This window comes from Lampris incognitus, chromosome 3 (assembly GCF_029633865.1).
Source record: "Lampris incognitus isolate fLamInc1 chromosome 3, fLamInc1.hap2, whole genome shotgun sequence".
NCBI lineage: Eukaryota > Metazoa > Chordata > Actinopteri > Lampriformes > Lampridae > Lampris > Lampris incognitus.
The window spans coordinates 82,969,847-83,041,935 of NC_079213.1; the positions used below are offsets into that span (position 1 = coordinate 82,969,847).

Here is a 72,089-nt window from a genome sequence, read left to right on the forward strand (position 1 = left end):
CGCTGGCATTCCTCTGGGGTCAGGTGGGTTCAGCCAAGCTGCATAGGTTCCTCCGTGTCTGGGGGAGGCGCTGTGATAGAGTCAGCAGGAGTGCGTCGCCAGGAAGTAGAAGAAGAGCTGCTGACCTGTTGCCTCCGCTGGAGCGGTGGGGAACTGTAGGGTCTGGTTCTGCCTCTCTCTCTCTCATACAGCCGCTTGTCAATCTTTATAGCCAGGACTATAAGGGAATCCAGCTCTGCAGGTAGGTCCAGGGGGGCTAGTTTGTCTTTGAGAGTGTCAGAAAGTCCATCAAGAAAAGCATCAAACAAGGCTGGCTGGTTCCAATCACTCTCTGCTGCTAGAGTGCGGAACTCTATGGCGTAATCAGAGACACTCTTCTTACCCTGTCGCAGTCTCACCAGGGCTCGGGATGCCTCCCGTCCAGGGGCTGTCTGCTGGAAGATCTGGGTGAAGGTCTTGGAGAACAGCGACATTGAATTGCAGACAGGTGATTTCCGACTCCACTCGGCCGTCGCCCAGGCCTCCGCTCTCCCAGTCAGATGAGAAATAATGTATGCAATCTTTGAGCGGTCAGAGGGGAAGGCAGCAGCCTGAAGCTCAAAATGCAAATCGCACTGGGTTAGTAAAGCTCTGCTGTCATCTGTGTCTCCGGAGAAACGCTCTGGTCTGGAAAGGTGGAGTGGCAGGGACGGAGTGGCAGGCGCAGGAGAAGCAGCATCGGATCCAGAACCAGGAGGTGCTGCCGGTGTCGATTCGCCAGAGCCCGGCGGGTTTTGCATCTTCCGCATTTGGTCAAAGAGATGGTTGAGCTGGGTTCCGAAAGCTGCCAAGAGGGACTCCTGATGGTCTGTCAGCTCCTTCACTTCATGGCGAAGAAGATTGATCTGTTTTTCTTGACACTGGATCTTGTGAACCTGTGCCCGGAACACAGAGCGTACTGTATCTGAGTCTGCTGAGTCCATGTTATGGCCAGTTCGTACTGTCAGTACTGAACCACAGGATTGGACTCAAAACGCAGACTCGGTCTCGGTTCACAAAAATCAGTCCTTTTAATAAAAATGAGGTAAGTACACAGGTAATCAGATAATAAGGCAGGCGAAAGGCAAGGTCAAAAAAGGCAAAAGCATGTCAGGAAACTATAGGGCTCAAGAAACTCATACAAGGGGGAAAATGCTGGAACGCTGTCACAAGGAACAAGACGAACTGGCACAGAAGGAAGGAACACTAAGACTATATACTCTGGAGGAGGGTAGACAATGAGACACAGGTGCAACACATTAGGGCAGGGCAGGTAATCACACAGGAGGGAGACACATGAGGGCAGGAAGTAAAGGACCTGAAACGAGACAAGAGGTGAGTATCAAAATAAAACAGGAAGTACAAGACAAAGAACACTGGGAGAAACAAAAGATAACTATCCAGATGGGGCATGACACCTTTATTTTAAAACAGAGTGTATTATTATTATTATTATGCCCTTTATAAAAATGGGGGCGACCCCGGTGATTTGATGTTCTCTTAAGGGAGGCTCACTATCTTACACTTTGAAAACCCCTGAAATAAAGGAACTTGAGGGGTACTCTGTGTTCTGCTGTCCAGTTAAATCTGCAGTACGTAACATTGAACACACCAATGCAAATCCTTCTGCCTCACTGTCTGGTGCCTCGTATCACTCCGCTAATTCCCTCCCACCAAATGACCTCCGCATTGTTCTTCAGCCCCTCACACTCATGTACAATCAGGATTTTTTTTTCAGGGAATCTGTTAGTTGCACTAATATTGTTCATGTGAAGCAGCCATTTCGAGTTGGTCTTGTTGATTTTTAGGGTTAAACCACAAGCAGCCAGCTGGGCAGAGCAGATGCGAATTGATCATGTATACGCTCATCTGCATTTGTTAAACAGCCAAGAGGAAGGCCCTCTCTCCAAAATTACCCGTGACTGGCTAAAATCTTCCATCCTGGGCTAGATTTTTTTAAAGCTTGAATACAGAGCATACATAGTTTCTAACCTGTCCATGAATGCGAAGTATTTGAAGATGGGGGCAAAGTGTACAAAAGTACATCATGTTGCCCATATCATGACAGAAATTGTTGTTGAGCCCCTTCTATATTCAAATGAATCGCCCTACAGGGATCACTGAATCAATTGGTATGCAATAGTTTACATACGGGAATGGGATTGCGTAAGTATACATACAGTTGCAATCAAAATTATTCAACCCCCACTGCAAATTAGGTTTATTTGCAAAATTTACAAACTGTCAGCTGTTTGCAATAAACAAATCAAACAAGAACAATTTAAATAGCTCAACACAACTAATATTACAAGTGGTTTCTCCAAATTCAACACAAAATACCACTTTTAATGACTACTGTAGTCTCAAAATTATTCAACCCCTTCATGACAAGCCTCTTTAGTACTTAGTAGAGCACCCTTTTGCTGTTATGACCTGCTGCAAATGTGATGCATAGCTAGACACCAGTTTCTGGCAGCGTTCCTGAGGAATCTTAGTCCATTCCTTATGGGCAATGGCATCCAGTTCACTAATCTTCTTGAGTTTGCGTGCTGCAACCGCCTTTTTCAAATACCACCAGATATTTTCTATGGGGTTCAAGTCAGGCGACTGTGACGGCCACTCTAGAATCTTCCAGGACTTCTTCTGAAACAAAGTCTTGGTGGACTTTGAGGTATGCTTGGGATCATTGTCCTGTTGGAAGGTCCAGTGACACCCAAGCTTCAGCTTCCTCACAGATGGCATGATGTTTTCTCCTAGGATTTCCTGATACTTGATTGAATCCATCTTGCCCTCCACACGCTGCAGGTTTCCAGTGCCAGGGGAAGCAAAGCAGCCCCAGAGCATCACCAACCCACTGCCATGCTTTACTGTAGGCAGGGTGTTCTTTTCAGCGTATGCTTCATTCCTCCAGACATACCGCTGATCCATAGGCCTGAAAAGTTCCAGTTTTGTTTCATTGTGCCACAGAACAGAATCTCAAAACCTCTTTGGCTTATTTATATGGTTTTGAGCATATTGGAGCCAACTTTTCTTGTGCTTTTGGGTCAGTAGTGGTGTATGTCTTGGGAATTCAGGCATGGAGCCCTTCAGCGTTGAGTATGCGCCTTACTGTGTAAACTGCAACCTCAGTGCCTGCTGCCACCAAGTCTTGCTGCGGGTCTTTTGCAGTCACTCAAGCATTTTTGACCACCTGCCTCCTCAGGAATCTGGTGGCAGCCGTTGATAACTTCCTCTTTCTGCCACGTCCAGGTAGTGTAGCCACTGTTTCTTTAACTTTGAACTTGCGAACTATGCTTCCAACTGTATCTCTAGGAACAGTCAGTACCTTTGCTATCGTTTTGTATCCTTTTCCTTGTTTGTGCAAGGCAATGATGTCTTCTCTTAACTTTTTGGACAATTCTCTTGACTTAGCAATATTTCTAACATGCAATCAAACATCACCGTCAACAAACCCCTAGCCAGTCCAGGTATTTGATGTGTTCTATCTCAAGCACACCTGATGCAACTAATGAAGCCCTTGATTAGTTGCATCAGGTGTGCTTGAGACAACACCTGATTGGCAAAAGTGTACACTTATGAGGGATTCTATTCAGGGGGTTTAATAATTTTGAGACTGCAGTAGTCATTAAAAGTAACATTTTGTATTGAATTTGGATAAAACCCTTGTAATATTAGTTTTATTGAACTATTTAAACTGTTATTGTGTAATCTGCTTATTGCAAACAGCTGAAAAATTGTAAAATTTGCCAATAAACTTAATATGCAATGGGGGTTGAATAATTTTGATTGCAACTGTATATGTTTGTCCATCCATCCATTATCTGAACCGCTTATCCTGCTCTCAGGGTCGCAGGGATGCTGGAGCCTATTCCAGCAGTCATTGGGAAGCAGGCAGAGAGACACCCTGGACAGGCTGCCAGGCCATCGCAGGGCCCACACACACACATTCATACCTAGGGACAGTTTAGTTTAACATGCAAACTCCACACAGAGGATGACCCGGAATAACCCACCAGGGTTGGACTACCCCAGGGCTTGAATCCAGGACCTTCTTGCTGTGAGGTGACCGCATTAACCACTGCGCCAACTGTGCCACCCATATGTTTGTAAATGTAAAAAACAAAAACAAGAAATGTACAAATAACCTTAGAAATGTAAAGATTTTCAGGTGATGTGGGCCATCTGTAAATATCTGTTCATATCTAGATTATATTCCTAGCTGAGTTATTCAGGCAATAGGACTCCAGTTCTGTTTTGGTGGCACAGTGGCACAGTGGGTAGCACAGCCGCCTCACAGCAAGAAGGTTCTGGGTTGGGGGTCGTCCCGGGTCATCCTCTGTGTGGAGTTAGCATGTTCTCCTTATGTCTGCATTGGTTTCCTCAGGGTGCTCCAGTTTCCTCCCACAGTCCAAAGACACGGTCAGGTGAATCGGCCGTTCTAAAATTGTCCCTAGGTGTGAATGTGTGTATGTCAGCCCTGTGATGGCCTGGTGACCTGTCTAGGGTGTCTCCCCACCTGCCACCCAATGACTGCTGGGATAGGCTCCAGCATCCCCGCAACCCTGAGCACAGGATAAGCGGTTGGATAATGGATGGATGAATACAGAGCCAAGAGGAGGTGCAGACGTCTAGTTTTCTCTCAGACCATCTGAATTGTAATATGCTGAAAGGTTACTGTGGAATTTTTGTCCAATTAAACCATAAAAAAACTACCTACACCAGCTTTAAAGGGTTTCTAACAGTTGGCTCGAGATGGGCTGCTCCTCCTGCTGCTCTTATAGAGAGCAGTGACTTGCCCGTCAGCAGCCGTTGGTGAGTCTAAATGCAAACTAAGTAACATGCAAGTCATCTGACACACCCCTTCTGTAAATACAACTTTATTTTGGACACAAAAATAGATATATGAATATACATATGCATAGAGTGTTAGTGCAGACTTGAGCTATCATGTAGAGCCTGACACGGTGGTTAAATTGGGACAGCGACTGAACATACAACAAATCGAGTGCAAATTGTTAGGTCTCGTTGAGTTCTTCTTAGAAAATCAGCCATTGCAGACCTCACAGAGAAATGTCAGGAAGGCAAATTAGTAAAGTACATCATAACTGTTCAAGGCATTTATGGAAAAAAATGTTCTTATATAAACAATACATATAAATGTGATTCATATGCTGAAATATAAATACACATACTATATTTAGGTAGACAATGTAAATCCAGTGGAGCTTTTCAATGTTCAAATCCAGTTCTGTTTAGATGTTCTTGATGAGCTGACGTTTGGTGGCATCACTCTGCAGACCATGTCTTCTGAGGGCTTGTCGGGCTTCCCTGAAAGACACAACATCACGCGTGGGTGTATTTTATAATTTGAAATAGAATTTCAGTCAAACGTCACTCTTGGGGTTATTGGTTTCTTTCATTGTTTTGGGTTTTTGTGTGTGTGTGTGTGTGTGTGTGTTTTAGGATGTGTTTTATAAATGCAGTTTGCTCAGTTGTTGTAATAACCTCTTCACATTAAGTGCAATGAAATTTTGTAACATCATGTAAGGACGCTGAGGTTAATCTTGGTTCCAGTCATTTATCTGTACACATGGTCAACATATAGAAATATAAAAGATTTTTACATTGGTACTGAAACACAAAAAACGCGTCTCAGTAAAAACAAGACTTTTCTCTAATCTTCAAAACGTTTATCATCAAACCTCTAACACACGACAAATTCAAAAGGAAAACTTGAGGCAAAATTTTTGGATTACATCTTTTACGAAAAAAAAAACAACCAAACAACAACAATCTTTTAGTACATTCTTGTGTTTTCCATTATGCAGCAATAACAAGGTTGGAAGACCTGATAACTGGGTAGGACTCCCAGCCAGAGAACCGAGGTTCAGGCTCCATTAAAGCCAGCAGAGATTCCCTCTATCCTCTACTATTACTGCTACTACCAAGTGTATACAGTACAATTATCTCTTCATGCATGCACAGTAATCCCGGTAAGGAAATCCCAGAAAGTTGAATCCATTCATCTGGGCACAAGGTTTAGTGAGAGAAACGCTCCATCACTCTTTTACACCAAAATTAGTGTGTACGTATATGCGGGTTTTTTAAACGTGGGTAAACCCGCTAAAAATAGGCAATTGACTCCTTTCACAGTGCCAGCAGACCCGGGTCTGACTGCCAGCAGACAAGTCTGCCTTTTTTTTCCTTCTGTAGCGTCATATTTGACGCCATGACGCTCATGATGTCACGAACGCGCCAGAAAACAGGCAAGTTTTTTTTTTTAATTCAATACTTCAAATATATCAGCAAAGCCAGTATACTCTAAAACAACAGAGTAGGCTAAGAACAGTACATCAAACATGTCAACGACAATGAGAACAAAACAAGGAAACAGAAATAGTAAATTAAAAAGGGATAAAAATAAAATAAAATAGGACAATACAATATTCCAGGGGTTAAATTACATTAAATTGCTCAAATGCAAAGAATACATTTTGGGTATTTCTGTTTTTCATACATTTTAATGATTTGGAAAAAGTTACTAATTCGTTTTTAAAGGCTGCTAAACAGGGTTGTGTTTTGCAATATTTACATTTGTGTATAAAATATTTTGCCAAAATAATTACATCATTCAACAAGAATTCTATATTTCTATCTTCCATAAACATTCCAAATTTGACACTTTCTAGTAGAAATGAAGGTAAAGCACTAATGCTAGATTTCATACATACATACAAAGTATAACAAAACTAATAAGTAATGTTACAGTGGAAAAATAAATGATCTGTTGTTTCGCTGTCTGTCTTGCAAAATTGACAAAAATTACAGTCTACATTAAATTTTAATTTTATAAATTCACGGGAGGGGTAAATATTATCTTGAAGTGAACCTCTGGCTTTGGGAGGGATAGGGAATGAAATCTTTTTCTAATTTTATGGGCATTCAAATTTGAGTACATATCTAAAATATAATTCCTTCTTAAAGGGTTAGGATAACATATCTTCAACAGCGAGTTTCTGATAAAGTGATTATTGTAGGTTCTATCAACAAAATTTAAGTTGTCAATCATTAAGGGGCGAAGTATGGGGCTGACAGAGGAGTAAATAAGACATTGTGAGACCATCATTTTGAGTTGTATAGGGATCACAGCCAGCATGTCAAACACCTTTTCGGAGGAGGATTAACTATATTTCAAACACAACTCATTATAATTACATAAATTGCCTCTGTCATCCATGATGTGTGTAATGGACCAAATACCCTTCTTCCACCACTCTTCCAAAAACAAAGATCTTCCCTTAAACAGGATACATCTATTACTCCAAATTGGAACTGCATGGGGGGTAAAGTTGTGTTTAAACAACAGTTTCCAATAATGTAAAACTTGTTTATGAAAGGCGGATAACCGTAACGGTATCTTGGACAGTTCAAGGAAGGGCATCCGGCGTAAAATCTTTGCTAAATCAAATATGCGGATCATAAATAAGATTTCCATACCGGATCGGTATGGAAATCGAAGGTGTATTGCTGAACGTTATCAGCGCATATGCCCCGTAAGTTGGGTGTGAGATGGATGAAAAAGAAGAATTCTGGAGTGAGTTGGATGACGTGGTGGAGAGAGTACCCAAGGAGGAGAGAGTGGTGATTGGAGTGGACTTCAATGGACATGTTTGTGAAGGGAACAGAGGTGATAAGGAGGTGATGGGAAGGTATGGAGTCAAAGAGAGAAATGTGGAAGGACAGATAGTGGCCGATTTTGTGAAAATGATGGAAATGGCTGTGGTGAATACATATTTCAAGAAGAGGGAGGAACACAGGGTGACGTACAAGAGTGGAGGAAAGTGCACACAGGTGGACTATATCTTATGTAGAAGGTGTGATCTAAAAGGGATTGGAGACTGCAAGGTGGTGACAGGGGAGAACGTAGCTAGGCAGCATCGGATGGTGGTCTGTAAGATGACTTTGGAGACCAAGATGAGGACGCGAGTGAAGACACAGCCGAAGATCAAATGGTGGAAGTTGAAGAAGGAAGACTGTTGTGTGGAGTTCAGGCAGGAGTTAAGACAGGCACTGGGTAGTAGTGAAGAGTTGCCAGATGGCTGGGCAACCACTGCAGAAATAGTGAGGGAGACAGCTAGGAAGGCACTTGGTGTGTCATCAGGACAGAGGAAGGAAGACAAGGAGACTTGGTGGTGGAATGAGGAAGTACAGCAAAGTATACAGAGGAAAAGGTTGGCAAAGAAGAAGTGGGATAGTCAGAGAGATGAAGAAAGTAGATGGGAGTACAAGGCGATGCAGCGTAAAGTGAAGAGAGAGGTGGTAAAGGCAAAGGAAAAGGTGTATGGTGAGTTGTATGACAGGTTAGACACTAAGGAAGGAGAAAAGGACTTGTACGGATTGGCTAAACAGAGGGACCGAGCTGCAAAGGATGTGCAGCAAGTTAGGGCGATCAAGGATAGAAATGGAAATGTGCTGACAAGTGAGGAGAGTGTGCTAAGAAGGTGAAAAGAGAACTTTGAGGGGCTGATGAATGAAGAAAATGAGAGAGAGAGAAGGTTGGATGATGTAGGTGTAACCCACATGATTACATGTACCCTGTGACGTATGTAAGTTCCACGAGTAGCCTCTAGGAGGCACACGAGCTACAGAGTTTAAACCATGCAAACAACCGTCGACAATAGAGAAGAGAAATACGGATATTTAGAAATACGGACAACTTTGACTATGGATACCTGAATTATTGATATTTGAACTACGGATATTTGAGCTACAGGACATTTGAACTACGACAAAAAATATCCCTCCCACGAAGCTTCCTTGGTGAGCCGCTAGCCAAAGCTAAAAAGTAAACAGCTTTCTGTGTTCCATGTAATCGTAGCCATTTACGTAGGATGTCTTGATTTTATCCAAAGACAGATGATCTCCCGTTGAAGGAAGAAGGAAGACTCTTTTCTCTTGTGTTTTGTACGCTGCTGGAATCCTGGTGAGATAAGAGTTTAAAATCTTGAAATCTAAAGACTGACAATTTTTCATTGGTTGCTAAGCTAAGCTAACCCAGCTAAAACGTATATCTATGATCCTTAGCAGTTCCCATATGATTCAGAGCTTTAAAACCAGTCAGGACACCCGGTCCATAGGGTGTATTTGATGTAGGAATGTTAGACATTTTAATATAATAATATGCTTGTTGTTAAAAAAAACTGTAAGCTCCAGTCGCCACTAGCCACCGAGCCAACTCGGGCTACATGGCATGCATGGAACCCATAGCAGCCAGCTAGACGTGAATTCACATTGATAGTGCCGCAGCCTGGCTGCGATGACATTGTTTTTAACTGTTCTTACAGCAATAGGCTGTTGTCATTCAGCCGCATATTAGTTATATGTAGGAAATGATTTAATTCTGAGAATTGACTCTAGATTTGGGTATTTTTATTTTGTTTGTAATTGTTTGATAGAGATTGCAATTAATAAGGAATCTGTACAATTTTGTGCAGACTGGTTTTTTTAGTACCCCGAACAACCCCCCTTGCGACACCCTTTTGGAACCCTTGGATACCCCCTTTGGATTGCCCCCATCATCGCCCTGGATTTGGATTCATCATCATCGCCTCTACATTAACTTGCCCCTGTGATTGTGGTAGGATCTGGACATTGCACCTTGCACAGATTGGAAGACTGAATCATTCCCCCTTTTCTTTTCTTTATTATTTTCTTTGAGTGCACTCATACTTTATTTTGGATTATTTTCTTTAATTTGTTAGTGTAGAATATGGCTGCATAAGTAATATATTAGAAGGGTATAAAATAGAATATAGATAGATATAGACAATAAATAGAATATTAGGAAGAACTTTTAAAAAGTATAATAGAGTAAAATATATATATATATATATAACACATCTAATTTAGTATTGATATTGAAATAACTTTACTTTGAACTGTTGAAATAAATTGGTTTTTTTATTGTAAACTATACCCACGAGTGTGTGTGTTGTCTTTGGGGTGAGTACTAGAATCCGGTCTAGAAAAAAACCTACACCAATCTCCACTGAACTTAGACATTAGACTGTAAACTGTCCTTGCGCAAGCATAGGCCCATTCCCCTGTCGTGCAGGTTACATAGGGATAGTGAATCAGGAAGTTCAGTGGATTAACAAGGAGGAAGTGAGGGCAGCTATGAAGAGGATTAAGAGTGGAAAGGCAGTTGGTCCTGATGACATACCTGTTAGTCCATGGGCCAGAGCCCAAAATTTCCTATTTCGGTACACTCAAGGTGGCAAAACTTACTTATAATTTTTGAAAGGATCCATGTCTGTAGATGATATTTTGGTATGATAACCATTCCTGAGTGGCAGCTGTATCACAGTTATCAGCTCATGAAGTTAACCACCCCCTAAAGTAAATTGCATTTTAGACGCTGGTGCATATCCTGGTTTAGCCTCATGGTCAGGACATTTTTCAATGTTCTATAATATTGTCTTTGGTATCATTTTAAAGGGGACCTTCTTAGCTTTCATTCAAGCCCTGTTGTGGATATTTCTCACAAATATAGAGGTCACTTGAGCTCTTCAACCCGTCAATAACACACATCTTTCTGCAATATTCGCCTAAACTATATACTTTCTTTTAGCCCTGTGGCATCTAGGAATATCAGGGACACAAAACACAAAAACTGGAATACTCACAGGACTGTAAAGATTCAGGAAATGTATAATATACCCATACTATTTCATTGTGTGAGGTGATTGTGAACCTTAAATTAGAAGGGCATTATTACTAAGAAACTAACTAGACCAAAGCCAGTTAGTCCATGGGTCAGACCAGATATCGATATCACCCAAGGTGACACAACTTCACTGGTGCCATTTTATTTGGTACACTAACAGAAGTAAAATAATACATGATAACCTTTCCAAATGAGCAGCTATTTCATTTTTCTTTCAGGAAACCTGTTTCTGTGCCTCTCACGATTGTGTATTTGCCCAGATTTTTACAAATATAGCATTTCAACACCCCTGGTACTGATTAGCCTAGCTTAAACTCTGGGACAGTTCTTAGTTGGCCAACAACCAAGGATAACCAGTACTGTGTACTTCCATTCATTGTGCCAAGCTAGGCTAACGTGCAGCCAGATAGCTTTCTACTAAACACATATAGAGGAAACTGGTATCTATCTTCTTGTCTCACTCTGGAGAAGATTGTAAGCTAATTTCCCATAATGTTAGCATGTTCTTTTAATGTATATGTTAATATGATTAGTTAAAGTGGCTACGAGGAACTTTCATCTTGTGTTGATTTTAGCGGCCTCATGTGGACAAAATACAGCTGTTGCATAGCAACTAGGTAATGTATCTATTTGTGGCTATGTAAGATAAATAATGGTAATATGACGCTGGTGAAGCAAAGTAAACTTTGTTTTAGTAGTGTTCATACACCTAAGTTACATGTATTTGTTTGTATGTGGCAGGTGAAAACTGACTGAATATGGCCACTGGTGAACAAGCAAGTTTTTACCCAATACCAAAGCGCCCACGGGTGGAGTGCATTATCCACTGTTCTGATGATACAGATAAGCTGGTTTCACTACAAAGTGTCGACTCATGGAGAACTCTGCTCAGGGCAGCTCAGATACGAAATCATGCACCAGTTTTGAAACTGGCAAAAGACATTCCTGAGGGACAGATTCCAGCAATCTACTACCACAGAAAGTGTCGCAGTATCTTCACTATGAAGCAAATTCTTGATGGCCTCCTTGCAAAAGAAAAGAAAAGTTGTGTCTCTGCTGAAGAGAAACAATCTAAGAGAGTAGCTCGACATGCTCCAAGTACATCTAGGACTTATGATGCAGAGTGCATATTCTGTCAGAAAAACAGCAAATATTCCAAGAGACAGAATACGAGAGAAGTACTGGTGCAGTGTCGAGAACTGCGAGCTGATGCAAAGATCAGGAGTGCAGCCACAAAGAAAAGGGACAGCAGAATCCTTGCCATTGTGAGTAGAGACCTTGTAGCAGCTGAAGGGCACTACCACAGGTCATGCTATAGACTTTACACCAAAGAAGAGGTTTCCAAAGGAGAGGTTGCCAGCGATGAAGATGATGATGCTGCAGCCCAGTATGAAGCTGCTGTGAATAAGGCATACAATGAGCTGTTCCTCTTCATCAGAATGGAGCTTTTTGGCAATCCTCAATTGATGACAATGACTGATCTCTCTTCTAGACTGGTAGCTTCAATGAACTCCCAAGGCATTGCCCAAGTCAAGGAATCAACCAAGAAGCACATAAGGCGAAACCTGGAGAGTGAGTTTGCTGGAGCCTTGCAGATATTCCCTAATGAGAAAGGAAAATTCCTCCTCTATCCCGATAACTTGTCCATGAGGGAACTTGCCAAAGAAAATCAGTCTCTCAAAAGGGAGCTGCAGACCCTGAAAAGTGTCAGTGCACAAGATGTTATAGCCAAAGCAGCCATCAAATTGAGAGCAGACATTAAAAGTCAAGATGTTCCTCAAACCTGGCCGCCTGAAGTCAAACCAGAAGCAGAATGTCCTACCATTCCAGAGTCGCTCATTATCTTCCTGTACTCTCTACTCACAGGCTCAAATGATCCTGATCATGCATCCCAGAGAGTGCAGTGCCTTCTGCAGTCATTTGGCCATGACATAGTATATGCAGTGACATGTGGAAATACCAAGCCTTCCAAGCACATTGTTCTGCCATTCAGTGTCAAATCGTTGACAGGAAATGTAGAGTTGATAAACATCCTCAACCGACTTGGTCACAGTGTGTCCTATTCACAGATGGAAGAGATCAACACTGCCCTGTGTCTCCAGAAACTCTCATCATCAGGGAGTGGCATTGCCCTTCCAGCTAACATCCATCCTGGCATATTCACAACTTTAGCCTGGGACAATATCGACCGTCTTGAAGAAACTGTCAGTGGTGAGGGAACATCTCACAGAGTCAATGGGATTGCTGTGCAAGCAAAGCCAGTCAACCCACTTCCTGTCCAACCCATGCCCACTGTTCCCAAAACAAAGAAGAGAAGCATTGATGGACCCCCACCAATGTTACCAACTTACAATGCTGGACAACGGGTAGGGCCACCACAAAGCAAAAAGTCAGATGCCGATACTGCAGCCAATACTAAGCTTGCCAGAGAGAAAAACCTTCTTTGGGTCCTAGCACGCATGTCACAACAAGAAGAACAGTCAGTCAGCAGCTGGACAGGCTTCAACATCCTGACTCGAGGAGAGATGACGGTCATCCCCGACAATATAGGCTATCTGCCTACCATCAATGCTCCAGCGACACAAATGTCTACTGTCAACGAGGTGCTTAACCAGTCACTGAGCATCATGCAGTGCTTAGGCCTGAGGAACATTGTCTGTGTCTTTGACCAAGCCCTGTATGCGAAGGCTGTCGAGATCACATGGAAACACCATGACAAGTTCCATGATATCATCGTTAGGCTTGGGGTATTCCACACCATCTGCACACTGCTGGCAATAATAGGAAAGCGTTTCCAAGATGCTGGACTCAAAGACCTCTGCATTGAGTCTGGCATGATTGCAGAAGGCTCAATTGCTGGTGTTATGGATGGCCGCAAGTACAACAGGGCAGTGCGACTACACAAGCTCCTGTATGAGGCTCTCATGCGACTGACCTTGAATGGTTTCCTGTCCTGGTTGGAAGAAACTCACAGGAATGACATGGTTCACCTGAATGAGACACTGAAGACCATTGACAGCCTTGGGAAAGAAGTCTCACAACATGCTTTGAAGGAGGTCCTCGAGAACAGCTCTTGTACACGCATCATGGATCTATTTGAAGTCTACCGTGAGTTCCTTAGAGGTGGAAACAGCAGCCTCTCGAACTTCTGGATGTCCTATTTGGACATGGTTGAAATCTTGTTGGGGCTCATCCGAGCATCCAGAGAGGGAGACTGGATGCTACACTTGGCTAGCATTCGAGCAATGATCCCATGGTGCTTTGCTTATGACAGGATGAATTATGCAGGCTACCTCCCCTACTACTACACCCAGATGTCTGAGCTGCCCATCACACACCCAGATGTGTACACAGAATTCATGGAAGGAGGCTTCTCAGTCCAACTGGGCTCCACCAATCCCTTTGGCCGAATCCCTGTTGACCAAGCTATAGACGAAACGGTGAACAAAGACACCCAAACAGCTGGAGGGACAAAGGGATTCAGCTTGAAGCCAGGAGCTGTGACCAAATATTATCTCACAGCTGAGTATAGAAGCATGTACCTCAGACAGCTGAGAGACCTGACAGGTCAAGGCAGGTGCAAATGGTCTCATCCAGATCTACAGAGTCCAAGGATCAAGAGAGATGAAGCAGATGTCCAGTCTGTCATGGACCTTATGGAGAATAACTGGCTCAATCCTATGTCCCCTGATGAGATTGATTTGGTTAGCCTCTCCACTGGCAACATGGCTCCACCTGATGTGACCATAGATCTCTTGAGAGCTCTTGAGAAAGGAGAAGAGGCCTACCAAGCATTCCAGCAAACAAGGTTAGATGCAGACCCACCACCTGTGAAATTCCACGACAAGATGACCAAGCAAAGTCTGAAAACATTCTCCAATGTCAGCACAAAACAAGCTCATGGAAAGAAAGCACAGGATGTGGTTCTGAAGGCAGATAGAAACCTTTTCAGTCACATGATCCTGGTGGCTGAAAGCAGGAAGGTGAATCTGAAGGATGTCCTTGCCTACCCATTGGGCCCACTACCATGGGCACTGGCAAATGCTGATGGGTCCTTACGAAAAACAAACAAGGCTGCACTTGCCAGAGAGCTTGAAAAGAATGTATCTCCTGCAGAAGACATCCCAATCCCATCTACTTCCATCATTGATGGGATGAGCCTGGTCCAAAAAATGAATGGCAACAACAAAACCTTTGCACAGGTGGCAGAGTCAGCCTTGACCCAGGTCCTCCATGAGGGAGCACAGAGTGGGAGGATTGATGTTGTTTTTGATGTCTATCACCAGACTTCGATCAAAGATGCTGAACGACTGAACCGGGGTGGAGACATCACTCTCCAGTACAAGAATCTTGCAGGGGGACACCACGTCCAGCAGTGGAGAAAATTTCTGTGCAGTTCCTTCAACAAGACCAGTCTCATCAAGTTTCTGGTGGAAGAGTGGAAACTCCCACGATACAGAGCTATGCTGCATGGCAAGGTGTTGTACATGACCTGTGAGGAAACCTGCTACAGGTTGACAGAAGATGGGTGTGAGGAAGCAGCAGAACTGCACTCCACACATGAAGAAGCTGACATCCGTCTGCTCCTGCATGCATTGCATGCAGCAAATGCGGGCTCAAAGTCAGTTATCATCACAGCTGAGGACACTGATGTCATGGTGCTTTGTCTTGGCTTCCAGAAGGACATCACCTGTCCCATCTACCAGAAGTGTGGGACTCAGAACCGCACACGGTTTGTCGACATCACCAAACTGGCAAGTTCACTTGGAGACAGCATCTGTGACAGCCTAATTGGCTTACATGCCTTCACAGGCTGCGACACTGTCAGTGCATTCGCTGGTCGAGGGAAGCTGAATGCCCTGAAGATAGTGAGAAAGCACACTTCCTGCCAAGAGACTTTTAGTCAACTGGGACAGACATGGAATGTGAGTGATGAGCTGTTCCAGAAAATTGAGCAGTTCACCTGTTGGATGTATGTTGCTAATAGCAGCACTGCTGAGGTGAACAAACTGCGTTACCAGCTCTTCTGCACCAAAAGGGGAGAGGTTGAGTCCAGCCAGCTGCCACCATGTAGAGACTGTCTCTTTATGCATGTTCAACGAGCCAACTATCAGGCAGCAATATGGAAGTGCTGTCTGCAGGCTAACCCTGTGGTGCCAAGCCCTACTGAGTATGGATGGACAGACGATGAAGGCAAGCTGGCCATTTACTGGATGCGCTCCCCACCTGCACCAGATGTGGTCTTGGAAACGCTAACATGCAAGTGTGTGCATTCATGCAAAATGCCAAGCTGCATGTGCCTGTCAAATGGACTTCCATGCACAGATATGTGCAGGTTACAGACCTGCAGTAACCAAAAACAGCAGGATGGTCCAGAACTGGACTTTGAACTTGGGGAGTCAGATGATGAGAGAAACGAGCAGTTTGATGAATGACAGTGTGATGATTCTGATGGTATTACTGTGGTAGTAGTCTATTGATGCACAGGATGTTGATTCTGGACTTGGTTACCCAGAGCTTGATAACAATAATGTAACCATATTCACATATACCCATTACCCTACCCATTACCATTACATATACCCACTAATGATATGGGATTACATGTATCATTGACTAAGTATATGTAAATGTCAATGTTGTTTAAAATATTAAAATAGTTCATTACCTCACTATGGTATTCCTTTTTATCATGTATTTTGATTGTGTATTTAAACAAATGTATAGAGACCAGTTTGTGACCTAACTGGCTTTGGTCTAGTTCTCATTTAAGGCTCACAATCACCTCACACAATGAAATAGTATGGGTATATTATACATTTCCTGAATCTTTACAGTCCTGTGAGTATTCCAGTTTTTGTGTTTTGTGTCCCTGATATTCCTAGATGCCACAGGGCTAAAAGAAAGTATATAGTTTAGGCGAAAATTGCAGAAAGACGTGTGTTATTGACGGGTTGAAGAGCTCAAGTGACCTCTATATTTGTGAGAAATATCCACAACAGGGCTTGAATGAAAGCTAAGAAGGTCCCCTTTAAAATGATACCAAAGACAATATTATAGAACATTGAAAAATGTCCTGACCATGAGGCTAAACCAGGATATGCACCAGCGTCTAAAATGCAATTTAGTTTAGCGGGTGGTTAACTTCATGAGCTGATAACTGTGATACAGCTGCCACTCAGGAATGGTTATCATACCAAAATATCATCTACAGACATGGATCCTTTCAAAAATTATAAGTAAGTTTTGCCACCTTGAGTGTACCGAAATATCGTCTGGCCCATGGACTATGTGGAAGCATGGAGATGTTTAGGAGATATGGCAGTGGAGTTTTTAACTAGACTGTTTAACACAATGTTGGAAAGTCAGAGGATGCCTGAGGAGTGGAGAAGAAGCATACTGGTACTGATTTTCAAGAACAAGGGCGATGTGCAGAACTGTAGCGACTACAGAGGTATAAAGTTGATCAGCCACAGCATGACGATTTGGAAATGAGTAATAGAAGCTAGGTTAAGAGGAGAGGTGATGATCAGCGAGCAGCAGTATGGTTTCATGCCACGAAAGAGCACCACAGATGCGATGTTTGCTTTGAGAATGTTGATTGAGAAGTATCGAGAAGGCCAGAAGGAGTTGCATTGTGTCTTTGTAGATTTAGAGAAAGCATATGACAGGGTGCCGAGTGAGGAGGTGTGGTATTGTATGAGGAAGTCAGGAGTTAAAGAGAAGTATGTAGGAGTGGTGCAGGATACGTATGAGGGAAGTGTGACAATGGTGAGGTGTGTGGTTGGAATGACAGATTGGTTTAAGGTGGAGGTGGGATTACATCAAGGATCAGCTCTGAGCCCTTTCTTGTTTGCAATGGTGATGGACAGGTTGCCGGACAAGATCAGGCAGGAGTCTCCATGGACGATGATGTTCGCAGATGACATTGTGATCGGTAGCGAGAGTAGGGTGCAGGTTGAGGAGAGCCTGGAGAGGTGGAGGTATGCACTGGAGAGAAGAGGAATAAAAGTCAGTAGGAGCAAGATGGAATACCTATGCGTGAATGAGAGGGAGGACAGTGGAATGGTCAGGATGCAAGGAGTGAAGGTGACAAAGGCATTTGAGTTTAAATACTTGGGGTCAACTGTCCAAAGTAATGGGGAGTGCAGTAGAGAGGTGAAGAAGAGAGTGCAGGCAGGGTGGAATTGGGTGGAGAAGAGTGTCAGGAGTGATTTGCGACAGAAGGGTACCAGCAAGAGTTAAAGGGAAGGTTTACAAGATGGTTGTGAGACCAGCTGTTTTGTATGGTTTGGAGACAGTGGCACTGACGAAAAGACAGGAGGCGGAGCTGGAGGTGGCAGAGTTGAAGATGCTAAGATTTTCACTGGGAGTAACGAAGAAGGACAGGATTAGGAACGATTATATTAGAGGGACCGCTCAGGTTGGATGGTTTGGAGACAAAGCAAGAGAGGCAAGATTGAGATGGCTTGGACATGTGTGGAGGAGAGATGCTGGGTGTATTGGGAGAAGGATACTGAATATGGAGCTGCCAGGAAAGAGGAAAAGAGGAAGGCCAAAGAGGAGGTTTATGGATGTGGTGGGGGAAGACATACAGGTGGCTGGTGTGACAGAGAAAGACGCAGAAGACAGGAAGAAGTGGAAACGGATTATCCGCTGTGGCGACCCATAACGGGAGCAGCCGAAAGTAGTAGTAGTAGATCTTGAACAGTTCAAAATCACAGTTCAAAAGAAAAGCAATCCCACCCAACTTTTTAAAGACTGCATTAGGAATGGCATGCCAAAACACAGTCTCTTCCATGACAAAGGCTTTCAGCCACTTCAGTTTAATCATACCATTCATAATGTCAAAATCAGTGGCATTCAACCCCCCATTTTTATAACTTTTCAAGAGGTCACTTTTTCTGATATAATGACACTTGTTTTTCCAAATAAAATTGAAATTAGTTTGGTTAATGGATTTAATCATTCTTGATGAAATAGCTAATGAGTAAGAGGGATAAATAAATCTAGAACGACTCTCCATCTTGGTGAGTAGAGTCCTCCCAGAGTAATGTCCCTCTGTAACCAACTGTTTAATATAGCTTTACATTTTGTAATATTATTCTGAATATTCATCTCTTCTCTTGATTCAAGGTTTTTACTAAAGTTAATTCCTAAATATTTAACCTCGGTTTTAACAGGGACACCAAATAAAGACCTAGAATGATGCTCATGTATCGCCAGAAGTTCACATTTGCTTATATTCAGAGTTAAACCTGATGCTTTAGTGAAGAGCTCAGCTGATTTAAGGGCCAAGGGGATCTGGGAGGCATTTTTAAAAAAAAAAGTGTGGTGTCATCCGCAAGTTGACTTATCAATAATTTGTTGCCCAAGGGCTCTAGGCCGTCAATTTTATCATTTTTAATTAGAATGGAAAGTAATTCTGCTACAATAATGAATAATAAAGGGGAGTTGCCACGGCCTTGTCTAATGCCCATCTTAATACCAAATCTCGGGCAGGTACCACCAGGTAAGGACACACAACTGTTTATATCCTTGTATAACATGCTTATGACACTAAAACTTTTCCCCAAAACCAAAATGATGCAGGGCTTGTAAGATGAAAGGGTGCTCAACAGAATCAAACGCTTTGTGAAAATCTAGAAACAGTAAGAATCCATCATCTTCAACTAAGCCACTGTAATCTAGTAGATCCAGAACCAGATAGATGTTATTGTGAATAGATCTTCCCTTGATAAAATCAGACTGTGTTTTCACTAATTATTTGTGTTATACCTTCTTTCAGTCTGGCAGCTAACACTCCTGACAGAATCTTGTAATCTGTATTTAGCAAAGCCTTAAATAAAAAAAAAAATATTAGCAAAGCCTTAAATTATCTAGAATACCTTTTTCTTTCCCCGGTTTTGGGGTCAATATTATTACTCTTAGCTTGATAGTTGGGAGTCAGTTCTTGTCTTTCTATGCAGTCCTTTATTGCATTTAGTAATAATTCTCTAATATCTGACCAAAAAAATTTTGAAAAAATTTGTAGTAAGACCATCGGAGCCAGGAGACTTACCTGTAACCATTTTTCAGATAACATAATCCAATTCTTCTATAAGAACGTCTGAATCACACAAATCTTTGAAGGGTCGATCAATGCTAGGCAGGTGATCTTTAACCATGTCAAAAAACTGCGTAGAACCAGAGTCAGAAAATGAAGAAGAATACAGTGACTTATAGAAATTAAAACCTCATTTGCTATATCCTTTGGCTCGGAGGATTCAGACCCATTAATAATAAGCTTATACAGTGCATCTGGAAAGTATTCACACCCCTTCACTTTCCCCACATTTTGTTATGTTACAGTCTTATTCCAAAATGGATTAAATTCCATTTTTTTTCTCATCAATCTACACACAATACCCCATAAGGACAAAGTGAAAAAGGTTTTGTAGAATTTTTTGCAAATTTATTAAAAATGAAATATTGCATGTACATAAGTATTCACTCCCTTTACTCAGTACTTGGTTGAGGCACCCTTGGCAGCGATTACAGCCTCAAGTCTTCTTGGGTATGAAGCTAAAAGCTTGGCACACCTATATTTGGGGTATTTCTCCCATTCTTCTCTGCAGATCCTCTCGAGCTCTGTAAAGTTAGATGGGGAGCATCGCTGCACAGCTATTTTCAGGTCTTTCCAGAGAAGTTTAATGGGGTTCAAGTCTGGGCTCTGGCTGGGCCACTCAAGGACATTCACAGACTTGTCCTGAAGCCACTCCTTCGTTGTCTTGGCTGTGTGCTTAGGGTCGTTGTCATGTTGAAAGGTAAACCTTCGCCCCAGTCTGAGGTCCTGAGTGCTCTGGAGCAGGTTTTCATTAAGGATCTCTCTGTACTTTGCTCCATTCATCTTTCCCTCAATCCTGACTAGTCTCCCAGTTCCTGCCGCTGAAAAACATCCCCACAGCATGATGCTGCCACCACCATGCTTCACTGTAGGGATGGTATTAGCAAGGTGATGAGAGGTGCCTGGTTTCCTCCAGACGTGACGTTTGGCATTCAGGCCAAAGAGTTCAATCTTGGTTTCATCAGACCAGCGAATCTTGTTTCTCATGGTCTGAGAGTCCTTTAGGTGCTTTCTGGCAAACTCCAAGCGGGCTGTCATGTACCTTTTACTGAGCAGAGGCTTCCGTCTGGCCACTCTACCATAAAGGCCTGATTGGTGGAGTGCTGCAGAGATGGCTGTCCTTCTGGAAGATTCTCCCATCTCCACAGAGGAACGCTGGAGCTCTGTCAGAGTGACCATCGGGTTCTTGGTCACCTCCCTGACCAAGGCCCTTCCCCCCCAATTGCTCAGTTTGGCTGGGCGGCCAGCTCTAGGAAGAGTCCTGGTGGATCCAAACTTCTTCCATTTACGAACGATGGAGACCACTGTGCTCTTCGGGACCTTCAAAGCTGTAGAAACTTTTTTGTACCCTTCCCCAGATCTGTGCCTCGATACAATCCTGTCTCGGTGGTCCACAGACAATTCCTTTGACTTCATGGCTTGGTTTCTGCTCTGACATGCACTGTCAACAGTGGGCCCTTATATAGACAGATGTGTGCCTTTCCAAATCTTGTCCGATCAATTGAATTTACTACAGGTGGACTCCAATCAAGATGTAGAAACATCTCAAGGATGATCAGTGGAAACAGGATGAACCTGAGCTCAATTTTGAGTGTCATAGCAAAGGGTGTGAATACTTATGTACATGCAATATTTCAGTTTTTTATTTTTAATAAATTTGCAAAAAATTCTACAAAACGTTTTTCACTTTATCATTATGGGGTATTGTGTGTAGATTGATGAGAAAAAAAAAGAATTTGATCCATTTTGGAATAAGGCTGTAACAACAAAATGTGGGGAAAGTGAAGGGGTGTGAATACTTTTCGGATGCACTGTATATTGTGTTTTTTATCGGTCTCCTTTTTTCAAGTTGAAAGAAGCAAGCAGAATTTCTTTCACCTTCTTCCATCCACCAGGCCTGAGATCTCACATATGCTCCTTGGGCTTTTTAATGTATAGCTCATCTAACTTAGACTGCAATGCAACTAGATTGTCACTATTCTCATTACTGTTATTATTGTCCTGATTATTATAAGTGTACATGCAGATGTCATTTAGCAATGTACATTCATATTCTCTCTTTTGCTTGCACAAATTTTTACTAAAGCCTATAGAGTGCTCTCGAATCTTATATTTCAGAAATTCCCATTTGCTGCAGTTAGAGGAGAGTTGAACATTTTTAATTATAGAAATCATTCTTTTAATATTAGCACAGTATTCCTCATTTTTTTTTAAATAGATCATCATTAAACTTCCAATAGCCTTTGGAGTTGAGAGGCGTCATAGCTGGATTCAAAACTAATGAGACAAAACAATGGTCAGTTAAGCGGGCCTGTGCGATGGAAGAATTAAATGTAGATCTCGTCACTGCCTCCGTACCAAGCCAAAAATCAATTCTTGACTTGCTGCTTGCATTAGGTTTAATCCAAGAGAATTCTTTTACGTTCGGATTGAAATTTCTCCAAATATCAAGCAAATGGTTGTCAGTGTTAAATTGTAAAATAGCTGGGTTATAGTGAAAATTAGCATAATTGGATGGCCACCTATCAAGCCACTCATCAGGCGTTAAATTAAAGTCGCCACCAACTAACACGTAGTCAGTAGGGAAGGAGGATTTCAATTCAACTATAACCTCTGTAATTTTCGAAAGAAACTTACTGTTTTCTTTGTAATTATTATACCCATATATATTGACTAAAATAAAAAATAAATTATCTATAGCCAACACTACAGCCAACCAGTGTCCATTAGTATCAGCACCATGTATGACAACTTTATCTGGAAAATTATTGAAACGGATCGCAATTCCTCCAGAACGGTTGGAACCATGGCTGAATAACAGAGTCACCCCACTGATTAGACCAGAAAGTGGCGTCAGTGACGCATGAGTGAGTCTCTTGAAGAAAGAAACAGTTAAACATTTGCCCTTTATAGAAAAGAAATAAGGCTTTTCTTTTAACGTTGTCTTTTAAACCCCGGGTATTTAAGGAACAAAATGAAATATGAGTATTCAAAAATAACATTTAACGACTCTACTGAATGAAAGTAGATATACCAACAAATGGATTGTATTGTGTGAAAAAAAAGCAGCAAGAGCAAATGAAATGCCCAAAACAATTAGTCAGTGACATCTAATATGAATCTGACTATTCAATAACGTACAGTGGATGCATCTCATACTGTAAACCTGCGTCCTTCCTTAAAGGCGAAGGGGCTTCAGGTGTCTCCTGAACTCTTTTCTCTCAATGCACATGACGAGCAGAATGACGAATTGGGATGATTATCGTAAATTATCCTTCTGACTCTTCTCTTATGCTGTGATCCTGCGACCTTCAATGTCGGCAAAGGGGCCTCTGAAGCATGCAACTTTATTGGTCATCGCACCATTGTCATCTTCCATTGAAGAACTCTTAACAGCCTACAGGTATTATTTCATTAATAATTTAATTTAATGAAGTTTAATTTTAATGTAATTAATCATTATCTGCGCCAAAATAATGGAGGTCCAGCAGAGAGATTTGTGCTCCCCCTGGGAGAAACGTGTGGCCCAGAAAGCAAAAGAAATTATTAGCCAATCTGACCATGTCCCGTCCATTGAAATAACTGTAATGCCCTCAGGCCGGCGCTATAAAGCGCCCCCTAGGAAAACGAATCGCTATTCTAGGTCCTTCATTCCTTCTGCTATCAGGCTGTTAAATGCAGAGAGTAGTCATTTTAAACAAATGCTTTATATTGTTTTAAACCACAATAGTCAGTTTATACCTTGTTTGTATTTCACATGGCTTGTGGGCCTGTACGTTGACTGAATGTCGTAGGGGAATGTAACGTGCAATGCATCTTAGAATGCTTCATTTATTTATTCTATTCTTTTAACTTATATGAATTTTTACCCTTTGCCTGGTCCCCGTGTGAGTCTGCATGCAAGGCCACATGAGGGTGACTGTGCAGCTCTTGCCCATGTACTGATCTGTCTACTGTCTCTGACATACTGATGATTGCCACTTGTCTGTGAGTTTCTGTATGGTCTGGGTAGATTGTAAAACTGAATTGCCCTTCTGGGATAAATAAAGTTGTCTGAATCTGAATATTTCGCAAACAGACCTGATAATAAATTTGTATTTTTGAAAAATTGTTGTCATACTCCATGAGCCATCTTGCAGCCCCCAAGGCTGGAAGCTGCTGTTTTTGGGTTGTGGGAAAGCGGGGGTGGACCTCACCGTGGCATTCTGGGTCTTGGCATAGTTTGTGTGAGCATAGAGCAGGACAGCCGTGTCATTGTGAGACGCCTCCAGGGCGATGGACAGAGCATTACTGCCGTCCTACAGATGGAGGGAGAGCAAGAGAGAGAGAGAGAGAGTAATGTAAAGATTTATAGACCCATGAGACATGAAGCAGAGAACGTTCGCCAGCTCTGACCAGTTCTTACACTAAAACTAAATTAAACAGGAAACATCATCAGGATATTATCTAATCCACCTATTGTCAGGGCAATGAGGTGTTTGACCCTTGACCTCTGTACTATTGGCTGCTTTTGATGTTGCCTAACCAGGAAGTAAAGCTTATCATCGTTCGGTTGTGCTGAAGTCGCTCTGAATAGGGGCAGCAGCAAAATGCCTAAAATGTCAATATGCTGTAAAACTTCAAATTTTCATGTACCGCTCTCAATTTACTTTACATAGTCCTGGTATCCCCAGTTCATCACTGTGTTTTGTTTTGTTTTAGCTTGTTTTGTTTGGGGGTTTTTTTCGCCTCTCAGAGTCAGTAAAGTGGGGTCTTCTCTAAAGCCTTTCCCAGCCTGCTCCTCAGTCCAGCTGTGTCGTACTGAAACCCAATCCCTGCTCTGCGTGTTGGGCCAGCTCATTCTGGCACAGATGTGAACACTCAAATATCTGTCTGCCAGGCCTTTCCTCTAGCATCCAGACCAATCCACTGTGAGATTGCTCTCAAACACACACTGAAACGAAACAAGAGAAGAAAGGTCTAAAGCCGCAGGTAGCAAAGACTGGAGGAGTTGTGTTCTGAAGTCAGATTTGTAACATCTCAAAAGTGAAAATAATACTCCAAGATAGCTGATCATTCAGACTGTATGGATATTTAGCGATGATTTTTTTCCCCAAGCGAATCTGTTGGGTTTAAGGAAAAAAACCTCTCCTGCTGAATTCAGTTTGGTGTCATCATGTGTAACAGACTCAGTAACAGTCCTGGTCTGTTAGCCTGCTATGTATTGAGTCTAAAGCCAGTCAGATCTTGATGTAGACACCCTGTGGCTTTCTAACTGGCTCCAACAGGCCTGTAAACAGTCCAGTCACTATGTTTCCTGTACATGGCACTGGTTTGAAAAGAAGACAGATGAAACTCATTTGGTGGTGGCTTGTCTGTGCCAGTTATGTCTTACTGTAGCTTAAGGCAAAAAATAAAAAATAAAAAAAAATAAAAAGAGAAAAACAGGAGGAAGAGGTGAGCAAGAGAGGAACCAGTGTAAACAGTCCCCCAGAGGAGCTGTTTCCTGAATGCACATTAAGCTGATTCCCATACTGGGAACACTCAGATGTTTTTTAGCAAGCAGGTGTTGGAGACAAAGCTTTATCAAGGACCAGAGAGTCGACTCTTGATGTATGTAGACATGTTTTTCCACTGTGCTAGAGTCAGCTTGGTTTAGTAGTGCAAGGTTTTCCCTATTGTGTTTTGGCCTAATTTGATTTGGTTCAGGAAGCATGTTGGGACACTAGCTATTTTCTCAACTGCTTCTCCATCTGTAAACCAAGTTTCAGGCTTTATGTCCAGATAACCAAACCATCTGATGTTAAAACCATCACTATGCAGATGACGATTTTATACTTATCTGTTATATTAACTTTTTATTGTCTACCCTGCTTTGTTTTGATTTTATGCTGTCTGATACAGTACTGCTTGTTTTTAACTATGTAAGATGTCCTTGAGTGCTCTGCAAAGCACCCACTAATAAAATGTATTATTATCATTATTATTATCCATCCATCCATTATCAAAGTCGCTTATCCCAATCAGGGTTGCAGGGATGCAGGAGCCTATCCTAGCAGTCATTGGGCGGCAGGCAGGGAGACACCCTGGAAAGGCCGCCAGTCCACATCACAGGGCACACACACACACACACACACACATTCACACCTAGGGACAATTTAGCACGGTCGATTCACCTGACCTACATGTCTTTGGACTGTGGGAGAAAACCGGAGAACCCGGAGGAAACCCATGCAGACACGGAGAACATGCAAACTCCACACAGAGAATGCCCCGGGATGACCCCCAAGGTTGGACAACCCCGGGGTTCAAACCCAGGACCTTCTTGCTGTGAGGAAACCGTGCTAACCACTGCACTACCATGCTGCCCACATTTCAATTTGAATCGTGTTAATACTACTTATATACTTTTTAAAAAGAGGGTCATTTTATTCAACTTGCATTTGGACTCACCTTGACAGCATTTATACGTTTAAAGTAATTGACCTTAAAAGCTTTCAGAAAATGAACAGTAACAAGACTGGCAGTGAGGAAGTATAAAATAAAAATAAAAACGCCGATTACAGCCACAGCAGAGGGCTGAATCCATACAGTTTTTGCCGCAAACAGCGAAAGCACTACGGAGTCGGAGACTCCAGTGTGACCAAATCCGTGCAACTATCGATGATCTAATAAAATCCAGAAAATAGTACAGGCAAACCACAAAATTAATTATTTATTATTATTACAATTCTCTTGGAATTGAAATTAGAGCGCAGACATTTATATAAAGTCGAATTGAATTTTAAAGATAAGACTTTCAGTAGCTACTAGATGCTGTCCTGCCATGAAAAGATCACAGGTCAAATTCCTGCAAAAAACCATCCTATGGTTTTTGTATATATGGTCAATCTATGGTAACCCACCATAGATGGACATCTATCTGGTAACCCACAAGACAGCAAACCCCTTTCTTTCCCCAAATTCAAGTAAGGGTTGATGATCTAAATGTATAAACATAAATCCACACAACATACATTGTCCACAATGGATATGTCGCATCCAGGCTGCTCCAGGAGCAGTGAGACGATCTCAGCTCTGCCATGCTCGCTGGCGCACATCAGCGCGGTGGAGCCCTCATCATCCTGTATGTTGACGTCCACGCCACAGTCTAACAGTGCCCGCACCATCTCCTGTCGCCCATGGCTGACTGCTAGCATCAGCGCTGTCTGGCCCGCCTGCAAAATGCATACATGTAATGAATGAAATGTAATGAAATGATTGCATTTCTATAATGTTTTCTAGTCCCAAAAACACAAAGCACAATAAAAGGCTTTATTGTCACTGACAACACACTGCACTGACCAACTGATACTGAAGTTATGGGCTTTGGAAAAAGAAAAAGTCCCTATTATTTCTGCAGATTCAGATGTGTTATATAATGTCACAATAGTGCTTGTCTAACCTTATTTCCATCATTTCTCTGTATTGCCTACTGAACAGAAAAAAATCAGACTTTTCCAGATCTGCTGCCCTGTGTCTCACTGAAACCTGGCTTAGTGAGCATATAACGGTATATAACGGACAGTACACTTCATCTGTTGCACCTCCAACTTCTCCAAGCAGACCGTGAAATGGAGCTATCGGGGAAAAAAGAGGGTGGCGGCATATGCTTCTACATTAATGAAGGTTGGTGTAAGGACGTCACAGTGTTGAAGAAATCCTACATTCCTCTCTTAGAGATCTTTTTCATTGACTTTAAACTATTTAATTCACCACAGGAATGTTCATCATTTATTCTAGTCGGTGTCTATATCCCACCCCAGGTCTGTGTTAAAGTGGTGTTAAAACACCTGGCTGATCAAGTTACAAACATGAAGGGCATCCGGGTAGCGTAGCAGTCTATTTCGTTGCCTACCAACATGGGGGTCGCTGGTTCAAATCGTGTAACTTCTGACTTGGTCGGGCGTCCCTACAGACACCATTGGCCTCAGGTGGGAAGCCAGATATGGTTGTGTCCTGGTCCCTGCACTAGCGCCTCCTCTGGTCAGTCGGGGCGCTTGTTCAGGGGGGAGGGGGAACTGGGGGGAATAGCGTGATCTTCCCACATGCTACGTCCCTCTGGTGAAACTCCTCACTGTCAGGTGAAAAGAAGCATGGTGTGGTAGTCTGCAGCCCTCCCCGTATCAGCAGAGGGGGTGGAGCAGCAACCGGGACAGCTCAGAAGAGTGGGGTAATTAGCTAAGTACAGTTGGGGGGGGGGGGGAGCAAAAAAAAAAAAAGACAAACATGGAACACAAATATCCAGACTCCCTACTCATTATCCTTGGGGATTTTAACAGAGCAAACCTCACACACGAACTGCCAAAATACAGACATCATGTTAAATGTTCTGCCAGAGACAAAAACACTGGATCATTGCTACACAATATTAGAGGATGCCTATCGCTCTGTCCCCTGTGCAGCTCTGGACCTCTCTGATCACTGTCTGACTCATTTTATCCCAACCTACAGGCAGAAACTAAAATCTGCAAAGCCTGTGGTAAAAACTGTGAGGAAATGGACCAATGAGTCAAAACTGGAGCGCCAGGCCTGCCTCGACTGCACTGATTGGCGTGTTTTTGAGGCTGCATCTACAGACCTGGACGAACTTACTGACACCTGCCCAACAAAACTTTCTGTACCTTTAACAACAATAAGCCCTGGTTCACAGCAAAATTTAGGCAGCTTTGTCAGGCCAAAGAGGAAGCCTACAGGAGTGGAGATAAGATCTGGTACAACAAAGCCAGAAATACACTCACAAAGGGGATCAGAGTGGCAAAAAGGTGCTACTCTGAAAAACTGAAAAACAGCTTTTCTGCCAACAAGCCATCATCTGTCTGGAGTGGTTTGAAAGATATTACCAACTACAGGAGACCATCCCCCCACACTGCAGGGAACTATCAACTGGCTGATGACCTAAATGGGTTTTATAGCAGGTTTGAAAAGCAAACTTTCACACCCATCACCCTCTCCAGCCACACCACACAACCAACTGCACTCCCTGCCAGCCACTCTCCCCTCTCCACTGAACCCCCACCCGCACTCAGGATCTGTGTTGAAGACATGTGCCAGCTCTTCCAGAGACAGAAGACCAGGATGGCACTGGGCCCGGATGGCGCGTCACCCTCCTGTTTGAAAGTCTGTGCTGACCAGCTGGCTCCCATTTCAGCAATGATCTGCAACAGATCACTGGAACTTTGTGAAGTTCCCTCCTGCTTCAAGAGCTCCACTATCTTCCTGGTCCTCAAGAAACCCTGTATCACAGGATTATATGACTACAGGCCCATTGCCCTAACGTCTGTGGTCATGAAATCCTTCGAGTGACTGGTGTTGGCCCACCTGAAGGAAATCACATGCCCTCTGCTCGACACCCTGCAGTGATGATGTAGTCAACATGGGATTGCACATCTTCCAACACCTCTACTCTCCAGGGAAATATGCAAGGGTCCTGTTTGTGGACTTCAGCTCAGCGTTCAACACCACCATCCCAAATATCCTCCACTCTAAACTCAGCCAGCTCACTGTACCAATCCCCATCTGCCAGTGGATTAAAAACTTCCTGAAAGACTCCCAGCTGGTGAGGCTGGGAAAATCACATCCAGCACCCGGATAATCAGCACTGGCACCCCCCAGGGATGTGTTCTCTCCCCTCTATGCAAATGACTACACCTCAGGTGACCTGTCTGTTAAACTCCTGAGGTTTTGCGGACGACACAACCATTACTGACCTTGTCCAGGATGGTGGTAAAAACATACAGTTACAAAGTGCTTTACACTCAATACACAAAATATGACTAAACACATAAAATAAATTGAGTGAATATAAGACATGGTGAAAACCTACAGATTTCTGGGTTCTACAATCTCCCAGGACCTAAGGTGGGCATCCAACATAGATACAATCATCAAAAAGGCCCAGCAGAGGATGCACTTTCTCTACCAGCTCAAGAAATTCAACCTGCCTCAGGAACTGTTGATTCAGTTCTACACTGCAATAATCCAGTCTGTCCTCTGCACATCCATCACTGTCTGGTTTGGTTCAGCCACCAAACAGGACAGGGACAGACTACAATGGACAGTCTTCAGAGAAAATCATTGGTGGAAAAGTGCCCTCCATTCAGGACATATACACCTCCAGACTCAGGAAATGGGCAGGCAACATCACTGCAGACCCATCACAACCTGGTCACAACCTGTTCCGACTCCTCCTCTCTGGCAGGCGCTACAGAGCACTGTACCCCAAAACAGCCAGATATAAAAACAGTTTCTTTCTGTGGGCTATCATCCAAATGAACGCTTAACACTGCCAAATAAATCCAATCATTTTGTATATACTGTACTGTACACTGTACGTATACTGGTACGCTCTGTCATGTCCATCTACCTCAGGCATGTATGTAAGTAACCTGCTAACATCTATATTTCAGCACCTCTGATATATTCTCTGCGACATTGCACCTTATCACCTCTTATTTTGCCTGTATAAGTCAATCCTTGTGTATGTATCTGAAGATTGTTGTGTTGTAATGTTGTTATTCTATGTTTAAGTACACTGAGAGAGCCACAAAACCAGAGTCAAATTCCAACCTACATGGCCAATAAACATGATGAGTCTGATCAGATTTTCAGTACAACATTCAAACTGAGGACAGCTCAGCCGATGGCAATAAATTGTATTACGTGCAGAGAGTTATGTCTGCTGTAAATATCCAGACTTACAAGAAGTTTGGAAAAAGATTACCCCTTGATAAAGCTGGTGATGGACTGGTAAATAAGAGGTGACTGAACAATGATCAGAACTGTGTGTTGGCAATCACCATACGACTGAATTAACATCTGAAAGGTTTAAAGTGCTAGGTGAACCCTACTCTTCAAATAGGAAGGAGGTAAACAGTAAATTAAGTTTAGTTGAATTCACCCTCCACTGTATTGCTGGTTGAAATCAAAACTCGCTTCTCTTCGTTCTAAAGCTGCAACCTAATGTCACCAATTCGTCTTTGAAATTTAAAAAAAAAGGGATTTATCGCTTTGATGGACACAACATTTTTTGAGCCTTTCAAAAGGTGTTTATCAGCAGCTAGAGTATGTCTCCAACTGTCAGGTGAAACAATTATCCCCACTTTTTCTCTAAACAAACCTTACAGTATGAAGGGAAAAGATTGTCGCTAAAAGCCACGACACCATACTATCAATGTCTGCGTGGTCTGGTTCCTAAAGCAAGGATAACAAATACTGCTGATTAGATTTATAGCTGCTGATACTTTAAATGCACAGTCCTATGACTTGGCAGAGCCCTCAGAGCCTGTCAGGCGCCATGTCCAAACACATGCACAACTTCATTAAACAAATCCAAGAGACTGCACTGCTCTGAAGTCATAAGATCCTCATAGATGCTAGACTGCATGTTTTCCTCAAGCCAATGTGCAGCAGGAGCCGAGTACAACCCTAATACACAGTTCCTGGCTTTGAACAACAGCGACAACTTTCAAAACACTCTCGATGGTGGGGATATCCAGTAAACAAGGACGGACATTATCCCTACAACTGCTCTTCTATGTTTCACCTGCTTCTCAAAACATCTGCAAAGTGGTTTTTCCACCCCTTCAAATCCAATTTGCAAATCGTTGTTGCATCTACAAATCCAACATCAAAAAGCATTTTGAGGACATCAAGCAACCAGTGTTTGACACTTAAAGCACTTTGGCGAAATCAAACAATCCATAATACACTCTGAACCAGGAAACAGAGAAGTGAGGCAGTTATCGTCAGACCCACACTAATGCATCTAGGTAAATCTCCTGTAAAAGCTAACATTTGTGAGTTATTCATATGAATTACACTTTTTGAAATTGTGGCCAAATACTTACATTTAGTCATACGTAATTTTCCTCAGTAGCCCAACTTTGGCATCTCAAAACCAGGCAGTAGAACATGACCCACAAGTTTTTACCGACAAACAATTACCTTTAACCAAGCCAGCCGAGCTGGTATTCTAGTGTTAGCACATTACTTCTGATTGCTAGAGCTGACATCACATTCCCAGAGTGCCAATGAATTGCTGCAGAAAACAGGCTACAGTAGGCGGTCTTTAAGAAACTCTTGGCTCCAGGCTATGATTCAGCAATAGACTTTTTTTTTTTTCATGTGAATGAGTATAAACCGGGGGCTGTTTCACTTGTGGCAACATGCCTGGCTGGCCTTGGCGTTGACGTTGCCCTGACTGAAGAGCTTCTTGACCACAGCCATGTCCTCCTCCTCCTTCACAGCAGAGAGTGAAGCTAGCATGATGGCCGTGTAGCCAGCCTTGTTCTGCTTATCTACACAGCACACACCTGCAGGGAACACATGATCATATAAACACATGAGGTCACACATGAACACCAACACGTGTGTGTGTGTATGCATGCACTACACCTTATCATACACACACAAACACACACACACACACACATAGCCAAATGGGTTTTCATGGTGAGGTAATATTTATTTTAGATTACAACTTGATGGAATCAAATTTGTTTGGCCACAAGCCAGCATAATAAACACAGTGAGATGTCTCTGAACAGCTTTTAAGTACTTTGCAGGGACCCGCTGAAATAAATGTTCTAGTGTAACTATTTTACCGGTTACTGACTAAGGGCGCTATAATATATTTTACCGTACAGCCATCTCAAGGAAGTAGCAGAAATGCCTTTATTTTTTCAAAATGCATGAGCTCTGATGAGAGCAAAACTAAAAAAAAAAAAAAAAAAACTAAACTGGCAAAGCAAAACCAAAAATATATTTTAAAAGAATCAACAAAATATTTAGCTTGTGAGCCCCATAATACAGTAAATTACCAACAATTCCATTAGCTGAAATGGTTAGATACTTGAGCTTTAAGCCCATTCCCCACTATGCATTTGGCATAGTGGGGAATGGGCTTAAAGAGCCAAAGGCCCCACAAACTGAAACTGCTTTGAGCCAAAGTGAAAAGCAACAGCTTTTCAGTTTGGCTCCTGTGCATGAGGCTGGCAAACTGAAGTATAGTCTTACATTATACAGCAGCTATTCCATCATATCACAATAATAGATTAATTAATTTCATTATGAAATTCCACTGGAGAGGAAGGTAGTAAAGATGTTGGCATAGGATCCAGTAAAATTATTTAGTTTCTTACTTGTTTGACATAGAAAATCAAAATTGCTAAATGTGGGGTATCCAGGTGGCATGGCAGTCTATTCTTTTTTCTACCAACACGGGGATCGGTGGTTCGAATCCCCGTTTTACCTCTGGCTTGGTCAGGCGTCCCTACAGACACAATTGGCTGTTTCTGCGGGTGGGAAGCCAGATGTGGATATGTGTCCTGGTCACTACACTAGCGCTCCCTCTGGTTGGTCGTGGCGCCTGTTCAGGGGGGAGGGGGAACTGGAGGAAATAGCCTACGTCCCCTTGCTGAAACTCCTCACTGTCAGGTGAAAAGAAGCGGCTGGTGACTCCACATGTATCAGAGGAGGCATATGGTAGTCTACAGCCCTCCCCGGATTGGCAGAGGGGGTGGAGCAGTGACCGGGACTGGTCGAAAAATAGGGTAATGGAATGGATACATTTGGGGAGAAAAAGGGGGGGAAATTGCTAAATGTAATCATAACATCACACCAAATGAAAATTAATCCCAAAGTGTCATTCTCATTTCAGTCAGTGTCGCTAAACTCCATGGGAACATTGTGTTGCACTGGGCTTAACCAGGACACGTGGCCTTTCCCCAACACCACCCATCAGGTTTAGACACACACATAAGCATATGTTCGAATGCACACCCCCACGCACACACTTGCCCCTTTACACCAAGACTCCTCATTGCTGACCTGTGTCCAGTAGCAGCCCCACTACTCGGAAGTTGGAGTGGGAGACGCTGTAGTGCAGAGCCGTGTTCCCGTTGCCGTCGGTCATGTTGACTATGTGCTCCAGCAGCCCTGCCGAGATCTCTGAGAAAGCCATCAAATAGTCAGAGACCCGCGATGGCTGGGCCATCTTTCCGCTGGAGATCCGGAACCACTCCAGCTGAACAGAATGGGTGCTGGAGAGCTGAGGGTCAGGTGTGGGTGGGGGGTATGGGGTATCATGAATGAAGAACTGACAGAACACAGCTGTGCCCAAGTCACATCAAAACAATTAAAGTCTTAACTCAATTAAGTCCAGGATAGGAAAATAACTTTTTATTCTGGCTCGTTAAGCTGGCAAATCTGCCAATTTCAGAAAAATTTATTTTAGTATCTTCTTAGCAGTAATTTCCAATCCTGATTGCCTCATTATTTAGTAAAGTTAAAACAGCACCTAAATTCATTTCTATGGAGCACACTGCCAGACTGTCATAGTGATTTTCACTAGTGGCTCATCCTGCCAAAAGACTCAATAACAGGCTTTGCAATGATCCTCTGCAGTTAAGATACCACTATGACTCAGCCCAAGCTGCTGCCACGTTTACACAGAATTTGTTGCTGAACTGTGATTGTCTGTATTGTGTTAGTCACATTCCCTGGCAAAAAGAAAATCAGCAAATAGGATCAATTCATCCATCCATTATCCAAGCTGCTTATCCTAATTAGGGTCGCAAGATGCTGGAGCCTATCCAAGCAGTCACTGGGCGGCAGGCGGGAGACACCCTGGACAGGCCGCCAGGCCATCACAGGGCCAACAAACACACACACACACACACACACACACACACACACACACACACACACACACACACACACACACACACACACCTAGGAAAAATTCAGTATGGCCAATTCACCTGACGTACATGTCTTTGGACTGTGGGAGGAAACCAATGCAGACACGGGGGGAACATGTAGACTCCACACAGAGGACGACCCGGGATGACCCCAATGTTGGACTACCCCAGAGTTCAAACCCAGAACCTTCTTGTTGTGAGGTGACCGCGCCAACCACTGCGCCATCGTGCCGCCCAGGATCAATTCAGCTTTTCATATAAAAAAAATGATTCTGTGGCTTTCATCATTTCTGGTCATCCATTAACATTAATCACCATGCTGACATGGTTCCAGAGTTGAGGCTAAATGTCTAAAACCCCAAAGAGAATGAGAGGGATGTAGGAAGTATACAGGGACCCACCACTTCCTTACTCTTCAGAGTCTGGATGTCGTCATTCAGGTGGTTCTTCAGAATGAGGCAGGCCTCCCGCATCTTGGCGCTCAGCTCAAACCTGAGACAAGGATTATGAAACTTAATAAAACCAAACAGCGTACTGAAAAATATTGAGAACCAAGTAATTTTTGTTTTGTTCACCATGTAGGGCAACTTGGGAATGTGTGATATTAGCAATCATGCAGCCTACAGGGTGTTTCTTGATTTTTCTTTTTGACACACTTTTTGACAAACATTCTGTTTCGGTGCTTTAAATTTGCTTGCTTGTAATGTGTTGGGGGAAGGGGATGGGGTGCAAATCCTTATCATTTGTTTAACTTGGATGAAATGAAAATTTTTCTTTGAAATTCAACTTTACTTGTGGGTAAGGAACCCTCATTCAAGTCAAGTTAAACTTTATTGTCATGTGTATTTGAATACAATGAAATTCTTGTGCTCTGGCTCTCTGCCTTAACACAAAGGATGCAAGGACACACCACCCCCCAAAACAACTACAGACCTGTATAGACTATGTACACAATGAATCTATACATTATATACACAGTATAGAAAAATACACAATAACACAACAATCTAAGGTGTATATGGGTGCGTCTGCTGTTGAGCAACCTGACTGCCTGTGGAAAGAAACTATTACTGAGACGGGTGGTGTGTGATTTGATGCTCCGGTAACATTTTTTAGATGGAAGGAGTGAGAACAGAACATAAGTGGGGTGGCTGGTGTCCTTAATGATGTTTTGGGGCTTTCCTTTTGCAGCGAGTGGTGTAAATATTATGAAGTTGTGGTAGTTCCATGCCAATGATTTTTTGCTGCTGTCTGTACAGTCATTTGTAGCAGTCTGCAGTCCAGAGCAGTCAGGTTGCCAAACCACACTGTGATACAGCCTTCTCAAGACACTCCTCATGGTACTGCCATAAAAGTTTAGCCACTCACAAGTTTTATTATGAGTACCAAAACTCTTGAGATGCCTCAGAAAATACAGTCTCTGCTGGGCCTTCAGGATGCAATCGGTGCTGAGAGACCATGTGAGGGTGTCTGTGATGTGTAAACCGAGAAATCTACAGAAATTCACAGAACTAGTCACTCTCAACAAATTCTCTAAAATAGTCTATCTTTCTTTCCCTTCTAAAAAAAACCTGAAGCCTCTTTTGATTTTGAAAAACAAATAACTGAGTGTTGATATTTTTTAATTAAAGCTAATGGGTGGCAAAATGTCTCATAGGTTAGAACAGATGGCTTAAAGCAAGAAGTTCAATGCTGGCCATTATGTATTGAATTTGCATGTGCCAGTTTCCTCCCAAAGTCCAAAGATATGCATGGTAGGTTAATTTGAGACCCGAAATTGCCTATAGGTATGGACAGCAATGAGGGTGATTATGTGTGTTGGTCCTGTGAAGGACTGGCAACCTGTCCAGGGTGTCTCTCTGCTTTCTGGCCGATGCCTACTGGGATAGAGTCCAACCCCCAAAACTCTGAATTGGATTAAGTGAGTATAGACAAGAAGTGAATATGTGGCCTTGATGCATGTGTGTACTTCTCTTTCACAGCATCAGGTGCGTCATTTTCCACTGTAAGGGTCTCCTCGTCCGTGTCGGTCTCATCGAGGTTGATGTTCCTCTCCTCATCAGATGTCTCCTCTTCCAGGGCCGCCTCATCCTCCTCACTGCTGTCTGAGCACTCCTCCTCTCCACTCTGCCCCGAGGAGCTTCCCTCTTCCTCCTCTTCATCTTCCTCCTCCTCTTCTTCTTCTTCACTAGATGTGGATTCATACCTGGAGATGACAAAAATAAATCTTATATATATATATATATATAAGTGTTGAGCATAAATGTATTAATGTGAACAGATAACTTCAGTTTCTTTACATTCTTAGACATTTACTTGGCACTGTCTCTCACAGCAATGTAAAGTCACTGAACCAGAGGGGGTCCAATATCAAATTCACTCAAGGACATTTCAAAAGGACAAAATGGCTGTTACAGGGCTTAAGCCTGCAACCTTTTGGTTACAGAACTCTCACCGCCACATTTCTCTCACTGTGTGGTAAGAATGTGTGGAGGTTTGGTGTCACTCACCCTCCATTGAGAATACCAACAAACTGCAGGCTCTTCTTGTTGCCTGTACGATTCTCACTCGAGTTACTCCCATCCTTCCTCTTCATGATGGATTTCAACGTACCTGCTGACACAGGGAATGCAGATGTTTCAAACTGCTTCTAAAGAGAAATCCTGCTTGACGTTGTACTTTGGTATAGAGATGGGCAATAACTCAATATCATCATAATTATCGTCTTTCCATGGTATCATATAAGGATGAATATTGGATATTGTCATATCGTGACGGACAATTTTTTTTGTCTAAATTTAGGATAATGAAAATGTATTACTTAAAATTTCTCACAAAACAAGGCCTTAAATATTTGAGGGGATACTATTTGAAAAGTAGTTTTGCTTTGACATTACACTTAATGTTACCAAACAATTAATGTGATGAACCTCAATTGGATACTTAAACATGGTATTTTTGCATCTGTAAGCAGATATGATATATATCAATACTGTGTAAAATCCCCTATGATGATCTTGATAATATTTTCCATGTCATTCAGCGCACTATGGAGGAATAAATGCTTTTGATTTAAGTCTTGACAAGACATGGTTCTCACCTGGCTTTGGGTTGCTGGGTACTGTCACCACTCCTTGTTCCACCTCTTTTTTCTCTGTTGCACCAACCACCTCTTCCTCTGGGGAAACCTTGTATTCAGCAATGGTTACCTGTCTCCTCTTTAACACTGTATCTATGAGAGTCTGCTGGTCCACCTTTTCCTCAAACAGATTTTCCCATTGGGTCCCTGTGCTGAATTTAGTAACAGGCACAGGCTCTGCTGCTATCACCATATCGTCAGTTTGGGTTCCCTGCTCAAACGGGTTGGCTGTTAAGTCCTGACCAACACACACACTGGCCACTTCAGGACAACAAGAAACAGCAACATTGTGTAAAGTGGAGGCTGCTGTCTCCACCTGGGTGTGCACTGTGTCCGGTTTGGCAAGAACTCCTTTGTTCAGCATGACTTTGGGCTTCCTCTCCTCCGCCTGGGCTTTGAGAGTTCCCAGGTCTTTGTCCGCCAGACTCAGCCGCCCCTGGAGAACCACAATGGTCTCCTGTTGGAATTTAATAGTGTCCTGTAAGGTGTCTATCTCCCGCTGGGCTTCACTGGTGAACCCAAGTAGTGACTCCATCACCCACACCTCAGCATCTTCTGTCTCAATCCTCGTCTGTGTGCCCTCTGTGCAAACAAGCATGGCTTCCGTCCCTGTGCCTTTCTCACAGACATGCAGCTCAGTGCCCTCGGCAGCATCTTTTACTCCCTGGCTGTAGTAGAACACAACAGAATTCATTGGCCTGTCATATCCGACAGCCACCGACTTCCTCTCAACAACGGGAAATTTCTGCGGAGCTTTCATTGAAACTTCCACAGAAGGCTCTACCGCCTTCTCACACCGCCCCTCGAATTTTTCAGTCAACCTTTTCAGCTCCCCGGATTTTGTGGGGCCTTTGCGACCAGGTGAGGTGGGAGGTGTTCCCTGACTCTGAAACCAGGGGTCAGCTGGTGTTAGGAGGGCCTCTGCTGTTTGGGTGGAGGACTCTGTTGTCTGTTGTTGTTTTGGGGCATGCTCTTCAGACACTTTCTTCTCCTGCAGGGTCAATAGGAGCATGTCTTTCTCGGCACGGAGCTTGGCCAACTCTCTCTCTAGCGCTGGAACGCCCTTCACTCGCTCTTCCATCTCTTTCAGCTGTCTCAGTGCCGTAGCCATCTGCTCCCTGACCGTCTGCAGCTGGTTGGCGGCAATCTGAGGCACAGTGGGGCCAAGCGCTGGTGTACTCCGTCCAGACGTCTGAGGACTGGGTTTGGTCCAGCTACTGTGAGACGGAGAAGGAGAGGATGAAGGTAGAAGCAACATAGGGACATCCATGGTGGTGGAGGCAGAAATGCCCGATGAGCCCGCGGAAGATACAGTGGCCTTGATGACTGGCTTTGGCGGCTCTGCAAGCTGGAGGCGACCACCGTTCTGGTGCTGGTGGTTCTGCTCCTGCTGTAGCCGCCGGCTGGTCTCCAGAAGAGTCCGCTCCACTCTGGGATTGCGCTGAGGTGGTGGCGGTGGCACCTTGGCCCCCGCAGACAGTGGAGGGACACCGAGTATAGTCACAGGGGAAAGAGAGATCCCCTCGCAGGGTGCCGAACCGATGCGGTTGCGAGGTGGGGGCGGAGGGGGGACTCTGCCATCCTCGCTGACAGGGGATGCAAGAGACTCAGTAGAGGTCCAGCCACTGGTGTGTCCCCCCACGTTAGGGCTCCTCTGAGAAGATCTGACGCCGCGGCTGGACCGGCGGACATTCACTGGTGCCCGCCGGCGGTTGTGCCCACTCTCGATCTCCTCCACATACTTCAGGAAGTCCAGGTCCAGCTGGAAGCCGTAGGGAGTCTGAACGGAGTAGGAGCCTGTCTGCTCAGCCTCCTCCGGGCCAGAGTAGAGAAATGGTGTACCCAGATCTGTAGGCACAACATGACTACATCAGTGGTAACGTCACATGGGGCAACACCCACACATCATGTCGAAAAGATTAATTTTCCAGTACTGTCACTGTTACAGGAGCAAAGACAGTTGACATAATGCATAAACCAATAAGCAAAATTTCCAATGTAAACTGAATGCAAATACATTTGTTTCCTCAACCTATAATCAGATAAGGTTCACAAAGTATTAACAAATACTTTTTTTGGTTTGTCTTTGCTGGTTTAGGTGGGTTTGACACAGAACAATGTGATGAGCATTAGAAAGCTTTGACAATAAAAAGAAATACTTGAAAGTCTATTTAGTATAACTTTCTGCAAATTCTCCTTACCAAACACTATCTGAATTGAGCTGATACAGGAAATCTACCAATAGCAAGATTCCAAGAAAGCTCCATCAAACACTATAAATGAAAATACTATTTGAATATAGCCCTAGTGGAAAGACTGTCTGTAATAACAACTGAACTTCATGACAACCAGGTATATATTGATGTGATAATAATCACAAAAAGGTGAGATGTAAAGTCAAATATAAGCAGAACAGTTTTTCAATAGAATTAAGTGGATCCTTACCGGGCAGCTTGGGGTTAACTTGCACCGACTGAGTCATTTTTCTGAATGGGTAACTTTCAGCAGTCAGCCTGATTGAGTCAACTCAACACCTGGTTAAAGAACACACAGGTTGTCAACAATAGCGTCACTGTTATGTCCAGAAATATGCTTACAAAAACACAATGAAATAACAAGCTCATTTCTACAAGATCATCTAGCACCAATACGTGACGTTATCACTTAATACTTCTACAACACGGATGATTCAGACTGCAAACTATTTAGGATTGTGTTAACCTAAAGCTAAAAGTTCCCTACTCGCCTAAAAAAAAAAAACACACACGCAATTTGCTTTGATTTTATTCTGGCAATCGATCTGTAAGTACAGGTGTCACACTTTCTAAATGGTAGGCATTTTCATTTTGCAGCAAAAAAATCTTCAGATATTTCAGTCAAATATTAGGAGACTGCACACTGCCTTCCTACGGGAGACCATGGCTTTAAAACCTTCATCAGTGGTTTTTCCTGCTGTGGGTTTAACGCCAGATGTAGATGTTCCTTTATTGGAGTTGTAAACCTACTACAAAGCCGGTGCAGTGAGAGCCAAACAACTTTATGTGTTATCTCATGGCTGCTTAGCATGCAACGACCAAAACAAACAAAGAGAGCCCAGGAGCTGTCTCCTAGCAGAAGGTGAATTCATGTGGTGTGTCAATTTGGGAGATGTATAGATGTTTTGTACAAGAAGAATGGCTCGTTTTTGCTTTTCTTCTTCGGAGGTGTTGAAGGGGATTAACCATGACATCATCCACATCTTACAGCTGTGTGTGTGTGTGTGTGTGTGTGTGTGTGTGTGTGTGTGTGTGTTAATATATGCTCCTGCATACTTGTACTGTATATACTTGTGCTAGCAGGTTTTTTGTGTGAGTGTGTGCGTGTGTTTGCATGTATACTTGCATTGAGTCTTTGTGAGGGTGTGGGTGTACATTTCTGCATTCTCTTTGTCGATGTGTTGTGGCTTTGAACGCTTGACCTCGTTACAACAGGGTACTTAAAATGTTGTAACAGTCAAAGAAGCAAAGACTCAATGTAAGTTACAGTGGTTAAAAGCAGCTGCTCAATGTGTTTAAACTAAAAAGTGTGTGTGTGTGTGTGTGTGTGTGTGTGTGTGTGTGTGTGTGTGTGTGTGTGTGTGTGTGTGTGTGTGTGTGTGTGTGTGTAGGCATAAAGTCTGTGCAGAGCAGAGCCAAGGTAAACATCCCAGAACAAAAGCAACAATAAAGGGATGTGCGTCGGCCAGAAGCCACAAGGTAGACACATCACAGTATCACTGTCCATGTCACTCTTCTGTAAAACCACAGGATCTATTTACACCTGCGCACCAGCATCTCACCTGTTAGTTCATTAGCATATAAACTGCATCATTACCACTAGACCAAGGTTCAGTATATTTGTGCGCACGCACGCACGCACACACACACACACACACACACACACACACACACACACACACACACACACACACACACACATAAATGGTAAAAGACTGGGGGAAAACAAAAAGACAACACAAACTATGCGAGACAGATGCAGAAACTCCAAGGGGCTTCCAGAAACATCTGTGCAGGAAGAAGAAAAAGAGATGGGGAGAGAGATGACAGACACACAGGTGAGAGAGAGAAGGAGAGAGTGGATATGGTGTATTTGTGTATCAGCAATGAGGTCTTTTAGAGGCAAGTTAGAATTTTTATCTAATTCCCAAAATTAGACAGAAGAATTAAATACACATATGCATACTCATAAGCATGTATATACTCATGGCTTATGTATCTAAGGCCACATAGCCACATATATGTTCACACATGGATAAATGAAGGGAAAGCAGGTTAGGTCTATTGTGATGCACATGGAATGCACTGAATCGTGACCAGATGCAAAACATGATGATAAATAACATAAGTGAATAAATAACATTGGCTATTATTCATTCAGAATTGGCTGGTGATGCATATTTGCTGCGTTGGTTTGTTAACCATGCATTGCGCATCACACACTAAGACGAACCCTGAATCTCGTCTCATTTCTAGAAAGACCCACACTAAAAACATATCAAAGAATTGAAAAATAAAATAAATTTAAAAAAATTAAGTTTACAGGTTAACCACTAAAGTGTAGAGCAGGAGCACTGATTTAAAAAAAACAACAACCTATCACTAAATACTTGTGTACCAGTGGACCTCCTCTGGCTCAGTGGCTCAACATTGCTCTGAATAATTGAGCCAACAAAACAACATCAAATTTATGTTCTGAACTTTTTTCAACAAAATCTTCTTATAAATAAAAACCCCCTGCAAAATAAGCTTCTCGCTACCTAGCTTTGATGTATTAACGAATAAAACTGAGTCACTGTTGCAATCAGAATAGATTGTTACCTCTCTCAGTGACTCAGTGAAGGACTCATGCAGCTGTCTGGGTGGTGGATTCCTCCTCCGCTACACTCCAACTCTGGATCACTTTCCAGTGTACCGCCTCACTGGGTGAGAGAGAGCGAGCGAGCGAGAGAGAGAGAGAGAGAGAGAGAGAGAGAGAGAGAGAGAGAGAGAGAGAGAGAGAGAGAGAGAGAGAGAGAGAGAGAGAGAGAGAGAGAGAGAGAGAGAGAGAGAGAGAGAGAGAGAGAGAGATGTGAAGGACAAAGACATAGACAGCATTAGAGAGGAGGGAGCGATAAGGAAGAAATAAATCATGAGAGAAAAAGAGAGTTGTGGGTGGGGGGTTGGTGGAAGGGAGGGAGGGCAGATAGACAGGACGTCAAAGTAGTGTAAACATCTGCTAAGTCGTGCTCCAGGTTACTGACTCTGCCTCACAACAAATGGAGGAATGAAGATACGTGCAAGGCTAGGGAAATCTGCAAGACACACACACACAAACACACACACACACACGCCTTTTCCTTTAAAGCACATGCATACACGCAATCACAGATGCATGTGATTCCTCCACTTCACAAAAGCCTGGTGCACCACACACACACACACACACACACACACACACACACACACACACACACACACACACACACCTGTAACCTTACAGCCTTGGGCACATTCCAGCCCACACTTCCCTCACACATACTGCTGCTGTGACCAGGCTGCAACACGCAGCAGCTCTGCAGAGCAGGTCGTCCCCACACCGTCCCTACAACAGCCCACTAATGCCTCTGATACCTCGGTGCTTTCATCACCTGCTGGCAACGGCAAACTGAAGAATCGGCCACAGAGATTCATTATTTCTCATTTGTATTTGTATGGGGGGTTCGGGGTACAGATGAAGGCATGGATGGATGCTGGGGTAGGTTTAAATGTGATCCCGTTCAAGCATGGCATCTCTCTAAATCAGTGAAGGAAGGAAGGAAGGAAGGATGAAAACGAGCAAAAAGGGAGAAAGAAATTTGAAAACAGAAAGAGAAAAACATAATAAAAACAGAAAGCCGCAATGAAAGGGACAGAAAGAAAGAGAACACGAAAGAGAAATGAAGGCAAGTAATTCAAACCAATTCAAACTGCTGAGTAATAGTAAAGCTCCAACAGTCCTCTTATCAGCAGGGAAAGGCATCTGGGGAAATAAGCCGTGTCCGTTGGCCTCATCGGTCTCACCTCCCGTGGAGATTGGATCGAGGAGCTTCTGCTTAGCCTCAGTGTGTCAGCTGGGCCTCCTGACACCATCAGGTCTGCTACGCTCAGCCTGAGAGAAATATCTGGCTCCCTACGCTACATGTACATGTAGACAGAACATAAATATATCACCGCAAGCACTAGGTTTCTTTCTTTAAACAGGGCCGCAGCAAGTCTGGGTGCATATGTAAAAGGGGGCGTAGGAGTGTTCTGAAATGCCTGCAGTTGAGGACATTTGTGTGAACAGGCAGCACTTTCCTGAGGCAGCAGGGACAAGTTGGCTAGCTAGTATGACGATCTGATTGAATGCTTGCATTGCTAAGCAAACACATTCATGGCTTCTCAATGAGCTGATTTTTTTTTCAAGATTTTTTTTGTGTGGCATTTTTGCTTTATTAAAAGTGATAACAGAGAGGGACAGGAAAGAGAGAGGGGATGACATGTGGCAAAGGGCCCGGGCCGGATTCGAACCTGGGCCACTGCAGTAAGGCCTCAGCCTCATGTGGTACCACTCTACCAGGTGAGCCACAAGGGCGCCCAAGAGCCGATTTTTAACACATTGGAATTCAAAGCGTTAAACTCACCCAATGTCCTTAGCAAAAACAATAAACAAACAAATAAACACATTTTTATAAAAAACAACAAATGCTTGAATGGGTACAACACATACAATAAGTAGAAAAGTCAACAAAACAAGACTTGTGTGTCTACTTTGCATGAAATCTCTCAGGTCTTTAAATGTTTGACCCAACAGTTAAGTTTCAGCAGCCCACAGTCAATAAATTGGTCAAATGTAAGAATCAACAGTCGGTGAATTAAATCAGCTATAAGCACAAAAGGTCAGGAGCTTAATCAGCTATATCAGCAAACAGTAACCTAGTCAGATATAAGAGGTGACAGTCAGTAACTCAAATATAAAAGCTGACAGTCAGTAATTTAGTCAGATAGAAAACAAACCTCTTTAAGCCAGCCTCCCATCCCAAACATCTCCCTTAGGCTCTACTCCTCCTTTTTTGTCTCCTCCCCTCTCCCCTCTCATCTCCTCTCCTCCTTACTCCCCTCTCATCTCCTCTCCTCCTCTACATCTTCCTCTGCCACCCCCCCCCCCCTCCACTTCTCTCTCCTCTCCTCCAGCTTGCTGCAGCTCAGATGTTGGTGTTTTTTTCTGGGACCTGATGACAGACACCAAATTACAGGGCGCGAAGAGAGGAGCTGCATTCCTTACTTCTACTGAGAGCCGCACGTGCGCGCGCAGACACACTCACACTAGCATACAAAAATGTGTATGAACACGTACACACACGGGCATGTGAGAACACACGCACTTGAAGTGCATACAAGAACCATGCATTTTTCTGCAAAAATAAACATACACAGCCACAGTCAGGCTAACAGCCCATAAAACCAGACATGGCAACAATAACAGCAAGCAAGCTGCCTTAACCTTTTTCGAAATTGGATTCCATTGTGAACAGCAACACTGCACTGTTCTGCAAATTGATGTCAGGCTAATCAGCTGGTCTTAGTAGTCATGCATATTTCCATGACTGCAAATTGAGTTTGCATTAAGTTTCCTCCTCTTGTTTATTGTTGCACTCATAACTACAGTTGCTTTATGAGCTCTGAGGGCACCAGCGGACAGATCGACTGTTCGGCTTTTCAGAACAATACAGACGATGGCTGTGGCCCCCGGGCAGCCTGGGGAGATCCCCAGCTCTCTGGAAATGAAACCATTCATTTACATTCAAGATGTTTAGCTCATGGGAACAGTTCAGCTCTGCAGAACTTGCTCTGCTATAGTACATCAATACTACAACACTGACATTACAAACTACCGCAAGTGAGGAGTGTGAGGCTCGAAGACCCTGCACCCTGACACACCAATGTAACTAAAACCTTCGTGTGAACCTAAAGGTTTGAGTTAGAGAAGTCGGGAAATAAGGGCTGGTGAGAAAAGGAAGAACGGATTTTTTTCCCTCAGTTGGCAACCCATGGCATCTTCATGGGTTGACTAAGTAGTGGTAAGAAAGCTGAGAAGAAGAGAGAACAGGGTAGACCGGAGACCCAGGATTCAATTAGGCTGGTTGGGCAGTTGGGGGGGATGGAGGGGTTGGTAGACATATCCACTTCAATACCTCATGAAAAGTTTATTTTCTAAGCTAACATAGGCAAGGACTGACACTTGGCACACTCTGATTTCTCTGTGTTGTGCTGGGAAACAATATAAGCTTGTTGGATTTGTTCAAAATGATAGATCCTTTTATAGAATGCAGGCTGTTCGGGATCCAGCATGGCTTCATAGAAGAGGAGCCATTTTGCTGGGGTGAGCTGACCGTGTGGCCCGGGGCCATGTTTTGGAAAAGTGACCTCATCTCGACCGCCACCCTTTTCCCGAAAAGGGAAGCAAGAGAGAATCGAAAACTCTGACAGACAATAGTGTGTGTGTGTGTGTGTGTGTGTGTGTGTGTGTGTGTGTGTGTGTGTGTGTGTGTGTGTGTGTGTGTGCAAGTGTTGGAGGCAGGGGGATGAGTCTCTATAACTAAAGGAATGTGAAGAAAGATTTTTTTTGGTCTTCAGTGACGAGGCCAAACATTCTCTCTTTCAATTCCATTTGACAGCTATGGTCGAACTTCTACTATCCAACTACTTTACATAAGAAAAAGCCATTCAGATATCTAGAAACAAACGCACAGACCCTCTCACTCTGTAGCTCACGCACACACACACACACACACACACACACACACACACACACACACACACACACACACACACACACACACACACGCATGCAAGCACGCACACATGTACACACAAACACCCATTAGGGCCCCTCAGCTGCTAGGATAAATCTGCAGTTTCCTGAAGGGAAGCCCCCCCACCCTCAAAGGCACCACTCCTCCCTAACACACACACACACACACACACACACACACACACACACACACACACACATTTGACTATCCTACCCAGTGCCCCTGAGGAGACCTCCTATTGTCTCCCAGAAGGAACCTGGGGTCGCTCCTGCTAGGAAACCCATCGGCTTGACCTGAAAGCTGTTTCCTGCAGGCCGCAGGAAAAGGGGTGGGACTGAACAAACACAACAGCCATTCTGACACAAAACCAAACTGCGAACGCACGTACACACACACACGCACACACACACACACACACACACACACAATACACACCCACATACGCTGTCCCACTGCCAGCCAACGCACTTAACATCACATGATGCATCACATCGAACAACATCAAATTAGTTTGAGGGTAGACATGGAATTTTTGTCGTTTTATTTGGTGTAAATTTGTGTGTGTGTGTTTGTGTATTTGCGCGTCTGTTTTTCAGGTGCCGTGTATGAACTAAAACCCAGATCGTGAAGGAAGTAACACTCGACCCCCTGGACCAGTGTTTTCATTGCTGCTAGAGACTTTATACCTACTCCTGTCTCCTCCGTGAAAACAACACACTGCTGTCTATGACCTCTCATCTGGAGGCTCTCGTGGAGGACAGACTAACCTACATGAAATTAATGTCTAATTTTTTTACAAACATCACATGCATCTCACATTCTCCTCCTCATCCTCTCTGATTCACTGGCAAACACAATAAAGCACATTGAGGCCAACAATGAGGCTTTATGCAACTTTGGTGGTGACGCTGTCTTCGCAGCGTTTTGTGAGGCCTCCTTGTTTTCTCTGTCCCCAACCCCCTTTCCTTTCCCCCTCTTCCTGCTGGGCTCCAGGTTCAAAATGTCACAAAGTAAATTCAATAAAGGCACTTTGGAGAAGAATAAAACTAAGCAAGAGGCACAAATCACCATCAGACAGGCCCTCATCCACCCTTGGCGGCCATCTTAATCTGAAGGACCAGCTCAGAGTTGGGCTACGACGCTGTATCATTTGCATAAAAGTATGACATTAGCTGCCGTGCCCTACAGCTCTCCCACGCTGCTTCTAAAAGGGTCCTAGTACTCATACAAGCCTGCGGCTGCTACCCTGAAGTGGACCCTCTCCTTCAGAATGAAGGGATGCAAAGAAGATAAATGCCAAGGTCCAATGACAACTTTCAGCTTCGTCTGGAGGTCAAACTGTATTCTGGACCTCCTCAGGCCAATTCAAGGCTTGGCTGGACACAAAACATTGGCATAACAACATAATTGGTGACCGGCTGGAGAGAATAATCTTGGCACTATTTTTCAAAGTAGGAACCTTTACCAAAGTTTATACAGCGTACATTTTTATGTCTCAGGCAATGTCCATTCAGAACACCCACACCCAGCCAAATGAAGCCCCCCCCCCTTGAAACAAAGCAGGGTTTACATGTTTTCACCAGTAAGATGTTGTTTCCACTGGTCACCACACCTGCCAGCTCAGTCTCTAATGCCCAAAAGCAGTCTGACTCATTCATATTACATTTTGGGGAGCAAACACTGCTTGCTTTCATGAGCAAGAATATCCAGATCTGTTGCTCAGACGGACCAACTCGACTCTTTATAGAGCTTGTAGATGCCAAAGACACACAGTAAGTCACACAGTAACTGGTTGGGTTTGTTGTGGTCCCACGGCTCAGTGGGTGGTACTGTTGAGGCTTTGGCTGAGGCTTTGGTCTGCAAGGGTTAAGGCTTTGATTCCCATTGGCGCTGCCAGAGGTAAATATGTGGGCACTCTTGCATATACTCTAAGAAACTCTGAGATAACATTATTAATTTGATAGGATTCATTTTTTATGTAAATTTGTTTTAAAGGAAGAGTTTTCTTTAGGATATGTGTTTGTTTCTTTCTGAATGAAAACATTTATATTGAAAAAGTATGTTCTTCGTGTGTGCGGGTGGTGTGGTGGTCTATTCCGTTGCTTACCAACATGGGGATCGGTGGTTCGAATCACCTTGTTACCTCCGGCTTTGTCGGGCGTCCCTACAGACACAACTGGCTGTATCTGCGGGTGGGAAGCTGGATGTGGGTATGTGTCCTGGTCGCCGCACTAGTGCCTCCTCTGGTCAGTCAGGGCACCTGTTCAGGGGGGAGGGAGAACTGGAGGGAGTAGCGTGATCCTCCTACGTGCTATGTCCCCCGAGTGAAACTCCTCACTGTCAGGTGAAAAGAAGCAGCTGGCAACTCCACATGTATCAGAGGAGGCATGTGGTTTGCAGCACCGTGTATAGAGAGTCTGGCCAACTGGCTACATGGGTGCCATATTGCCTACCAACTGGTAGGCAGCCCCATGTACACGGTATTCAAAATCGCGCTCACTTTATGATCTCTCAAGCTGCACTTTCAAAGAAACAAGGGAAAACAAGAGATTTTGAATTTTCCAACATTCAGTCAAGTATTCAGAGTATCAAAAATTATGTATTTTGCATCACTCATTATCAGTGGTCACTGTAATGTCCGTAGACGCCTTGTCTTACTGACATAAGAATAATTCAAGAACGAGCCGACTTCGTAGGTTCTTAACTGTGTAGCTTTTACTAGCGTTCATCCGACATACAACCTTCATAACATGCGCTTCTCTCTTCCTGTATACGTCACACGCACTGCACGTACACCCGTGAGTAGGTCAAGTTAAACACGTGACCTTTCATTCATTACATCTCCCCCTCTAAGATGATTTTCTAAACATTTCTCTGAACATTTACTGCCAACAATTTTAACCTGTATATCACCCCCCTTTTCACAAAAAAATAAAAAATCTCCCACAGTACACAAGTCCATACGCCTCACAAATCCAGCCGGATTGCAGGCTTGCTCACCCTGCCAGAGCGAGTAACATATGGTGTGGAAGTTGGCATTTCTGCTGCTCGGGACTCATCCGTGTTTCCACTCTCCCCTGGAGTGACATGGTCAGGATCCCTGCTGACAAAGGTGAGTGTTTTAGGTGTGGCCAACAGGTGGCGCCTGTTCCTTCTGTAATGTTCACCTTGAGCTGTCTCCACTATGTAGGATCTGGGAGTGGAGCTCTGACTGTGAACAACTGCTGGCATTGTCCATGTTTTCTGTCCATCAAGTTTGGTGAGTACTGCGTCACCCGAGTTCAGTGGGCGCAGTGTCCGCACGCCGTTCCTGCGGTTGTAGTAGAAAGCCTGCCTCGATTTGGCTGCGGCGTCAGCGGTTTTGATCAGTTCCTCTTTAGGCCAGGCCGGTTTCAGGTTATGCTGCAATGTGGGTAAGGTGGTTCTGAGTCTCCTACCCATGAGCAATTCCGCTGGACTGGCTCCAGTGGAAGAAGAGGGTGTAGCTCTGTATGTCAACAGGGCGAGGAGAGGGTCTTCCTGCCTTAATATGCTTTTGGCTATCTGAACAGCCCTCTCTGCCTGTCCATTACTCTGGGGGTAGTGTGGGCTTGAAGTCACATGGATGAAATCATAATCCTCACTGAACCTCCTCATCTCTTCTGAAACTAGCTGTGGCCCATTATCACTAACTACAATTTCAGGGATACCAAAACGTGCAAATGTAGCCTTCAGCCTAGCTACAACCTGACTGCTAGTAGTTGTTGGTAGATTTAGAATCTCCAAAAACCTGGAATAATAGTCAGACACTATCAAGTAGTTTTGCTTTTTGTACTCACACAGGTCTATGCCAACTTTCTGCCATGGTCTGGATGGGAGCTCACTTGACATTAAAGGCTCTTTTCTCTGTGTGTTCTTGTGTTCTCTGCAGAATTGACATTGCTGTATCTTTGTTGTAATGTGCTCTGTCATTTTGGGCCACCACACTGACTGGCTAGCTCTCTCTCTGCACTTAACTATCCCCTGGTGCCCGTCGTGTATTCTGTCTAAGATCACCTCCCTCATCTCTGTGGGAATGACGATACGACTGCCTCTGATGACTAAACCATCTACCTCAGATAACTCCCCTCTCACCTGATAAAAGTCTCTGACTGTCTCCGGCACTTTATCGACATACTCAGGCCAGCCGTGTCTGATGAAGCCCAACACTGTCTGGAGTTGCAGATCCCCATCCGTGCTCTGTTTTATCTCCTGCATCCTTTGAGGTGTGGCAGGCACCTGGCACACGATGGCATCAATGTGCGCTGCAACATCATCATGAGAAGCACCATCTCCGTAGCGCTGCTCTGGGCCTCTGGAGAGTGCATCAGCCACAGCTAAAGTTTTGCCTGGTGCGTATTCAGCCACTGCATTGAAACGCATCAGCCTCATTAACAGTCTCTGGCACCTAATGGGCACATTATCCAAGTCTTTGCTGTTCATGAGAGGCACTAGTGGTTTATGATCGGTGACAAGTCTGAAATTGTCAAGCCCAAACAAGTACTTCTCGAACCTTTCACATGCCCAGACGCTGGCTAAGCACTCTTTCTCGATCTGTGCGTACCTTGTCTCTGCGTCACTCAGCCGTCGGGAGCAGTAGGCCACGGGCTTCCAGTGTTCCCCGTGCTGCTGGAGCAGAACGCCTCCCAGCCCGTAGCTGCTGGCATCTGCTGACACCACCGTAGCCTTAGTGACGTCATAAAAGGTGAGTACCGGGGCGGTGGCGAGTGCTGCTTTAAGGTCTTGGAATGCTGTGTTCTGTGCAGGTCCCCACAGCCACTCTGTCGTTGCTTTAAGCAGTCCATAAAGCGGCTGACCTACAGTGGACAGCTCTGGGACGTATTTTGCCAAATAGTTCACCATCCCGAGGAACCTCTTGAGTTCCGTCACGTTCTGGGGCTGAGGAAAGTTCTCTATTCCGGCCACTTTGTCCGGGTCAGGTCTGATGCCTGCCTCGTTGATGATATGACCAAGGAAGCGGACTTGTTTCTGTTTGAACTTGCATTTCGCTTGGTTCAGTTTGAGACCTGCTGTTTCAATGACCCCCAGCGCCTCTGCTAGGTGCCGGTCATGGATTTCCTCAGTCTCTCCATGTATAAGGATGTCATCCATGTACACCTCTGTGCCCTCTAGCCCGGTCAGAGTTTCCGCCATCTTTCTCTGGAAAATCTCTGGAGCACTCGTTATACCAAATGGAAGGCGGCAGAAAGCATACCTCCCAAATGGGGTGATGAAAGTGGTGAGCCCCCTGCTGTCTTCATGCAAGGGGATCTGGTAAAACCCACTTGCTGCATCCAACGTTGTGAAGAACTTTGACCCTGCGAGCCTTGGCATTATTTCCTCCATAGTGGGCAGCACGTATTTCTCACGTTTCACCGCTCGATTCAGCCTCCTGAGGTCAGCGCAGCAGCGAACCTCTTTCTTGTTCGGTTTCAGCACCGGCACCATAGCGGCGCACCATTCTGTGGGCTGAGTCACTTTTTCAATAATGCCCTAATTTTCCATGCGCTGCAGTTCTTTCTTAACCAGTGGTACAAGTGGCAGCGGTATCCGTCTGGCTGTATGCACCGCGTATGGCTGGGCACCCTCCACCAGAGCTATTTTCACTGGGTCTGTTTTCAGCAGTCCACTTGAGCCGAAAACTCCACTGACCTCATTCATCCGCTTCACTAGACCCATCTCCACTGCCTCTGGACGACTCAGCAGACAGCTGCCTCTCCCCTTGATCACATACACTGGAAAGGAGTATTGTTTCTCCTTGTAGTTGGTTGTGGCTTGAAACTGTCCTATGCAGCTGATGTTTCCACCTGGGCTTATGAAGCATGTGTCAGGAGGTCCCAGTTTTATGTTTGGCTTCAGCTTTTTAAATGTCCCTTGGTTGATAACAGTAGCGTCAGCCCCCGTGTCAATTTTAAAGGTTATTGGTACATCACTTATTGTTAAACTAACAGTCCAATCTTCCTGACTGCTCTCTTTGCCAACTTCTCCCAGAAAGTACAGCTGTTTAACCTCTTCAGTGACTTCTCTCACCGCTTTAGAGTGACATACACGCTCCCAATGTCCCTTTTTATGACACTTGTTGCACTTACTGTTCGTTGCAGGACACTTCCGCTCATCGGTGTGCTGCGTCTTGCCGCACCTCCCGCACCTCCCGCATTCATCTACTTTGTTGGTTGCAGGTCTGCTGCAACCATGACGCTGTCCGCCCTTTTTGTTTTGGCGTTCGTCCCGCCATCGGACAACATTGACGTTAGCCAGCTGGGCCTCTGGTTGGTTAACTTGGAGGCTGAGCTGCTTTGTTATTGCCTCCGCCTGGCGCACTTGTTCAATGACTTTCACCAGAGTAAGGTCCGCTGTGAGCTGGAACTGACGGGAGAGCACTTTGTCTTTTATGCCCACTACCAGACGGTCTCTGATATGTTCATCCCTCTTGTCCCCAAACTCACAGTGTTCAGACAGCTCATACAATGTCCGGATGTACATCTCCGCTGTCTCTCCTGGCTGCTGGCTACGTTGATAGAAGCACGCCCTCTCATGTATGATGTTACGGCGGGGAATAAAGTAGTCATCGAACTTTTTCAGTACGATATCATAGTCCACTTTATCACCCTCCGCCGCGAAGTCAAACGAGCTGAATATCTTTTCAGCCTCGCTGCCCATTGCATAAATCAGCGAACTCACGTGAATCTCCCCGTCGTCTTTATCCAGCTTTGTCGCGAGCCTGAAGCGCGAAAACCGTTGTCTCCACTCCGGCCATTCAACGGGGCAGTCAAACTTGAATTCACTCGGCGGATTAAACTTCGGCATGACCGCTCGTGTTCAGATACACAGACTATTCTGACACCATGTAATGTCCGTAGACGCCTTGTCTTACTGACATAAGAATAATTCAAGAACGAGCCGACTTCGTAGGTTCTTAACTGTGTAGCTTTTACTAGCGTTCATCCGACATACAACCTTCATAACATGCGCTTCTCTCTTCCTGTATACGTCACACGCACTGCACGTACACCCGTGAGTAGGTCAAGTTAAACACGTGACCTTTCATTCATTACAGTCAAATTACCAGAAATTATGTCTTTTCCATCATTCGATATCAGTACGCACCAGAAATTACAATGCCTCTCAAAAGTATTTATGCAGTGGTATGCAAGTCTTAAAAATACCAATGACAGCCTCAGAAAAGCTCAAAACCCCTTCTGAATAGTGTCAACATGTTGTCTAAATTCTTTAATCTAATAAATTCATGTTCCTGTAAGTCAGGGGTCACAGATCAAGTGCAGTAATAGAAATCAGGAGGACGATTGAAGCACTCCATATAATAGGGTAAGCTATGAGCCTTGTTATGTCATGTGACCAGCTTAATGAGATAACTGACCGAAAGTCGCCTCACTTTTGACTAGTTAAATAGGAATTTAACATGACTATTGTGTCCGTCACCTTATTAATTGGTCACATGGCAAAATGAGGCTCACAGTTTACCCTGTTTTGTGGGTGTAATTACCATGAATGGATCATTCTGTTAATTTCTATTACTAGACTTTGACCCCAATTTAGAGGAAACAAGAATTCATCAGATTAAAATTTTAGTCAACATATTGAAGCTATTGAGAAAGGGGGTTGGCCTTTTAAGGCCACACCACTGCATAAATAATTTTGAGAGGCACTTTATGTATTTTCTATCATTCAGTACTAGTACTTAGGGTTCCAGAAATTATGGATTTTCCATCATTTCAATCCCCGTTTCAGAGAACCAGAATTTTTTTTTTAATCATTGCGTACCAGTAGTCAAGGGTAGGTGGTTTAACACCAGATCAGGAGCAGAGGCTATGGTAATAACGTGTTTCACTTTTTCAGTCCATGATGAAGGTGATGAGATCAGGAAGAAACCCACCAGCGGTCATAACACAGTCACAGGCACTGAGCAGGGGCCTCTGCTGGATACATGTAGATTTCAACCCAAACAATTTACTCCAGAGACTTTAGTTTTTATCCACTACACTATTGGTGTGGTGGGTAAATTGGTGATCAGTACCAGTATTACATATTTCGCAATGTTCAGTAGGCTACTAGTGAATGATAATGAGCAATAATATCAGGGACACTGGAGAAATATTAGGCCTATCTGTTTCGAGGTTTAGCCAGTGCAGCGTCAGCTCTGTATCAGGGATCTTTTCTGGTTTATCTCAACACTACCCACACCCAAGCTCAGGCCTGTCATTCAATCCATCCCATATGACGATCTGACACTGTTTACATTTTGCCTGATTTCTGTCAACGGTTATGCACGGCTCGGTTGTGCTATACAACTGATTTCCACACATCAATAGCTTACAGACTCCCGGATTGCTCTAGGGAAGTTTGTTTATCGAAAAATCGTAAACACTGAAATGAACTCACCGAGCACAAGTAGGAATAAACTGAGGGGGACCAGCCCAGCCTTTGTGCATCCTGTGGAAATCGATGCATCATACGACCTTGTCCCGGCCGAACAGAACAGCCCCAAGCCGCACAGCACACCATTTCCCCCTCAACTACTACAAATCGGCGAGAAATGGGACGAAAACGCAGGAAAAAAATCATTGAAACGTCTTGACGACAGAGCCAGACGTTGGTAGGCAACATGGCGCCCGTCAAGCACATGACAGGCTCTCAGCCAATCACAGCGCATGTTACAAAGATCAAAGGCTGGCCAGACTCTCTCGATACACGGCACTGTAGTTTGTAGCCCTCCCCGGTCGGCAGAGGGGGTGGAGCAGCAACCGGGATGGCTCGGGAGAGTGTGGCAATTGGCCAAGTACAATTGGGGAGAAAGGGGGGGGGGGACGAGAGAGAGAGTGAGAGAGAAAAGTATGTATTTCTCGTTTTGTTTTCTTTTTCTTTTTTTAAGAGATGGTATGTATAAATTCTCTTGGATTTTATGATCTTATGCCCAAACGCTCACTTCTCGTATTCATTTTTATTCCCTGTGCACCAACACCCTTTCTTAGACAAGCCTAAACTAGTCTCTCAGCTAACCTCGACTAACTTGATCAAACCTAACTTAAAGCGGCATCGGGAAACTAAAACTAGAGTTAGCCTAGATATCTGGCCTGCAGATGTGTGGGTAAGAGATGACTGCGACCCATTTGTCTTCCTCATAACGGTAGCACTTCAGATCTCCAGATGTTTGATTCTCATAACTCCAGTACAAGACCAGATGTCAACGAGCTTTTTGATCTCCTCAGAGACAGCTGAAATATGTGTTTACTGGTACGTTGTTTCCTTCACTGGTGGAAATTATACCAATTCGTTGGCATCTCTTTGATTGAAAAGGTGGGTTAATAACATGGTTGTGGAAATATGTCTTTGAAATACTGTTCTCTGAGGCTCCGAAAAACGCTATGCTTACCTTCCAATCTGAAACACTCACTTTGGTGCCTGCACCTACAATGACGTCAAGAAACCTAACCATTTGAGTGACCTGCAAACCCAAATACAGTCCAAGTCTTTTTTTTTACGTTGTTTGGTGGAGGGCTTCAACAAAACCACCACATATTTCATATACTGTTATTATAGAAGGCACTGTTAGTGTCTTGGCCTATTCTTTATTGAGCTACACCAGAAATGGAATCTAATACGCCTGGCAGTGTTTTTATGACTTAGTCAATATCCATCCATCATTCAGTGTTCTTGCCATGTTTTACCCTTTGAGGAAACAAAAAAAGGAAATCCAGACCAAGACTCAGAATTCGACACCGGAAATTTTCAGTCTGGGACATTTCTCAGGAATCAAAATTAGCAACAGCGAGAGAGATCCTCGAACATAACAGGTCTTATATAGGAATATGCCTGAACACAAGCGAAAACACGTTACTTCCCTCTTCCCTCTCTTCAGTGTCAGACCAACCAATTGCTGTCTCGTCCATGAATGAATGTGGCCTGGAAATCGTGTGGTGCCAAAAAAAAAGAAGGCTAAATCAACCTTAATGACATACAGGCAGTGCTTTCTAGAAGAGATCTCCATTTGGGTTCCTACATTTGGGTTCCAACATTTCATGTTGATGTCAAGACACGAGATTTGAATAGCGAGTGCCTCTTTCCCAAGCCCTGTTAGTACTTGTCTGGACATTGGTATTTTTAGCCCACAATTTTTTCATTCAGCATTTCTCATGGAGTATACACTGGAAAGTTTGACTGAGACGGACTGAAAAAACTTACGTTCAAGTCCATTAAAAACATTTCCTCTGGCCCTCACTTATCTGCACAAGTGTAATCATCCATTCTATTGAGACAAATCACGTGAAGACAAATGGTGCTTCAGTCTGGGTTTATTTTGTATGCAGGTATACTGGGACCTAAACTCGCCAGACAGAAATGGGAGCCTGCGAATCTTCCAAATACCAAACTCAACTTCTGAAGAGCGCTCCTTCGGTGCGGTGCAATGTAGAGAGCCACTCAAATCAGAGAATCTAGCATGAAATAGAAAGTGGCAATTTCCATTTTCCAAGCATGAGTGCTTGCTAATTATGGTTAAAGCCTTCTGCTATTAGGTTCCATGTTGGCCTAACACTCAATCGCTGCTTGAGAAAAAAAAATGCTTGAACTTTAAAAGGTAAACAAACCACAGTGATTATAAAACTGAAAAATAAGTATGTTTTGGAAGCTTTTAAAGCCCTCTCTGGGCTCACTGTTGTGATTGCAATCACTGAATGCCAGCTAAGTGCTGTAATAACAAACTATTCCTGAACTTGCTAACACTTTTATCTTCAAGATAAGTCTGTGTAAAAACAAATGGATCCAAATAGACTTGTAGTATTAATCTTGGCTTGCAGAGTTAATACCACGGTGCATTTAGCAACTCTCAAACATGAGATGATGAAATGAAAAGCCATTCTCCATGTGCAGTAGCTAAAAAAGTTATTCAGTTGGAGCCTCGGCACCCTGGTTTCGAAAGTCAGCTCAGCTCGAACCAAGAAAACACAATGATAACTTCCATGTTTTCCAGTGCCTGAACAAAAAGGAAGGAGGATTTAAGTATGGATCCGACATGACAGCATAGCTAAGTTCATTAATATCTCTCTCATCAGAGAAACAGAGAGAAGATCCAGAGCATTAGCAAGTCAAACTACCCCCATGACCCCCTCACTAATTTTACTGCCCTTCTATTTCTGAGATGGACATGGTAAGTCATACCATAGGGTACAGTTTCCTCCCCGTGAGCTCATCAGTGCTGTTGAAAATGTAACACTTAATCTTAACACAAGCTAAACTTGCTTTGATTTGCTACAGTGAATCACCCAGTTGATGTGCAATAGCATAACTGTAGAGGATTTGGTGGCAGAAATTATTTGAGATGGGATAGACTTAAAGGCAGCGATAAACTTAATACTAATGAAAAACATACTAAGCAAACCATAGTTACCTGCCTGAGACCACAATAGTCAATGTATATACCATGATTATATCCTCTCCCCCATCCCAATGACTACTCACATGTCTATGAAATGCATGACAGATGATATAACGGTTTTTATAAGTAGGATATTTTTACATCAGCGACTTTACCACCAACAAGCTTTTGAGACGAACTGTTAAAGAAGCCTGTAACTCCAGTTTCACTCTCAGGAAGAAGTTTAATCCCCAGAATACATCCACGTTATTTAGGTGAGAGTTACTGCATTATAGCCATCACTTATGAAGAATCTGGTGAGAACAAGTCGACATGAGATGAGGGAACAAATCCGAAAATCAAACGCCAGCAGCCAGCCATCTTACAAAACAGACTCACATGATAAGCAACAGGGACATGGTTAGCAAGCTGCAGGATACTTTACAGTCTGACCCATGCAGGCCCAGCAGGGGCATCACACATTCTCCAGCCTTATGGAAAAACAAATGAGGCCAGCCAATTGCATGAATTTGTGAGTCACTGAATGCCCCCAAACCACAACTATATATATTAGTGAAGAAAACTGGGGCCGAGATAATGTACAAGATAATGAAGGACACACGACACCATAGAGAGGGGATGTGATTTGAAATAGCTGAGACAATGGTGGTGGTGGGTGGGTAGGTGGGTGGATGTGGGGGATTTCCTATCTATGTTTAGTCCAACCAGTCTATTGTTTTAATTTTTTGACGAAACCTGGGCCTCCAGATTTATTTGAGAAATCTTTTGCTTCCATCTTGAATTTTGCCCATTTTGCATTCCTGCTAAAAGCAGTGAACATTATATACTATAACATTGTTCATTAATAATATATGACATGCTCAAAATATTGTCTTGAAAGTTACATAATATGCCCGGTTTAGGTATCCGGTCACGTCGTTTTGATTAAAGCAGATTTAAGAGCCCAGCATCAAAATTTCGGTTTCATAAAACGTGATTTACGAGACGAAAACAGGATGGCATGAGAAAATTTACTGTCCCGGGATGACATAACTCAAATCTTCTGAAAATAGGCGCGGTGTCTCGTGGCTTATTTGCCCATGTTTATTAGATTACATATGGTAAACAGTTTCTATTCAGCCCTCATTTTAACAAGAACACGTTGTATCCGTAAAAGACCCTTTTTTAATACATTAATAAATCTGCATAACGCCTGTCTCCGCGCTGAACCCGGGAACACCCAAAATAGATTACAACGCACAACTAACGCTACCCATAAACCATACGAACAGCTTTCCGATTCATCTGTAGTCTATGTGGGTGGACTGGATACGATATTAACGCTAACGCTGGTTTACCTGGAGCCCCTGCTGAACCGCACAGCCTGCTGAGTGACATGGAGAGGGTGCCCTTTAACAGGATTAACTGTAAAAAAGTTAACGAACTCTGCAAATAATCATCAATACGTGGGTTTATCGATACCTCCGATTCTACCTTACCTTCTGACTTGTCCCGTATTCCCTCCGCTGAAAGTGGAAGTTTCTCACGGTATTCCTAGGAAAGGGAAATAAAGTTAGGGAGGAGGAAAGTAAAAAAAAAAAAAACACTCCTTTGCGCCTGCCACACTTCAAAGGCTTAATGAGTCTGTGACAGACAGCGGAATCATCCAATGTGGAGGGGGATCTCCTGCCAATCATAGTGGAGGAAAGGGAGGGGGCGAGACTTCACCGTCCAGTTGGTCAGATGGCGCCAAGATGACAAAATCCTGAGCTGCGCTGTGGTATTAACAACAAATAACAATAAGGGATCAAAGCCTTGTTTGACCTAGTTTTGTATGAAGATGAACGAGTTTCGTTCATTTTGCGAAACTAAGCATCTGGCTCAGTGGTTATGTGATGAATTATTTTTTAACAGGGATGATGGACAGTCAATGGACTGTCCCAGAATTAGCTAAACATGATTTCAAGATACAATCCCCTGACACAGCTAGGCTACATTTCTTCTAATATTAAAATGGCAAGTTTAATACCTCGTTACAACATGTACGAAAACAAGGTGCACTTAAAGATATACTACATCATACACAACACAGTAGGAAACCGATAACTGATAACTAATGTTTGCGACCAATAACGATCGCTTGGTTATTTTTAGGCATGGTTTTGGCACTTGAAAATGGAGAAGCCTTGGCTTAGTGTTGCGTCATTAATTAAAACTCAAATGGAGAAAGTCAATCGGACAAATTCGGTTTATCTGTGGAGCATTGTATAAAAAAGGATCTTCATTTGGGTGATGTCAGTCTAGATACAGAGATACAGATTATTTCAGTGGTGTGTGAAATTATAGATTATTTTGCACATAAAACGCAAACTACATTAAAATAGATCCACTTGGACAAAAATAAATCTCATGAATTCCTGATGAATTATTAGGGACTACTTTTTCTGGGTGCTGTTTTGACTACGGGGGAGCAGTTTAGGGGCACTTGTGAAAAGTTGTTCCAGTTTTGAAATGACTCCCAGAGGTCTGAGAGTAATTTACAGGCTATGAGTTATGTATAGCTTTAGTTTCCCATGTGCAAAGCCACCGAGGACCACTATGAATGCTCTATTGAAAAGCATGCGTACTGGAGCTCGAATACTGTCAGGTGTTGGAGAATGGATTCACTCTGTGCTGAAATGTATTCTCTACATGTGAGGTGTGTGTGTATCTTGCATTGGTCTCGTTCCGTCCGCTTGCATGGCCCCTCCACAGGGAGACTAGACTGCAGGGTCAGCCATGAAAAAACATCCCGGAGGGTGGTACGTGGATTCAGCGTTGTTTTAATCGCTTGAAGTGCGTGTGTGTGTGTGTGTGTGTGTGTGTGTGAGTGAGTGTGCGCGCGCGCATACGACAGACAGAGAGAGAGAGAGAGAGAGAGAGAGAGAGAGAGAGAGAGAGAGAGAGAGAGAGAGAGAGAGAGAGAGAGAGAGAGAGTTAAATAAAAAACATGCGGGGTTTTTTTTTAAAAAAATTTACTACCTTTCCGATTTAGCAGTTTCTTTCTGCAGGGTGCTGACAAACACTTACTTAATCACTCCCAGAAAGCTCCGCTTCAGCTATTTCCTAGACAGCGATAAGAAAACACTGAGAGAACAAAATGTCATACGGATGAAGAAAATGAGGAAAAACCCAGAACTAATTCATTGCAGCAAGTCAGCAACGTTTTTTTTAAAAATTATTATTATTGTCAATTAATTCCGGGAATGGAGATGCAGTGCATTCAAATTTTAGATCAAACAATGCACCATTTTAATCAGCTCTCCGAGTTATTATCCCAACACGTCCTGATCTTTGGTGCCTCCAGATGGTTCTTCTTACCTTAACCCCTTCAGGTGAGGTACCTGAATTTCGCCGCTCCGCAACTGTCCAATCGGCGGATTTGTCGGATTACGGATTAGTTCATAAACACCCCTCAGACCAAACCCATGCTATTAAACGACTTTCATGGTGAAATGAAAGTCTTTATGGTTGAACTGAAAACCTACATTCCGTTGATCTTCGATGGCAAATCTAGAATATACATAAAATAAAATGTACAGTGTCAAATAACCCTCCACGTACTGCAATTCTGTAAACCAACAGTTGAGAGCGCTGTTGACACGGAAATTGAAGATTGCCGTGCTACGTTTTGGTGGATGAAGAAAACCTAACTTTGGTCGCTTGTAATGCGATTGTTTCATTTATTGGGAAGGGAGAGAGAGAGCTGCTGTAACCCCACATGTTCTGATGAGGTCTCGTTGCATGCTGTCGTAAACCGTTAAAATAATTCTCATTGAATCAACTTGAAATGAGATTTCCCCATTTCACTGATTATTAAAACATCTTCAACCAGCCAGAGGATGATTAATCAGTGAAATTAGCTGGTGTGGTGTGTCTGGTAGTAAAACATGCACATACATGACTCCCATGGCATATGGTTGAGCATCACTTTTCAAGGGAAATCGTCACGAGTTTCCAAATTGTGCCTTTAGCGGTCACATGGAAGACTGTGCCAAAGGCTAAAATGGGGAAGTGGAGACATTATATGAGTACATGGGGCAGACCATCCTATTAATAGTTTGTTACTCTGGTTGGGGCGGCATGGTTCAGGAGGTAGAGAGGATAATCTAGTAATCAGAAGGTCGCTGGTGATCCCCAGCTCCTGCAGAGAGTGTGTTGAAGTGTCCTTGAGCAAGACATTGAATCCCCTAACTGCTCCTGATGAACAGGTTGGTGCTTTGCATGGCAGCCTCCACCATCAGTGTATGAATGTGTGTGAATGGGTGAATGTGAGGCATACATTGGTGGTGGTTGAAGTGAGTCACCCCCTTCAATGTGAAGCACTTTGGGTGTCTAGAAAAGCGCTATATAAATGTACTGATTTATTAGTATTATTATTATTATTAAAGCAATTTGAGTGGTCGATAGACTAGAAAAGCACTATACAAATGTAGTCCATTTACCATTTACCATTTAAATGGAGTGAATTTGTCCTTGTGGCATGATACAGTGACAAGGCATGTATAGTACGCACGCAGTGATAGCGTATGATGAACTCTTACCTACAGTTCACTTTCTGTGTATCAAAGTCAATATCAATGGCTATAAATGATAGTAAATTACCATAATGTATTGAAATTTTACTTTTTTAACAACTTGTATCGCCTATTTTACAGATGGAAAACTGAACGGGCCTACCAGACACCGGCCCAGGGGCCTGAGGGGTCAGTGGGTCTCTAAGCTAGAGCCTCTGCCTGAAGTCACTGTTCTTAACTTTTCATATCCAAATTGAGGGATTCAGTCATTCCTCTCATCAGCAACTCACTGTCACTGTTTTTTAAGTGATGTCTGTTAACATTAAAGGTGGCTTTAACTGATCTCATATTTGTGTACTGAGACAAGTGTATTTTGTCAAGGTGATGTTGGCTTTAACTGAGTTCACTTGAACTGTAGATCCTTTTTTTGGGGGGGGGGCTTTTTGATGTCTGTGCCCATTGTCTCATAATCTGCATAGTTAATTTATTGCTTACTCCTATGGGCATACTGGTGATTGCTTAGATGTTTGAATGCCAAATCCTACAGTTTTGTTATGTCATCACCATTCCCCATGGCTGAAAAAAGAAGACATGGTTAACCTTGGCTTAATCTACTGATGCCATAAATAAAGATTTATAAGACCTCGGTCAGCCATATCTACTTGTAAGCCATAACAATGCTTTTTCAAACTCATCACCAGTTGCCTTATTCTTCAGCATTTGACTGCTATGGTGAAGAATTACAAATTTGCCTCCAGAGGCTTTACAGCAACCCAGCATCCTGTCCTTAGACCCTCGCATCAGATAAGGAACAACAACCTAAAAAAAAATTCCAAAAAAAAAAACTAACAGGGAGAAAAAATAGGAAGAAACCTCAGGGGGAGCAACAGAGGAGGGATCTCTCTCCCAAGACAGACAGACATGCAGTGGATGTTGTGTGTACAGAATAAACCACAATTTACAGAAGACAACATTGAAAGAGGATAACAGAATTATAATGGGATTATAAAATATATGAAGAATATGATGAGGAGGAGGCCAAGCGGTGTCCAGATGCCACCAAAACAGCCTGGAACCTGAGCCACGTGACCACCATCACCATGTAGACCTGACAGGAAGACAGACTACACATGCACACAAAAGAAACCCACATCACACCATTTACATACACAGGGGAAGAAACAAGAAAAAACATTAGTCACACATCAGAGTGAGAGAAGGATATAACACTGAAACAGGATAACAAAATTATGTGGATTTATAAGATATGTAAAAAGAAAATGTGATGGGGGATGCCAAGCAGCGTCCAGGTGGTGACCACCAACACCATGGAGACCTGGGAAGAGGAGAGACTGCACGTCCACACAAGGGAGACTCACATCACACCATTCACATACACAGGAGAAGAGACAGGCGAAGACGTCATTCAGAGAGAGAGAAGAGACATGAGAGAGAAAAGAGAACAGTTGCAATTGTCAATAATATATACTCTATAATCTTGTCAGCAGAACAGTGCTTGCTAAATTCACTGAGACAGAAACCAACCCACCATGCAGTACAGGTCATGAAGTACTCAATTTAAAAGCAACTAACTGTAGGGTAAGGCAAAAAGATGAGTTTTAAGTATGAATTTAAAGGACTCAACAGACTCGGATTAACTGAGAGGCAATAGGCAGGTTATTCCACAAGAACGGGGCCAAATAGGAAAAGGCCCTGCCACCAGGTGAATTCTTCTTAATTTTGGGTACACACAGGAGCCCTGTATTTTGAGAGCAAAGAGCTCAAGATGGAATGTATGGTTTAAGAAGATCAGACAGGTAAGATGGAGCAAGCCCATTTATGATTTTATAAGTCAGCAGAAGCACCTTGAAGTCTCATTTAACTTGGATAGAAAGCCAGTGGAGGGAGGCAAGAATTGGTGTAATATGGTCAAATTTTCTAGTTTTAATTAGGATTCTGGCTAACTACAGCATTTTGAACCATCTGAAGACTTTTAGCACTAGCACATGGTAGACCTGACAATGGAACACAACAGTAATCAAGTCTGGATGGAACAAATGCAGGTGTTAGAGTCTGCGTCAGCCATAGACAGGGAAGATTGAGTTTTACCTATGTTATGTAAGTGGAAAAGGGCAGTCTTGGTGAGTTCTTTAATGTGTTTATCAAAGGAGGGCTGGGATCAAATGTAACACCAAGATTTTTAGCTAACACAATTTGTGAAATCAGAGTTGTCAAGCGTTATTGTTACTTGATCAAATTGGTGTCTGTGTCTAGCAGGGCCAACAACCAGCATCACAATTTTATCTGAATTTAAAAGAAGGAAATTTTGTGACATCTAATTTTTCACATCTGTGACATCTAATTTTTCAAGCAGGCCTCTAAATTAGTCATTTGAGTAGAGAAAAGTAGAGAGCCAAGAACCGAGCCCTGATATACACCATATTTAAAGGCAGAGAATTTCAACGTAATATCATTATAGCAGACAAACTGTATTCTTTCAGATAGGTAGGACTTAAACCAAGAGAGGGCTAGGCCAGAGACACCAGAATTACAATTTATTCTGTCTAATAATATACAGGGATCAGCGGTGTCAAAGGCTGCACTGAGGTCCAGTAGTAGAAGCACAGAGATGGAATCAGAGTTCATAGCTAATAGAAGATCGTTTACCACGCTGGTCAGAGCAGTTTCAGTGGAGTGACAAACCCTGGAAGCTGATTGAAAGGGTTCATGTAGGTAGTTTTCTTCTATATGGGTCAAAAGTTGTTGATACACAACTTTCTCTAGTACTTTAGAAAAGAATGGAAGATTAGAGACTGGTCAGTAGTTATTAGAGACCCTGGTTCAAGGTGTGGTTTCTAAAGTAGAGGTTTGCTGACTTAAAACTGCCAGGAATAGTGGCAGTACAAAGAGATAAATTAACAATGTCTAGCATTGTAGGTCCCAGAAAAGTTCAAAGGTCTTTACAAAGTTTTGCTGGTAAAGGGTCAAATAGACAAGTAGTGGTTTAGAAGCTGACATGAGCTTAGTCAAAGTATCAAGAGAGATTGTCTCAAAAGCTGTAATAACAGGGACTATCAGTGACTCATTGTATAGATATGAATTTGGCAAGACAGGATCTGCAGGAGTGGCTAGAGTTGAATAACTAATTTTGTTTCTGATCTCATCAATCTTATTGTAGAAAAAGTCTAGAAACTCATGGGCCGTGAGCAGCTAAAAGACAGCTACTTTTTAGTAAATTTAGCTATAGAAAAATATTGAAATATTGTCAAAGAGAAATATTGGATTATGTTTATTAATATTGATTAAGCAAGAGAGATACGCTGCTTTCGCAGCAGATAAAACACGCTTGTATTTCAATAAACACTCATTCCAACTACTACTACTACTACTACTACTACTACTACTTTTGGCTGCTCCCGTTAGGGGTCGCCACAGCGGCTCATCCATTTCCATCTCTTCCTGCCCTCTGCATCTTCCTCTGTCACAACAGCCACCTGCATGTCCTCTCTCACCACATCCATAAACCTCCTCTTTGGCCTTCCTCTTTTCCTCTTCCCTGGCAGCTCCATATTCGGTATCCTTCTCCCAATATACCCAGCATCTCTCCTCTGCACACATAGGTAAAAAAACTTCCAATTTTGATTTTTGGCATTTGCATTCTACTAAACTGCAGGCCTGCTTAAGAGCATGTAATCATTAAAATGAGCAAGTACAAAAGTACTAATGGATAGTCAAGGATTAGATATTTTCTGAAATAAGCCAATGACAGAAAATACAAAAAAAAAGATATTTGTTTCCATGTAAATTTTCTGCATTGTATCTTTGATCAGTTGATATGTAATTGATACTGAAGGACAATAATAAAGCATTACAATGAGCATTCTTGTTCTTTCCAGTCTCTGAGAGCAAAATGACACAACATTTTTTGTCCTCCTATCTATCTTTTGCTATCCCATCGTAATGGACGTTGGGTGCAAGACCTCCTGAACAGGGCAGGATACACAGAAAAATTCATAACTGTGAGCAAATTAATCAAACTTGAGTGTCTGTGGGTTGTGTTAGGAAATTGCACCACTCGATAGTCATACACTATATGAACCCACACAGAAGAGCTGACATTGAACAGAGGACACACTTGCTGTGAAACAAGTGAGATAACCACTTAGTTGCTATGCTGCCCTTCTTTACTCTTACAGAATGCTTTGTCACAGAATGCTTTGTGACATAAAGGAGGAAGAGCCGACAACCTATCATTTTCATGGTTGGCCCTCTTCCAACCAGCCATTAGTTATCAATCTTAAAACATCCTCTGACTGGTCTCAACCCTTCACTGAAAAACTTCACAATCCTCAATATCAGAAAGGCCAAAGACCAAGAAGTATACATTAAGGTTTTTTAGGTACTGTATGAATAGTTTTCACCAAGCCTTTCACTCGCATGTGTGACATGTGCCATGTTCTCTCAACTGGCCTCTTCATTAGCATGGGCTAACCGGTATTATTTCTCCTCTCTGAAGGGAGCTGTGGAAAATAATTTGTCTTAATGTTATGGATCAATAGGTTTATTATTTTTTATTAACCAAGAATCAGATGCTGGATTATAACGGTAACTATTGCAGGCAATCAGTTATTTTTTTACTAGATATGTAAGAACCATGGAAATAATGGTGAAACATAGCAGGATAAGAATTCTTGTATACTGTCAATACCACTAGAGGGTAGTCTCTGTAACAGGCCACGTTGCCGGAGGACTGAGACGTCATTAGGTTCTAGAAACCAAAACAATGTCTTGATAAGAAAATAACGGTCTATAGCGGGATGTGATCTAGAGTCAAAGGTGTGGTCTAAGGTTAAGCTCCACAATAGGTAGGGTTAAGCTACAGTATAAAAGAGTGTGCAGGTTGCTTCAGTTGCTCCTAGGACCAGCTCAGTTTGTTGATGTACCTTTTGTGTAGTAATACAATACATCTACTTACATCAGACTTGAAAGCAGTGAGTAATTGCATTGGACATGGAGTGATTGACTTTGAACAGTGTGCCGAGAAGAAATTCTCTCAGAGCCACTACAGTTTGGGGCCCCCTGCAGGAGCTCCCCCTTCTGCCACCATAGATGACACTCCTTGGTCCCCCTCTAAGTATGCTCCATACTTTTACTTGAGCTGAGCAAGGGTGAGAGAGTTGAACTGGTATGTTGTTTACCAGTGTAAAATGCAACAAAAAAAAAATGCATGGTGCAAAATTGTTGCACTGGACCGTTTTCTGTATTGGCCTTGTGGACTAAGTTTCTCTTGGGGGCAAAATGAGCTGTAGTGTATCATAGTGTTGTGGGTGCAGAAGTTGCTTGAGCAGGATAAATAATGAAAGATGTCAGCAAAAAGTCTTTTTTCCATTTTCATGTTGAATTAAACTCATATCTTCTAGCTATCAGATGATGAAGATAACACTAATCAGAGATGCGCCAGAACTCACAATGAGTTATTTTGGGGGTTGCGAAAGGATTAATGTAAATTGAATTGAACAAAGCCCTGTAGTATCCCACCATTTCACTTTGCAGACTTCTTTGAGGGAGACAGAATATGTTTGTCTGTATTTACCTGTGGAGTAACTGGTGGTGGTGGTAGCTGGTATTGACGTTACATTGTCATCAGATTTCCACCGTGACTCATTCTACAGTACATCAGGAGGACTTTATTTCAGCGCTATGAGGTTGTGGTCCGCTCATTCCATTTTGCAACGTCCTCAGGCAGGGTGACCTCTCCACAGATTGCAGGGTACATATGAATCTTTGGCAGGTCGACTTCACCCAACAAAAATCACCATTACACTTCACAGAACGCCTGGGAAAATGTAATTAGTGATTATACACAGCACTGTCAGAACACATCATAGTCACTGGTGTAGCAAAGAGGTGGGACGCCAGTTAAAATGTCCCTGTGGTCAGTGTCTCAAGAAAAACAAGATGTTAAATTAGGCTTATTGTTCTATTGTTATCATCAGTGGGGAAATAAAATGCAATATAAAAATGTAAAACTACATGTAACATGTATATCTTCAACTGCACATAGATACATCTGTTTAGGAACAACGGTTTGAAACAGAAAATATAGACTACTTCAGGGAACCAATGACAAACCACAGAACACCAGACACCACCAAACATGAAATGGAAACAGTCAAGTTTCTCAAGGCCAACATGAAAAGTCCTTACAATTTCAAAGTCCAAGTTGGTTATTTATTTGAGTTATATGATGGAAAGGCCACTGTAGACACAAACTGCACCATTTCTCAGCTCAAACCAATTTGCCATGTTGTGTGCATTGTGGCATGTTGTGTAACGGTGACACCGACACTGAAAAACCTAAGAAACACTCATGAAACAAAATAGGCTTTCAAAAATGAGGTCAAAGAAAAAAATACATAATAAGCTTCAATAGTGACAATTTGTGCTCATGTTTACTCAGCTCACCCCCTGCATGCAACCTTTTGTCATGGCTGTCGAGAGTTAGGCAATAAATTAAATATAAGGAAGATGACCCCAGTTCATCAGGACGTCTTACATCCAGCTGTCAGCTTCCTTCTGCTGAGAGGAAGCTGGCGTTGATTTCAAGCACACAGATGGATACTGCTTCTCTTTCCTCCAGGTCAGTATGACTTCTGCAGGCCAGACAGCTCCTAGGAGAGAGATGCAAACCTTGCAGATTACTGACATACATTTCACTTCTGTTTGCTACAAAGATAAAAAAAAAATTTTTTTAAATAGTGACTGCAAAAAAGTTGGTGTTTTCATCTTTTTACCTAAATTGAAAGTTGGTTTTTAATGCTTTCATTCGGTTCTGTGTCCCCCAGGCCTTTTGAAACCCAGTTAAACTGTGTCTGTAAATTTAGAAAATATACTCTGTGGTTATATGGTTTGTAATTTAGGGGACTAATTTAACACTATTTTTTTTAAAACTGGACCTACACTAATTGTCAATCAGCTGATAATAAATCCTACAATTCACACCAGCTATTGCCTGAAGAGTGATTTAAGTACCGCAAGTAATTTGATAAAATACATGTTTTTTCTTATAAAGTAATCTTCATGTGGTTCAGAGTCAAATGAAAATGATAACGGCAGTGAAGTGACATGAGAAAAATACCTTGTTTGTTCTGAATATTCGGTTTAGGCAAGCACTAGTTGTAACATTAGCATACAGTGTATAACATATTGTAATCAAATTAATGTTATAAATCATATAGATGCAAGTAAACTTGGTAAATACTCATCTATCAATACTGAGCTATAGGCTAAGGCCACTTTTCAATAACAAAGCTGTGTGCATTTTGCATGGAATAACCTAATTTTGCCCAAAGGTATCAAGGTTTTTACCCTCATGTTTATTTTACTGGAGAAGAAGGGGGGGCATTGTAAAAAGTTGGCAGCATTTCGTCCAGGTTCTTATTTCCTAACCCAATGCTTTCTCACATTCTTTAGCACTATAGAGACACCGCATCTATGGCTAAGACTCTACAGCTCAGACCTTGACCTCTTACATAAAGGATTTGGTATTAATTGTCATTTAATTTATGTATATTCTACTGTTGCACTAGTTTTAAGATGGATAAGCCTTAGCTAAGTGAAATTTAATTTTAACAGTAACTTCACTGAGAAGATAATAGTGACTAAAGAAGAAAAAGAAGAAAAACAAAGCTGAATACCTGATAAGACCTCAGGCAAAACGCTGTTCTTCATTAGAACTATAAGCTGTAAAGTCATTTCCCCTTTGAACCGTGAGCAATACTGCTGCTATACTGACACATGATAAATCCATCCATCACCTGTCACTTCAGAGGACACACCAAAGTCCAAAGACGTTGAGAACAAACATGTTTTTCACAAGGGCACATCTTGAGAATAATTCATACCAGAAGAGGAAGTCATCCTGAAGGCGTATTGTATTGGTTTACAGGGAAACACATTTCCTTTTTACTCTGACAGAAAAGAAAATTGCATTCATGTGTTACTCTATATATTTAACTTACAGTGACAGTGCATAGACCTGATTGGATAATAATCCAATGCTAAATTTATATTTATACATGTTAGGCATACATATGGGGACTTTCCATGCATCTCAAACTCTTGCAAAAATTCAAATGACAAATCACAACAAAACTACAATATTATATTATGATATTATAACTACTACTATTACTACTACTACTTTCGGCTGCTCCCGTTAGGGGTCGCCACAGCGGATCATCCGTTTCCATTTCTTCCTGTCTTCTGCATCTTCCTCTGTCACACCAGCCACCTACATGTCCTTCCTCACCACATCCATAAACCTCCTCTTTGGCCTTCCTCTTTTCCTCTCTCCTGGCAGCTCCATATTCAGCATCCTTCTCCCAATACACCCAGCATCTCTCCTCCACACATGTCTAAGCCATCTCAATCTTGCCTCTCTTGCTTTGTCTCCAAACCGTCCAACTTGAGCGGTCCCTCTAATATAATAATTCCTAATCCTGTCCTTCTTCATCACTCCCAGTGAAAATCTTAGCATCTTCCGCTCTGCCACCTCCAGCTCCACCTCCTGTCTTTTCGTCAGTGCCACTGTCTCCAAACCATAAAACATAGCTGGTCTCAAAACCATCTTGTAAACCTTCCCTTTAACTCTTGCTGGTATCCTTCTGTTGCAAATCACTCCTGACACTCTTCTTCACCCACTCCACCCTGCCTGCACTCTCTTCTTCACCTCTCTACTGCACTCCCCATTACTTTGGACAGTTGACCCCAAGTATTTAAACTCATATGCCTTCGTCACCTCCACTCCTTGCATCCTAACCATTCCACTGTCCTCCCTCTCATTCATGCATAGGTATTCCATCTTGCTTCTACTGACTTTCATTCCTCTTCTCTCCAGTGCATACCTCCACCTCTCCAGGCTCTCCTCAACCTGCACCCTACTCTTGCTACAGATCACAATGTCATCCGCGAACATCATAGTCCACGGAGACTCCTGCCTGATCTTGTCCGTCAACCTGTCCATCACCATTGCAAACAAGAAAGGGCTCAGGGCTGATCCTTGATGTAATCCCACCTCCACCTTGAACCCATCTGTCCTTCCAACCACATACCTCACCATGTCACACTGCCCTCATACATATCTTGCACCACTCCTACATACTTCTCTGCAACTCCCGATTTCCTCATACAATACCACACCTCCTCTCTCGGCACCCTGTCATATGCTTTCTCTAAATATACAAAGACACAATGCAACTCTTTCTGGCCTTCTCATTACTTCTCAATCAACATTCTCAAAGCAAACATCGCATCTGTGGTGCTCTTTCATGGCAAACCATACTGCTGCTCGCTAATCGTCACCTCTACTCTTAACCTAGTTTATATTACTCTTTCCCAAATCTTCATGCTGTGGCTGATCAACTTTATACCTTTGTAGTTGCTACAGTTATGCACATTGCCCTTGTTCTTGAAAATCGGTACCAGTATGCTTCTTCTCCACTCCTCAGGCATCCTCTCACTTTCCAAGATTGTGTTAAACAATCTAGCTAAAAACTCCACTGCCATCTCTCCTAAACACCTCC

General features: G+C 43.1%; 2 protein-coding genes across 4 annotated transcripts; one reads left to right on the top strand and one right to left on the bottom strand.

The window, feature by feature from the left end:
- Positions 1 to 4,885: 4,885 nt before the first annotated feature.
- On the bottom strand, positions 4,886 to 59,581 carry kank3 (KN motif and ankyrin repeat domains 3). Of its 3 annotated transcripts, none has more exons than XM_056278046.1 (12): positions 59,449 to 59,581; positions 42,566 to 42,666; positions 40,155 to 40,243; positions 37,671 to 39,557; positions 37,081 to 37,183; positions 36,540 to 36,776; positions 34,972 to 35,062; positions 33,699 to 33,918; positions 32,040 to 32,182; positions 26,846 to 27,046; positions 24,047 to 24,148; positions 4,886 to 5,346 (listed from the first exon to the last, which is right to left on the bottom strand). In XM_056278046.1, the coding sequence occupies exons 3-12, from the start codon at positions 40,189 to 40,191 to the stop codon at positions 5,305 to 5,307; spliced, it is 3,063 nt and encodes a 1,020-aa protein (XP_056134021.1). In that variant the 5' UTR covers positions 40,192 to 40,243; positions 42,566 to 42,666; positions 59,449 to 59,581; the 3' UTR covers positions 4,886 to 5,304. The 3 variants fall into 3 exon arrangements, with proteins under 3 accessions (XP_056134021.1, XP_056134019.1, XP_056134020.1); XM_056278044.1 differs by having other exon boundaries at positions 37,081 to 37,186; XM_056278045.1 differs by lacking the exon at positions 42,566 to 42,666 and having other exon boundaries at positions 37,081 to 37,186; positions 59,449 to 59,492.
- On the top strand, positions 5,353 to 8,982 carry LOC130110842 (uncharacterized). The gene is made up of 2 exons (XM_056278047.1): positions 5,353 to 8,838; positions 8,931 to 8,982. Exon 1 carries the CDS (start codon positions 7,588 to 7,590, stop codon positions 8,521 to 8,523), a length of 936 nt encoding a protein of 311 aa, XP_056134022.1. The 5' UTR covers positions 5,353 to 7,587; the 3' UTR covers positions 8,524 to 8,838; positions 8,931 to 8,982.
- Positions 59,582 to 72,089: the final 12,508 nt, after the last annotated feature.

Bases quoted from the DNA above. Each gene is read 5' to 3' on its own strand.
- LOC130110842 (XM_056278047.1), top strand. From the start codon at position 7,588: ATGGATGAAAAAGAAGAATTCTGGAGTGAGTTGGATGACGTGGTGGAG.
- kank3 (XM_056278044.1), bottom strand. From the start codon at position 40,191: ATGACTCAGTCGGTGCAAGTTAACCCCAAGCTGCCCG. The intron at 36,777-37,080 runs GTGAGTGACACC...TGTCATCTCCAG, and splicing joins GTTGGTATTCTCAATGGAGG to GTATGAATCCACATCTAGTG. The intron at 27,047-32,039 runs GCATGTTGCCAC...TGCATTTTGCAG, and splicing joins TCAACGCCAAGGCCAGCCAG to GCGGGCCAGACAGCGCTGAT.